Source organism: Dromaius novaehollandiae, chromosome 5 (genome assembly GCF_036370855.1).
Source record: "Dromaius novaehollandiae isolate bDroNov1 chromosome 5, bDroNov1.hap1, whole genome shotgun sequence".
Taxonomy (NCBI): domain Eukaryota; kingdom Metazoa; phylum Chordata; class Aves; order Casuariiformes; family Dromaiidae; genus Dromaius; species Dromaius novaehollandiae.
In genome coordinates, this window is record NC_088102.1 from 46,973,472 (window position 1) to 47,045,204 (window position 71,733).

The 71,733-nt window shown below is 45.8% G+C and overlaps 1 protein-coding gene across 3 annotated transcripts; it reads right to left on the bottom strand.

The window, feature by feature from the left end:
- Positions 1–3,061: 3,061 nt before the first annotated feature.
- CD82 (CD82 molecule) lies at positions 3,062–45,990 on the bottom strand. 3 transcript variants are annotated; one of them, XM_064512753.1, is made up of 9 exons: positions 45,848–45,990; positions 25,884–25,965; positions 19,636–19,708; positions 16,072–16,196; positions 15,290–15,364; positions 8,892–8,999; positions 6,052–6,243; positions 5,676–5,759; positions 3,062–5,165 (listed from the first exon to the last, which is right to left on the bottom strand). In XM_064512753.1, the coding sequence occupies exons 2-9, from the start codon at positions 25,944–25,946 to the stop codon at positions 5,088–5,090; spliced, it is 798 nt and encodes a 265-aa protein (XP_064368823.1). In that variant the 5' UTR covers positions 25,947–25,965; positions 45,848–45,990; the 3' UTR covers positions 3,062–5,087. The 3 variants fall into 3 exon arrangements, with proteins under 3 accessions (XP_064368823.1, XP_064368824.1, XP_025948983.1); XM_064512754.1 differs by lacking the exon at positions 45,848–45,990 and adding an exon at positions 44,724–44,742; XM_026093198.2 differs by lacking the exon at positions 45,848–45,990 and adding an exon at positions 41,254–41,349.
- Positions 45,991–71,733: the final 25,743 nt, after the last annotated feature.

Sequence of the window (71,733 nt, forward strand, 5' to 3'; positions counted from 1 at the left end):
GCTAAAACACACTCACTAGCATAGCTGGCAACAGTTTACTAATAGCATAGCTTTGTTTCAGTCATCCTTTGGCTAGGGATCTTTTGCCAACTTACAACTATTTGAAGACTTTCATGTTAGCAGATAATACAGCAACAAGTTTTTAGCATCAACCTGGCTTAAAATCTCATTCAGAAATCCTGGCTGCTAACTGATGTTTAGTCTGTGTAATAAAAGGCCAGGGCTAGAGCCAAGAGTCTCAGAGGCTAATGGGTTAGAGACAGACCATGAATAATTGAGGGTGTTCTCCATTTATGGCATTAAGTGGCAGAAGCTGACTGTGAAAACGCATTTGTTGGAATCCCTTGGTCCTTAGGCTTTTCGACAAAGAGCCCAATGGCTGTTGTTACTCACCTTCCCCAACTAAGTCACAGAGTCTGACACCACTGCTTGCAGCCTGTCCTTCAGCAGCTAGAATGTGGATCTCTTTTGAAGCCTATCAAACTCATCCTCAATTTCTGAGCTAAGCCTATAGAGATTAGCCACACCACCACATGTGGGAGAGCTAAAAAGAACAGCAGCCACATGTTACATTTGGGTATATGCCATGCAGAAGCCATAATAGTTAACATGATGCCTTGTGATCAGTAGGCTTACCCATATCAACTCAGAGTAATGCAAGTCTTCTTCCCGTTTCAGAAGAAAAAAGTCCCATGGCAAGTATTATAGCAGTTTGAGTCCCTTGTGATCATGCAGAATGAGAAATGTCACCATTTCATTACTAAGGGCCTTACTTGAGGCCACAGGGGGGTTACAACTATGCTGATATTATACTAATTATTGGATTGGGATGGCTATATGGCAGCTTCTTGGTTATGTACAATGTGATCCCGTGTGCTAAGCTACTGCAGACACCTGCATTATGGGTTTTGCTAGACAAGCACTGCAGCTCCCAAAAAGCAAAGTCCATGTGTTACTCCGATTTCTAGTTCCAGCAGCAAAAGTTCACTTCAGGAGATGAGCTGGGAGTTTGGCCCAAGATACAGACATGCACACCATGGGAGCAGCATTGAGCTTCTCGCTCTCTGGAGTTCCAACCTCTGGGAGTCATTTTTCAGAACAAGTTTGTAAGCATCAAGCTTTTTTGCAAGTATTTTCCCTCCTTCCCCCAACCTACTACTCGAAATGATTGGGGATAGAGGGAAAGGGATGGGGGACAAAGAAAGAAGCAGGAGGAGGCGCTCCTCACTCTGTCTTCAAGGTCCAGTGATACTTAGGGCAGTAACCCAAGAAGGGAGCACAACCCATATACAGTAGTAAAAGAACATGCAACAAAATATCCAACTGCATGCTGCTCCAAGGATGGCGGGGTGGAAATTTGTTCCTAAAATACCAAGCAGGCAGCACAAATTGTTTACAAGGAGAATACATCTGTAATTACAAGTTATTTTAGCTACCCTGCTGCCAGGAGTAACTACTAGCAGAAGGAAGCCATCAGTGTCATCATCTCTTCCCCTGGGGACCAGTCAAAGCTGATGATATTGCAGCACCCGGTCTGAGCTTTCTTGGTGGAACAACTCCCTCCAGTGGTGAAACAGAAGTTGTTTCCACACAGCTCGGACACTGAGGGGCTAAACTGGGGACAAGCAGTAGTCCTATCCTTCCCCCTTTCTCCTCCCAACTCCAGATGAGACTGCAGGAGAAACAACAGCATCCTTCCCCACCCAGAAGCCATCTGTTCAGGTTCAGTATTTTTGCCTTAAGCATAGTACTCTAAGTTATGAATCCCTGGGACAGTGTTGCCACCTGACTAGAGCAGGGCTCTGGGATATCAGCCAAAAAGAGGGGAGATCCTACACAAGCCTGAATCAAGCTTTCCTCAAGTCCAGCATGGCCTAAAGAAACAAGTTTTACTTGCAGATCATTCCACCCCCTGTGATCCCAAGTTCTCCAAGATCCATTTAAGCACCTCTTGCCCCCTGCTCCACAAGTCAAGGTAACTGAAGTCTTGACTTTATGCCAGTTTCCAATAGTGTTTGTTGGTAGCTGTGAAGTTCACGCTGCTTCTTTGACCACATATGAGGACTTATGCCATGTTTACAATTCTCTGTCAAACCAATGACTCCAGACTCCACTACTGCTTGAGAAGAAATGCAGGTCTTTCTAAGAACAGCCATTTTAAATGTGTGCATGTAGCCAGCAACTCACCACACTGCAGCAGGATCTGAAGGAGTTATGAGAGCCAGCTCACAGCTGCTTCTCAACTCTGCTTAGCTAAGGGAGGAAGATGATTTATACAGTTGCTCTATCTATTTCTCAAGAGCTTTCCAAACACTCCAGCCCAGTGTATGGTGGTATCACCTACAAAATCAGCTGCCTCAAATTTCTTCCTCCTCACAGCAGCAGGACAGGGGCAAAGAAATCTCTTCGAACAGAAGCCTCAAGAACACTGCTGAAGGTGGGAAGGGAGGGCAAAAAATAAAGCTAGCTAGAGGGAGAAAGGAGAGATCATGTGCTGTATGCACTGTAGGTAGAGTAGCAAGCTTTTTTTTTTGGGGGGGGGGGGTCAGTTAGTCCCAGAGGCTTATGACTTCATACAATGCCAACTGTACAGAATTTGAAATGACATCTTCAACACAGAGTTTGTTCAGCTTGGGAGATGGCAGATAATTCAGATGAACTATCACTTAGCTCACCTTCATAAAACAAGGCAAATTTTATACTAGAATACAGGCTAGTAAAATTGTCACCTACCTTTGATGGGTGATAACTTCACAATTCACATTAATCTCACAAGTAAGCCTCAAAATAGCATTTGAAGACCTCAGAGCATATTGGCATATACTTCCTGCTTTCTGACAGATCATTTGCTACCTTGAACAAACAAGGTGTCAGTGGTTTGCATGTAAAGCAGAAGGGGCAGAGAGGAGGCAGGGGAAAACCAATGCAATGCACAAGTCTTAGACAGTTTTTTTTTTTTTTTTTTTTTTTAGCAAATTCTTTATTACAGAAATATTCACCCTCTAGGCTTTTAGATCTGTACATGCATTTCTTCCAGTGGGAAGATGTTGCTAAAAACAGACAAAAACAAAAGAAGGAAACCCAGCACGGGTTCCTTTTTACTTGCTGCTCAGCATTGGCATCTGTAACTGAACATGAACCTTACAAATAAGAACACGTTATGGAACAGACTTTGTACTACAAAAGCTAGCAAGCTTTACTGCGAAGAAGAGTGCCTTCTGCTATAGCAAAGGTCAGCTTGGAAGGATCTGTGTGGGAGGGGACAGGGGTCTCTCTCAAAATAGCAAAGCCTTATCAGACCTCCATGAAGTCAGCTGCCCAGTTACATCCACTCTCCCCAGTCATCACTGTATCCAGAGATGAGGACAGAGCAAGGCCTCACTGCTGAGACCCTGATCCTCTAAAATGGGCCTTCACCACTTCTTGTCAGAAGGAAAACAGTAGGTACTGAAGCCATCCCTTTAAACTATTACTAGGGCTATTCCTACCAACCCCACCCCCAACAAGAGACAGGACTCTTGACAGTCTTTGGACCACACCTGTAAGGAAAAGGCAAAGGCTCTCTCACCAAGCACCTTGTATTCAAGTTCAGGTCTCAGACAAGAACCATCCACCTCTCTCCCACATCACTTCCTGCTGTCAGGGTAAAGACATGCATATGCAATTGCAGGAAATCTATTCTGCCCAAACCACCTCTAAGACTGAGGATTTGCACCCAGCTCCTTGATCAAAGAAGCTGGGGAAGTTTTTCACCTGCATTTCTTACTTCCTTGTGCTCTAGATCAGCCTTTGCTTCTGGCCATTGGCTGCATGGAGCCAACAGCCCAGCCATTAAATAGAGAAACTACCCTGCCTGCACCAGTGCAGAACTGAGCTATTTATCTGCTGCAGTGCTTTCCCCTAAAGACAGAGCTCAGGATGCAGCAACCAACAGCCACAGCTCCAGACAACAGTGCAGACTAGACAACTAAAAGCAACTTATCCTTACATCCAAACTACATAGCCCAAACCTGGGCACTTGTAGCAGAGAGAACTCCAAGATACAGAGTCTGCAATCCAGTCAGATATCCCTCCATAGTCATAATTAAAAGCCACAACTAACAAATCTTATGTTCATAATGGGAGCAAGGGGAGAATCAAATTAATCATAACCTCTATAACATTTGGCAACCTAAGAATGCAACCAGCAGAGCCAGCCTAGTGCTGAGCCCACACCATGCAGCAGTCACCGAAGTGCTTCCAAGCTGACAGGAGCCAGCAAAGCAGTGCTAGGGTGAGAGGAGAGGGAAGAAAGGCAAATGGGAGAAACGTGTCAACTCCAGAACTCATGGGACCCGTTCCAAGAGCAGCTGAGCAACACCACCACAATCTGCCAGGTCACACTTGGAATAGGTAAGCCTGACTCCTTCCTGGTGGCTTCTCATCACATGATACAAGAAGAGCTCTGCTGAAGGCAAGGCTTGGCTGACTCCAGAAGCAGGAGAAGTGAGTATGAGGGTAGTGCTCAATGTTTCAGATGAGAGTGCAGGCTGAAAGATGCTCCATAGGGTTAACTGTAAGGGAAGAGAATGCCTATAAGCATGACTAGTTATTACCCCAAGTCAGTGAAGTAGCTGAGGTTATGAAAGCACTGGAATCTCAACAAGAATCCTGGCTCATGGGACAAAAAGATGATTTTTCTTTCTGAGAGGATGGGGAGATGTCAGGAGAGGAAATGGGAGGGAGGAAGAGAATTATTCTATGCTAGGCCTGGTGAATTGTAGAAGAATGGAGATATGAATATGATTATATAACACGGAGCAGGCAGCAAAAGCATTGTCCCCTCAGATTAATCAGTCTCATGTGATACAAGAGAGTTAAGTTCTGCTTCTTGAAGTAGAAATAAACCAGCGTCAGGATGCGAGTGGCCCAAGGGCCCTACTGCCAGAAGATCAGGCTGTATTGCAGCTCTAACAGTTCTTAGCAGAGTGGTATCAGAAATGGGATGTCACAGGAGTAATGGTCAATGGTTGGACAGTCTGGATATGAGGCAGGAATGTTCTGTTTGCTCCTTCCTCTGTGGTGCCGTAGCTCCAGGGTCAGCAGACTCAAGACTTGGGCACTTTGGTGTAGTCTTCACTGTGTATGTTCTTGCAGAGTGCAATGGACAGTATCATCCCCAGCAGCTGGAATAAGTAATGAAGAATGGGAAGTCAGTCAACAACAAGATAAGGAGGTATGAGGACAGGGTGGTCCAGGGGAGCAGAATGCAGTGGTTGCCTTTTAATGACACCACTCATGTGGGCAGAGTTGGACCCCAATCCAAGGGAAATCCAATAGCCAGGATACCAAAAATATTTTGCTACAGGAAGATGTGCCTTCATCTGGAATCTGTTATGGACTTTTCATGGCAACAGTGGGATCTCACTAGTGGGATGTACCTTGTCTCATTCTTCCTGGTTATGCATGCAGTGAATTCCCAAGTACTAGACACATCATCAGGAACCACAAGTAGACAGGGCTCTGTCCAACTTTAATCCAACCAATAAAAGGAGGAATTCAAAGCTCCAGGTAGACACAACCAAGAGCTACAACTGCACTGCCCTAAACCAGATGTCTACTGCTATGAAAAAATAGCTTTGCCTTTAGAAGAGTCTGCATGGGAAGACAGGATCACATGGCAGGAAGTGACTTACCTCTATAACAGCAACACCTGTGCAGACCCCAAGAATGATACCAAGGTTGTCCTTCAACCATTTTTGGACACCATCCATGCACCCCTAGGGAGAAAACATGGTCACGGGGGAAGAAACAGAAATCTAAGTATCTCAAGACTAAAGATCCATAACATATCTTTTCTTTTGCATTTAGAGATTATTCCAGTTGCATGCTATACCAAGTTCCACAGCAACCGCAGAGAAAGGCAGGATCCCTTTTCTGTTCCTCACTGCCCCAACTTCCATGGGAACTTCAAGCAAAACTGAAGCACTGAGAAGTGCTCTAAAATAATTCCCAGAGGAGCAAGGACAATGTGATTTCAGTGGAAGCCTCACAAGACCGAGCTTCACTCACCTGCTGATGAACAGGCCAGTCAGCAAATGCTGCAGTGCTGTTTAAAGGGATATCTAGATTACAGAAACCGCTATCCGCCACAGAGTCCTCAGAACTATTGGAGCAGGAGCAGGGATACATGGTCATGCTTTTGTTGATGAGAACTGCATTGTTTTCCCAGTCCTCTGCTCCAACCCAGCCACAGCAGGCAATCTAATAAAGAGAGAGAGAGAATCGTGGTCTTACACTTTGCACTAGTAACATACTGCGGGTGAAAACAAATGAGAGGAGCAGAGGTACATAGGACCTCTTCATGCAGTAACAAGAGTTGGGCCATACAGTTCGCGTGAAAAAGCTGCAGCAAACTGCAGTCCTACTTACCAGCCAATAACCTATGCACAGAACAGTCCCAAAGAAAGGAACATTATTTCCTACCAAAGGATCACTCTGCTTAGCGATACAAGACTTAGAGGGCCACTTCTAACACACTTTGAGCATAGCATACCATGATATGCAGGAGGCAGAAGCCATGGAGAAAGCCTAGATACTCAGACTTCAGTAAGGCCACAGAGCTTGACATCAGTTCTACAAAACATGATTTTGACTATAGCTTTTGTAGATGAGGTTTTCTAGCGTTTAGTCTAACTTCAAGGTGACAATGCTGAATAGAGGTAATACTACAAAATAGATGTTGCTGATGAGTCAGCTGGAGGAGGGCAGTGTCCTGTGTGATACATTTGAGACTACAGTCCCTCTGGTTCACTGTCAACAGATTGATTTGGCAAAGGAGAAGCCATGTAGGCAAGAGATTAACATATTAACATTTCAAAGATGTCACAGAGGACTACTACCTAATCTTCCACTAGAGATGCCATTGCCATAGGTTTAAATGCTGAGGGTTTGTTTTTCTTTGAGTAGCAGACACTGAGCAGATGCAAAGCAGAAACCCAAAAGTCAAAAGTTCCTGATTGCAAGGTACCATTGCACTTAGCTCTGAACCCAAGTGGCACACCAGCAGCCAGCTGCCGCATGATGGCGTCGACATGCTGCCAAGCCCCAGCAAGTAAGAACAAGTCTGCGCCTGCCTCACTACAGCCAGGGACTGGCTGGAAAATGGGATGAGGAAAGTTTTCCATTCAAAGAGACATTTACATTCCTATACCCCCGTGTGATAAAACTGGAGACATCGGAGGGGAACACACATCAGGAGGTCCAGCAAAGACTAAGATATGGAAACTTAGCTGCAAGCGTGGATCCCAGTGCTTCCATGGTGGCACAGAACAGGGAGACTGTTGGACTTAAGGTGGAAGTCTAGGGTAAACCCTCCCTTCTCAGGAGGGAAATGTAATGTTTCAATCTGGCATAATGTACATCAGAGTGGAGGCATGAACAGCTGAACACCCACACTGGGATTAGCATTTGGTTTCTGAAGAAGTGTTCAAAATTCAGCATTTAAGAGCCTCCAGAAGGAACTACCTCTATCTCACAGAGGTTAGGACTCTTGACTCCATGACTTCTATAGAACAATTCCCTCCTCTTGCCTGACACAAACGCAAACTCTAGCATATGAGATGAACTAGATTCCTAAAACTCAACTTCTCCACCTCTTCAAAACTTTTTTATTCTGCTCCTAAATAGAAGAGGGACTAAAGCAGAATCCTCTCTCCACAGTGGACTCAGCCTTCAGTCCATGAGTGAGGAGTTGCAAATACAGTGATAAGACATGAATAAATCATTCTCCCTCCAAAGAGGGGAAATACCACAAGTCACTGTTGTGGAGACACAAGAACAGACAGAAAAACCTCTATTCCTTGTACTACTTACTACATGTCAGCCTCATGCTGGGCATGTATTTAACCACAGTAGACAGTCAGCTCTCATGCTTGAGGTTTGGCAGTAAACAGCTATCATGACTCCAGTGTGCCTCAGTACTGACCTAGTTGCTCAAGCACTGACCCTGATGCGAAAGCAGAACCCATGGGCAGTTGGATGGCTCCCAAGAACACTGGCACTTGCAGAGGAGCTGTCACAGTAAACCAGCAACATGCACCAAGAAACAAGGCAGTCAGCGCAGCTGGCTTGCCTGGCAATGAGCTAGGGACTTTACTTGCTTAAAAAAAATAAATAAATAAAAATAATCTGCATTGTGGCTTTCATGCAGACTAAGACATTTTGAAGACCCTGCAGATAAAGGAAAGAGCAGAATAGTTGAGCTGCCATCCAACAGGCCACACACATTGGGCTAGGCAGCCAATACTAGTTAGTCTTACCAGCCAGCATGTAGGAATGGTTCAAGGTCCTACCTAACACTAGTAAGCAAGACAGTTTTCTGTCTTGCTCATGGACAGCTCTTTAGATCAGCCAAATTGCAGAGCACAATATGTTGGATTATAGATACTTGTGACTGTAATGGCAAAGTTGGAAAAAACTCTCAACTTGGATAAACAGACAGCCACTTAATTTCACATGGCCCACAAAGGTTTTTTCTGTGTGCTATAATGTTATCCAGCAGTCGCCTGTGCTAAAGATCTAAGTCAAAGACATCCGGGAGGTGTATATTAACAGCAACGCTCTCACACTTACACATAAGTCAAGTGCTACAGAAGGAGATGGCTCCTGTCCAGCACTGAGAACCACAAGGATAGACCACATGACAATCAAAGCTAAGAGGGAATCTTCAGAAGGTGAAGGACACGGTCAGCAGCACAGTTAGGACTGGAAAGAAAAGGGAGAAGATCGAGAAATGTTGCTAGGCCTCCCTGCAACACCTGTTCCCTATCCTCAGCCTAATTTTAACAGCCACTTGCTACACTGGCAAAACAGCATCATCTGCCTCTTGCTGGCCCTGCCCAGTGGCTCACCTGTCTCTGCACGTAGTCCCACGCATCCTGTAAGTTCTTCTCCTCCTCATTCAAAGGGTCGTAAGTTTCAATCAGCCTTCCGACTATGCGGGACAGCTCTTCTTTCAACTGGTAAGGGGAAAAAAAAAAGGGGGGTGGGAAGAGAGTTAGATTGGTAAATTCCTTGTAGCCTCTTCTTTGGTTTCTAGGGCAAAAAAACCCCCTACCAGGTGTGCTAGATCTGCAGTGGGTCCATCTCCCTAAAGGGGGAGAAAAACACAGACTTACCATGGTCAGGGAGATTTTAGCATTAACACACTTTGCTTTGATATAGCTCCAGTGAATAAGGCTAGAGCAAAGCAAATACCTTTAACACTATAATCTCCATGATAGCAGTTCCAGTGAGTGAGGCTAGAGAAAAGAGACAGACTGCAGATGGAGATGACAGGCACTGCGACAAAGAACACACAGAGGAATGGACGGCATCTTCTTAGTCCTCTTCGAAAGGGCCTGAAGCAGGCAGTAAGGGCTCAGACCATCATATTTCCAGAATACCAGCAGCACTTTTAAAGTTGCAGCAAAAAGACAAATAAAAGTATTACTAAAATGATGGGAAAATAAATATTTAAGAGGCCTGCAAGCTATGCTTAAAAAAAAAAGCAACACAGGCAGTGACAAATCCCCCAGACTGACCTTGAAATGGCTTGCTCTGCAGTCTTGTCTATATTTTTAAGAACAAGCAATAAATGTAATCAACATGTGAAATGCAGAATGCATTTACTAAGATAAAATCCCTCTACAGTGAACAGATGGCATTTGCTGAAAAATCTTTTTTTCCTAGGCAGAAGTAAACCCAACAAATCTGGCCTAGATTTCAGTGATGCATATGGTCTACTGCTGTGTGAGAGGGCAGTTATTCTAGAGAAACTGAGTTAATTTTTGGTCCCTATTTCCTCCATCAATCAGTTTCTTCTCAAGCTTATTGAGTTGAAGGGAGACTGCTACTCAAGTTCCTCAAAAGATGAGGCTTGGAATAAATTCCTTCCCTTAATGACTACAGCTATATATTTAGAGCACTGGTGGGAAGCATACTTCATGCACAGAGTTCAAACATCAGAGACAGCAATCATGCAACCCCTAAAACCAGAACAGAAAGGGAAATAAATTTCACTATCAAGAAATCAAATTTGTGAAGTCATGGGCCAGTAAGTGTTACAAAGCATGGAGGTCAACCAGATACCACGGAAAAGAAACTCGGCATGCTCGCTGGCCACCAAAACCAAAAATCACCTATTAGGCTCCAGTGACACAGAGTCAGAGGAAAACAAACAAACAAACAAGAACAACAAAAAAATAGAAAACTCACACCACAGGCTAAGTATGCATCCATGGATGCAAGAGAGATTGGAAAATAGTTAAAAGGGGGGGAAAAAAGTACAAAGCACAAACTAGACCTCTTCTAAAATACTACATGCAGCTTTGGTTACTCAAATTTTAAAAAGCTACCTGAAACAAGCAACAAGAACAGCTGAAGGGATATATAGAGCCTTAGTCTTGAAGGGAAGGCAAAACAGGAGGAAACACACAGCTGTGCTATATAATGCAACAGCCAATGCACCCAGCAAGTCTGCGCCTAGTCACAGAGAAAGGCTACTAACCTGACGAACAAAGGGGAAGCAGTGTGAAAACAGGGAACTGGGCATGTTTGTCATAGACTGAACAATCGCTGCCTGCCCCAGAGGAGAGAGGGGGAGGATCAACACAAGCTGAAGGACAACAGTGACATACACACTCATAGGCAACACATCTCTAACCTCACAGCGCAAGTGAGATTCTGATCCGGAATCTCAGTCCTTGCGGATACTCTCCCAGCACAGCTGGTGCCCCTCTCTGCCACTCTGGGAAGGTATGAGTCACTGCCTACTCTTGTAGGCAACTGGGTTTTCTGATATACAGCTGTTGGAAACTTCCCTTTTTCATAAGGCATTGACCTGCCTCTCCCCAGACTCTTACAACTGGTGCTTCTATATTGAGGCAGCAAGTACTGCATCTGTCTCAACCGCTCATCAACAGTCTTATCATGAAGCTTAGGCCTATCAGTAAGTCCCACCCTCTCATCCCAACTCCTTATGCAGAGAATTTACACCATTTCTCAGTTTGGTGAGAGGTGCAAACTACCACCGCAGCAGGCTTCTTGACCCTCTTCCTCCCACCTCCATCTGAAGTTCTTCTCGGCCAACCTGGACATTGGGATAGCTACCATTGCAAACGACAGACCCCAATCACAGGAGGTCAAAGAACTGTCATTAGAGTGCTTAAAAGACAGCATAGAGTCACATCAGCCCTGAGCACTGGGATGCTTTCACCCCTGCATACTACCCTTGTGTCAGTGGTGCTACTGCGTATTTCAGAGCAGTGGAAAGATTTTTGCTTTTCTTTCTTGTTACACAATGCAAATTGACCTTGGTAAACCCAGGAACACCTAGAAGCAGTAAGCAGTGTCTGTCAGAGAGAAGTTTCAGGCCATAGCTCATTTGCACTGAAGACCAGCAACTCTTCTTCCTAGGGAAACTGCAGCTCAGCTCACTGCAATCAGCTAGGTCAGGCCAGACAGATGGGAGCCGCGTGATCTTTCCTCTCACGATGTCTAACTCTTCCCCCTTTACTTACTTAGCTTCCCCTTTTCTTTCCCTTCAAATCAAGGCAACTTGACCTGGTTCTCACTAATAAGATTGGCCTCGGCTGCTGCCATAAGCCTTATAAGTTACTGAACCTCCAAGTGCTCACCCTCACCCCTCCTGCACACTGCTGCTCTGCATGTATGAAGGGAGGTGAGGAGAGCTGGGTTTGTTTTCTTACCCTGGGTCCATCTGGCCTGTCAGCTATTAGCCCACACAGAGCCAAGGGTCACTTCTGCGAGAATCCCTAGCAGAAATGCTCTTCACGGAGCCGCACCATGAGCGGAGACAGGGCCCGAACCAGAGCTCCCTTAGGGAAGCTACACCTCTGCTCTTCCTTTATTCTCACACAAGAAGAATAGACAAGAAGTCTTACAAACAGATCTGGTTCTAGAATTAAAATATGTTAAATTAATAAGAGAAAGTCAGATATTTTTAGGCTTTCAGAAAGTAACTAGAGAAAATATACAAACAGTACAGGTCTGGAGAGCAGAGGCAAAGGCAGCTTGTTCACAGGCTTAGCTGGCAGAGCCACCCATTGGGAAAACACATGCACCTGCAGCTGAACACCCAGCCTTCTGCATTTGTCACTGAAAGAGCAACAAGCTGGAAAGGCATATCGGACACTTAGGCAGGCTTTCAATATCCTTCTTGTCTTCTCCCATTAAAGGCTTGTCAGGATTCAGCGTTGTGTGGAGCATGACAGCTCCAAGGAACTGCTATCCTCGTTTTCAGGGCTCCTGCTGCATTAGAGCATGAAGTATCCCAGGGTCAGAAGGCACGATCCCCCACTCCCCACCCCCCAGCATAGGAATTCAAAGTCTAGACACCAAGGCTATGGGTGATTGCTATAAAGCAGCAGACTGTCAGGCTCCCTTTCACATGGGTTTACGGAAGAAGAGAGCCAGGGAAAAGGTGAAGACCAGAGGCCAGAGTATAGGCTTTTGATTCCAGTCTTGGTCATGGAATGAATCATGGGGGCTTCTTCCACTGTCAGACACTGTGGGTCTTCTAGCCTGTCCCTCTGTCTGGGGCTCAAGCTAGATCACTTCCCCTCACGTTTATTAGCATCTAGCCTGCACATGAAAATAGACTTGGTGGGAGAGGGCCCTCATCCCCCAGTCACTTCAGATCCTCAACTAACACATACTCCATAGCCCCAGGCAAGTGGCTGCACACAATCACACAGTCCTGTTCGCTGCAAACAATAGATAGCAAGTAGGGCAATTCCCAAAAGACCACTGCTCTCCTTTTGCTCAAGGCATTTAGAGCCAAGCTTCAGAGAACTGCGTGAACTAGGCCAGAGACACATTATTGGGACTATCACATGTTTAGGATCTTGTGATCCAAGGAGATGAGAGTAGCAACACTCAGCTTGCAAAGCAAAATGCCATTTGCCAAATTTGCGACAATGTTATTTTGTCTTCCTCACAAAACCCCCCACCCCACCACATGTTTCAGTAGATAAGAGATGTATAACATGGATGTTACACCAACATCCTCTCGGTAGTACTGGGCAATTCCAATCTGATGGGGCATTCCTCTAGCAGTTATGCTAACTCTATTTCAGCATACTTCCGTGGGTCAAGAAAAGAGATTTTGATACTGATTGTAAACAGGTATTCCAGCAAAAACTTCAGCCCTGAAAAGGCCAGGGATACAGGCTAACAAGTGATTTTGTTCAGTAGTTACTAATCAAGAGGAGGCTAGACAGGGAAGAAAGCAACAGTAAGCCTGTCCACCTCCTGCACTAGAGAAATAAGGATTTCAATAACAACAAGTGGAGAAGTGAGTATCACCTGTGCTACACTCTGGATCCAAGAGGATCCATTCCTTGTTTTATTTCTAGCCAAGTTCCTGAAGTCAGAAAGAAATAATCATGGAGAACACAATGTGCATCTAGGGATTGGTTTTCAGTTTTCAGTCTGCTTCACTGTACTCTGAACTTCTCTGGGATGATGTGCATCAAGTGAAGCAGATCGACATTCATAGCATCACTGAAGCGCAGCCACAAACCAGTGCGTAGCAGGTTTCGGCCAAGACCTTCTTGAAATATTTCTTAGTCTTCTGGGCAGGTACTTCAGGATTCCTGAAGCAGAAGGGCTCTAGAGAAGCTCTCCCATAGATTTTGTTCACTCAGGATTAAACAGGAGCATCTGAAGTTTCAGTTAGGAAGTCCAGCACTCCCCTGCCCCTTCTGCTGGGTTTGGAGGGGTGATGGACTCAGCACAGAGGCGCTGACATGACAGAGCCCCATTGGCTCTAAGAGCTGTGCAAAATAATCCCCAGCTATTTCATCCCCTCCCTGGCCTGACTGAAGTCCAAAGGAAGAGCTGAAGCTAAAACAAACAAACAAAAAACCAAAAAAAACCTAGAGTAAAGTGAAAGCTAGAGGAGAAATACTGAGGGAGGTGCAGAACTTCATGGTCCAAAAAGTCACATTTCCCCACCACAGGGAAATACCCTTCCTCACACCTCTTCCTTTGCATGAGTCAGATCTGTTTGCTGAGAATCAGCAGCTTGTTTGAAGCTGTAGCTTTACACACTAGCTAACCAACATTTCAGTTTCTCTTCCAGCTCCGGCCAGCACAGAAAGCAAGCAATATTCACACCACATTTGGCAAGGAACCCAGCCAACAGCTGCTCACAATCACCACGGCCACTGTACAAAGCTCATATTAGCTACACCAGGGATAGGCGCTTCCCCTCCCACCACAAACTCTACCGCCAGGCCCCATCTGTAACTTCCCAACCATAACCATCTGCTTTCTGTAACCACCTAGCAGGAAGGTCAGCTTGGGAGAAGAAAGCACAGCACACTGCAGTGGCATGGATAGACAGTTACATGGAAAAAGATATGGTTATCAGCAACCGATACCAGCGACCTGCGTATCAGGACAGAAGCCAGCAGGGTCACCACAGTTATAATTTGTTTCCACTGTGTGCATGTGACTCCCAATTCAGCCTCTGAGCAGTTAGAGGTCTGACAGGGCACTGCCCTGACCAGGGAACCTATAGCCAGGCCTAGATGTTGCAATTCAGAGTTGCGGTGTGGAGTTACTCTCTTCAAGCTACACTTTGCAAGTGCATTTCTGACAGAGATTCATTTCAGTTGTTAAATCTCTTGGCTCTCAATTCAAATTGTAGTACAGAACCCATTGGATACTGGGTTATGGTCTGGGGGGAAGCTGGACAGCTCTCTCATAGAGAGTTTTACAGATAACTGCAAAAGGGCTGGAAGCTGAGAAGCAGTCCTACAGCATGGTGCAAGATGACACAAGGAAGGAGGCCAGTCAGAAAAGCAATACACTGAGACTGATAACCTGCCAAGGCAGCAGTGACGGCACCATGGTAATAACCATTACCACATGTCCAAATGGTGGTTTGTAGCAGGACCAAGAGGAGCTACGGCCCAAAGCCTTTCAGAAATTTCCTTTTACTGTTCCCAGTACCCAAAAATAAAGCCTGCATAGCAAACAGAGCTTCCTACCCTTTGAGAAAGTCATATTACTGGGCCTGGCAGATGCATGATAAGCAGACTACAGCAAGCAGCTGAGCTAGAGAAAAGGAAGAATCCAGTTATGCCTGCTAATGGCATAACCCAGACTGGAAGAGCGAATTTCCAGGCATTTCCTCCTCCCGCCCTGTCACCCTCCCCCTCCCCCTCCCCCCCCCCACCCCCCCCAAAATAAAAACAAAGAAGAAAACAGGCAAGGAAAACATGCAATTAGAAATGCTCACTGTTTCTTTCTGGAAGTAGATGATCAGTCCAGCAGCCACCTGAGTTATGAGGATCACTAGCAGGCAGGTGAAGTACTAGAAACAAAACAGAAGAGGTGAGCACTATCAGCCTTTAAAAAGGTCTGTGCACAAGTAACAAGTTTTGGTGAAATTTCATGGACAGGAAAAGTCACAAGGACTAGCCAACATCTTCCCCTGCAGGCAAGCTCTGCTAACAAAATGCTCTCCTCAGTGGGAAGCTTAAGTTGTGGATTGTTCGCAAGTACAAGCATCAGCTAGAACCAACCTCCCAGGCTTCCTGACCAATACACTTCAGTGCCTCCTCTCCCATCAGGTCAACAACAGGAAGACTTCAGGAGGGAGAAACATCTGCACATGTCATTCCAGTTGGGACTTCCTTTCCCACTCCAGCTCCATTCCCAGCCCACTCTACTCTCAATGGTGGGGCTCTGTCCATCCCAAGCGGACACTAAGAAGTTCCTAATGCCAGGATACACAATGTAGCTGTATCTGGTATCCTATACATACGTGCACTCTAAATAAGCAGGAGACAAGTAGCAGGCTGAGGTTTACAAAGACAGTTTCAACTCATCCATCAGTCAGAAAATCTGGTATATATAGATGGAACATTTGGAGGGAGATCCTGACATACAGGATGTTCCTAATAGAATCTCTCTTGTCTATTGCCCTTTCCACAAAAGCTGAACTTCGCTACAATCCAATAAATACTCTGCAGAAGAGGTATCAGATGGTGGATCCAAAGCTAGCATGAATTCTCTCACCAGACCCAAGAGACATCGGATTTCATTGACTGCTCCAAGACAGCCCAGGAACCCCATCAGCATGGTGACAGCCCCAACACCAATAAGGATGTATGCACCAGTCTTCAGGGAGGGAGATGAAGTCTCTGTAGGCGCCACGAAAGGGGACAAAATTAGCCACTGACAAAAATTACATTTGCCATCACCATTTGGATAACTGCCTACACATGCACTCATAATGGTCTGATGTCAGCTACGCAGAGACTACACAGAGGCACATCAACTGCAGGGACAGAATGCTGCTTCCAGGTGTCTTCTGATGAGGAAAGACTTCAAAGGCAACCTGCGGGTCTACGTCATCTCAGAGACACGAAGACCCCAGCTCACTCCAAACAAGACAGGAAGTTAACTGCTCGGTGGATTTTAAAACCCCTCATGAATGCACTTGTATGAGTGAGAATAAGGTAAACAAATATATACTACTGCATCACAATTACATATTTTCTTCATTAACTCCCTTTCCTACCTTCAGCAAAGCTATTTTTCTAATCTAAAAAACTCCTTTTGGTTTTCATTTTAACGTGCTCTTCCTTGTTCCAGCCATTCTGGTTTTACTTATCCACTTGCAGTCAAGAGTGGGACATGCAAACCCAGTGGAGTGTGACATCACACAGCAGCTATGGCTAGTGTTGAGTGTAGATTATGCAACAGGTTACTTGACAAGCTGGTGTTAAATGGCTTATAGCCAGGCACTCATTGCAGGCTGTTGCCTGCATGTGACCCCTACAAATGAAACTATTTCAGGATCAGAACAGGGATCATACCCAAATCTAGCTATTCCTAGACATCCTCCTGGCTATCCCCTACCCTTGTGTGGAATGACTGCGGCCCCCCATTCTCAGCTTTTCAACCACATTTAAGTAGCATTATTTTTGATGTATGGTGGTGCTCTCAGTCCTCCTTCCTCAACATTTGGTACTGCAAGCAACAGAATAAAAAAAGCTTTTATATTTGGGTTTGTCACAGGAGCATTTCTTGCAAGAGGACTGGAAGGAGCAAGCATTACAGCATAAAAGTCACAAAGAGATATTCTTGTCTAGAAACAGTAATCAGAAACCTCATTAACCATCAGATATTTTTAAACCTGCATGTTCCAGAGTGTAGGGGAATTCTAGACATCCAGTGATTAATGAAAATAATGTTCCTAGAGCTCAGCTTTTAGTTTCCTGGAAAGAAGTCCCAGGAGGCAAGCTTCCTCTGAACTCCTCCAGAAATAGGTTAAGAGGAGAAGAGTAACTGAATCTAGACTAATACTCTTCCCCCCACCACACACACACATTTTCCCCCATATCTGATACCTGTTAGAAGTCACTGACCAGCTCCAAAACTTTTTCCCCACTAGAATGTTCTGAACAGAGGAAAGAGACCAATTATCAGAAAACTAGAACTGTTTGCTGTGCTGGTCAACTCAGACACTTTAGCCTTGATTCACTTCCAGGCCAGGATCTCCCTTGCTGGACTTATGTCACAGAAATCAGGACTCTAGAACAGTCTTGCTCCTCCTTCCCCACCAGTTCTGGGACTCTTAGTGTGCAGGTTAGGCCCTGATGTTGCAAAGCATTTAAAGCAGCAGCAGCCTTATGGGAGTAGCCTTCTGATTTTAGTGGCCTTCACAAGACTATTATTCCCTCATCTAAAATCTACTTAGCCATGATAGGAGTTTTCAAGTGCCTGGGCTGTAGTGCACCCGTAATGCTAGAAAGCAGTTGCTTAGCCAGTTTCTCATTAGAATAAAGAAAGAAAAAGGTATTTGGAATTCCAAAGCGCTTCAAAGAAATCACAGTGGCAGTGGGAGCAGAATTTGTATTTGCGCTTCTCATCTGCAATACATCTTGTCTTGCAAAAGAAGGCTCTCCTGGCAGGAAAACTCCTACTCTGTTTGCTGTTGCTCCATGTTTTCCCCTGAGCCGGGCAGGCAGCCAAACAAGTACAACGGGCCCCTTTGGCAGCAGGCTGGAATGCCCTGCTGTGCAGAGCTCCCTTCCCACACTGCCAGGGTTACTAAAGCAGAGGGAAAGAGGGGCAGGCATGGGAAAGGAAGTGAGGGGGCAGGGAGAAACAGCTGAGGCTGGAAATCTCCAGGAAGGAAGCTAAAGACTCAAGTGCTCAGTTAGCAGAGATTCTGGGTAAAATGGGAAGAAGCAGAGCCAAAACCAGGGACTTAGTACCTCCATGAGTGGCAGCAACAGCCATCAGCCTGTGGGAACAGCTGCAGGACCAGTGGTAGTAAACAGGTTCGCAGACAGTGAGTGGTGCTGCACACAACCAGGCCCTGGTAAGCTCCTTTTTGGCTAGCTGCATGAAGTATGTTTCTGCTCCTGCCCCCACTTGATTAACTACCAACCCTTACTGTGCTTCTTGCCCTTCTAATAGTGCAGTAGCAAGCCAGATGCCATAGCACAATAAACAGAGCAAGCAGCAGCATCTGGTGTGTTCTTGCATTAGTGGGGTGCGGTCTCCAAACATCTTCCAGAGCGGTCAGCAGGGCTGGGAAGATAAAGGCACCTGCAGGATCACTGCAGTTGGGAACAAGGTTATGAATACCGTTACTACTCATTTCCTGGGCAAAAGGAGTTGGGGCTGCAAGCATGTATGCTACTGTCCTGCAGCATCTGAAAAGGGTGCCCAAGCCAGTGATCCTGGAGACAGTGGAAATGAGTAACCAGATTTCCTGAGCAAAAAAGCTGTCTGAAGCCCCCTCTAGAGAAAGGCACAAAGGAAGCAAAGCTTGTGAAAGAGCTGAGCTACCCATTTGGCAAAAATCTGCTTACATTGATGCTAGGCTCAGCTAACTAGCTCGTTTTTTTCATTGTTGCAAAAGGCAGTCCCTCTGGTAGGACTCGGGTTTCTTCTCTTGACTGACTCAAGTGGGAAGGATGCTAGCCAATTGCATGTGTGGTGACACAGAGCACCTCTGACGTTCAGGGTAGAGTCTCTTGTGAAGCGTATGCCATCCAATGCATTTTAGAAGCCAGGATATTAAAGATTTCACAGCCCCACACCTCCTCCCTCCCCCCTCTGGATTTGCATTCTCTACCGCTCAGGAACAAGTGTGTACTGCATACTTACAGTATATATGAAGCATCAGTAAAACCAGGTACCTTCCCTCCTTTTGCATTTTAAATAGTTGAATTGAAATAGATCATTACAGTGGGTACTTATGGGACTCTCATAGACAAACTACATTAAAGTGTTGGGGGCCACAGGACAGTAATGAGGAAGCTGTTGCAGAACACACAGCATGCAGCGAAAATAAGATGAAATATTTCATCTTAAACGTAAGAAGGGACTAGTATTCTGCACTGTTGGGTCAAGAGGCAATGGTGTCATTCAGTGTGACCCTGGTGTTGCAATGTATGAGACTGGGAGAAATGTCCTGTCCTTGCTAGAGTTCCTATTTATACACCAGGTTGCTGCCCACGTCACACAACAGCATTGTCACCCCCAAACTACATCACGGTCATGCACAGCCCCAGACCAGAGTCAGTTCAGAAGGAGGGAGAAGATGAACAAACATGGTCTTACGTAGGACTGCAATGAAACTGGTTTTGTCAGCCAGAATCCATATTCCAAAACCCAGGATCACAGCACCAAGGATCTGAAAAAGCAGGAAATAAATATATATTGCTAGCTTATTAGTTTACACAAGTAAGAAGAGGCAACCACCATTCCCTATACTTCCAGAGAAAAAACAGTCATTCTTTTGTTGTTCCCACCCATCTCCTCCGTGGTACTCCTCCCAAAGTAAACAGGATTAGCATCACTTCAGGAAGACAGCCTCAGCCAACTGCAAAGGAGCCCCACGTTCTGCTTGGCAGCTCTTCACACAGCATTTTAGTAGTACATGATGTTGTACGGGAAGATGGTTCAAAACAGTTTGGCGATAAGATCCCCCGCTGCTAGAACCTTGCTGTCTAGGGAAGCACAAGGTAACAGCGCTCAGCTTCTGTGAAGAACTGACGGAGGACAAATATCTAATGCACACAGTTAAAAAGATCTTTTGAATAGAGAAAACCTTGACCGTATGGACCAGGCTGGGAACCAGCTGCCAGAGGATTAGGTATCTGGCAGCTGGAACCTTCCCAGGAAGGAAATCTAGGGTTTGCCAGACTCTGTTATATTGTTATGGCTCCAACCCATAAATGTAAAAATTCACTTTGCATGCAGGTTCCCTTGAAGTGCTTTAGACAGTGTACCCCTTCCCAAGTCAGGCCTAGGCATTTCAGCTTGTATCCCAGAATACCCCAGCCCTTCAAGCACTCCAGCAAGCACATCTTATCTTCCCACCAATAGAAAAATCAAATGTTATGAAACAGCAGCCATGGTCCCTGTCTCACTCACCACACAGTCTATCTAGGGCAAGGATTAGCAGAGCAATATATTCCTGTGAGCACTAAGATGAATCCAGACACAGAACGAAGAAAGAAAGAGACATGCACCTTTCCCAGCTCTTGTTTTGAAGTTGGGGAAAAAAAGGTATCCTCATTTTAGTTTCTGGATATCACAGTGTTTTATACTGCTCTGTGATGTGTTTGTGTATAGGTCATCACAGCTCCCAAATGAGGATCAGAGCACTACAGTACTGTAACAAAGTCGCTTTGCTGAGAAGCCTGCAAGTCTTCAGGTTTGATAAGAAGTGGAAGCTTGTGCCATTCAGCCAGTTAGAAGTGGCAAAGTTTGCACTTGCTGTGCAAAGATCTAAAACAGACTTTGAAGCAACAGGTGAGGGACAAGGAGAGTCTAAGCGAGATGGTTCCAAAGGAGAGGAGCTGCAGGTGATAGTTCTTACACCAGCAGGATTTCAGGACAGAATGAAGTAAAGTACTAAATAAATCAACAAGGGTCAAGAGAGAGAGCGGTTCTGTACTTCATTAGAGGATGCTCAGATATTTGGGACACAAGGGAAGTGTCAAACCATCACCTGAAGCAAGCTGGCAGACAGGATTGTGGGGACAAGCATCATCTCTGCATTTTGAAAGTTTATACTATGCTTCAGCTCTTCAAATAAGGAAGCTTTTCGGAGCTAAGATAAAGTAACACTCTGAAATAAGCAGCTTGCAAGCTCTTCTGGCTTGGCATAAGGCATAACAGGCAGTTAGCTCTGGGAACAGGATTAGAAACTCACCAAGTTCTCAATACTTGAAGATGGATGAAGACAACTGACTTGGCTGCTGAAAGCGTGTAACTTGTCTCCCAGAAAAAAGACAAGATGGCAGCAACAAGAATTTCCCCTTGCTGCACCGCATGCTGCACAACAGCACAGCACAGCTGACCAAACCAGAAACGCCCCTGGTACAAACAACAGCTGGAAACTCCTAAAAAACTCCTCTCGAACTTGGTATTCCCAGGAATTGCTGAGTTTACAGTTTAGGAGACAGTCTCATATTTAACCCATAGCCTTAATATTTGTCTTGAACAAAGATGTAAACCAGGCTGTATGTGACATCTCTTTTGGCTCACTGACCCTGAAACATCACCTAAGTTTTGCTGTTGCTGACAAAACACAGAACTCCTGCTGAGCTGAGTTCCTGGGAAGTTATTTGTTGTGAGGTACCCGCACTAAGGCCTGTTTCCACTCTGATCTTTGCCCCAATCCACAAGTCATGCATTTGCCAGGAGCTGCTGTGAAAAATACTAAAAGGGGCAAGACAGGGAAGAAAGGAGCCACAAGGAGAAAACAGTCCTGTTAACATTATTGTTATTTCTTGTTATTTCCTAGCAGGATAATATCTCTTCTCAGGATCTAGAGGAGTTTGCTTAGCATAACAAGGCTGCTTCCACCACTAGCTTGGCTTCAGATCCTCCATAAAGGAATTATGTCTGCCTCCCATAGAACTGAATTCATCTGTTCCAGTACTTTAAATGACTGAGGTGGAATACAGATGTCTCTTCCCCACCCCGGGGGACAAGAGGTCAGCAAGAACCCTTCAGAGCCCAAGCCAGAAGGATGTAGTTCCCTTGACCGCAGGGCCAAAGGCAGCAGGCAAGGGACAGTCAGACAGTTAGTCTCCTACAGCAGAACCTAGCGAACAGGGGCACTGCAGAATTAAGCTGTTACTGAACTTAAGCCCAAATGAGCCCAAGCCCCAGAGAAGTCCCACTGTCAGCACCACCACAAGACAAGCTGCTTCAGTGATGAAGCCAACTTGCCTTTCCAGAAACAGCAGCAGTGGGTCTCAACACTGCCCTCCTTCATGCTCAGATTGTGTGAGACAGCATCTAAGCCTGGCAAAGAGAGGCCAACAAAAGCAGTCTTAAACCTGAGGCTTTGTTTAAGGTAGCCTACTGCTCCATTTGTGGGAGTGTTTTAAGTAGGACAAGCAGCCAGTCTAAACAAACAGTTTCCAGAGGCTGCTGAACTTGAGGGAACTGTTTTCCCTTTAAGGAGAAACATCTACTGTGGCCTGTGTTTGCTGCCCATGAAGGGAGAGAGACGTTAAGTCTTGACTAGACAAACTGAGCTTATACCCTAAGCTGACATTTCTGGCATCCTTTGAAGCAAGTGGGCAAGCAGTCCAAACAACCTTCTTCCCTTTAATCAAAGCAAGTCAGATCTTTCCCTGAAGTAAGGTTCTGAGGCTGCAAAACACCAAGTCTCAGAACTACTTCAGCTAGCAAGGAACCTTCTGACAGTCCTCCAGCTGTGGAAAGGTGTTATTTCAATGACAGATTAGGCTCCAGAAGAGTTGCTGGTGTCTCTAAAGGTTTAATTCATCACCTCCAAGACAGACTGGAGAACACACTTCAGACCAGAGAGGGCTGGCTTGCACAGGATACAGTCACAGAGGCTCACTTCAGGGTCCAGAGCAGACACAGAGCTCCATCACCAGTATTAGCATTCATGTTTGTGCAAGCATGGGAGTTTCATGTAATCAGTGTGGATTTGCAGAAAAAAAATAGCCACCTTAAGTTGACAGTGGAAAACAAGTGAGCTGGAATAACGGCCCAGCATACAACTTTCAATGTCAGGTCTGACTGCCCTTAGCCTAGACACACTAGTATAAGCTTTAGCAGGTCAGGGGAAGGGACAGGAACAGTTTCTTGGGCTCACAGCCAGGTGCTCTCCATAACAAAACTCAATATCTACTGGTAAACCAGTATGAGGTATGCAGAACCTGTCCTTGCTGGGAGCTCATGGCAACTAAGGAGAAGCAGTTTCTCTATCAGAGTAACACTGATCTAGAAACACTCACATTGTCTAAGCTTAAGAATCTCCATCCAGACCTTGAACAACTATAAGAGGAAAAGGTCTCATGTCAACTACATGCTATGCCAGTGGGAGAATAATGGATGTTGCCTTTCTCAACATGAGGTATGTGCAAAAAGCATGCCATCTGTTGGGACAGAAGCATACTCCAAATCTTCAATCTAAAGAAGCATCAAGTTCCCCACCAGATTGAAGCAGCTTTAAAGACCTCCTCTCCACGCAGCAGCTTAAAGTGAAGACAGGGACTGTGCTGAAAGGCAGGCTTACTAAAGAGCTGGTTAAAGCAGCTTCTCCCTTCAATCAAATAGAAACCTCCTCCCAATCCGCCTTAAACTTACACACTCCAGATCCAGCTCAGTACATCAGTTCAGCTTTCCACTGAGGAGCAGAGGGCTGGTTGCTAAACCAGAGAAGTTTGTTTGGAACAGACTTTGCATAGGACAGGGAATAGCTCAAAGTGTCCCAGAGAACAGCCATTTCCCATCACTTGGGACCCAACCGGGGGGCCTGGGGTGGGATTTGATGCCCACCATCCTCCTAAAGTCTTGCAGAATACAGGAAAACACTCTTCAGCCCAGACCTGGATCAGTCTGACAAAGCAGTAGCACTGCCTTTTGACACCTCAGCTATCTCCAGAGGCTGCCCAGGACCATGACTGGCTGAGCAAAGAGGGAAGAGAATGGCGATGTGGAATAGACATGCTACAAGCACATCCAGCAACAACAGGAGCAATACTGTAAGGCACCACAGTATTCCAGACTGTGGACTTCCATACTTTTCCCCTGCTATATTGGGCTGGGCTTCCTGAAGAAAACTTTCTCTATACAGGGGTTGGGTAACATCCCCATGCATGAGCTTGTTCAAAAACACCACTTCTTTTCCCTACTGCTTCCTCTCTGACACGAATTGCGAGTAGATACAGTGAAGGTCAAGCTTCCATTAGAAGAGAAAATAAAGGACAGCACTTACTTCAAATACAGCTTGTGGCTACCCTATCAGCCATCTGAGCCCATCACTTCACAAACTAAACTGGACTTACAGTTGGGGTAAAGGCAGGCAGGTGGACTAGGAAGTGCCCAGATACTGGGCTTGAGGAAGACTGTCACTCAGAACACAGCCTTATGTAAGCAGCTCTGCTTCCTTGGGTTGGATAGGTTAAGTTATAAGCTGCTTAAAAAAAATATCCCCACTTCATGAGATGAGATAGATTGGATACTAATACTTCTTCAGAGGAGTCCTGAGCTAGTAGGAGGAAGGACCATACAGGACTCAGCCAGACTTTTCCCATCCTTAAAGTGGAACAAATGGAACTCTGAAAGCTCTAGTGGTACTTTAAAAGTCTCTCCTCCCCCTTCCCCCAAAGTTTTCCCCATCAATGCCTTGAGCATCCCTGACCTTCAACTCTTAGACCAGAAGTAAATACTTTTAAGATGGAAGCAACACATGGAGAGAAAAGAGCCGGCAGAACAAGCCAAGGGAAACCAGATCCAGATGTGCCGCTTACAATCTTGAGCGTGTGCTCCAGCATCTGTAGCACAGCAAAGCAGTGCAGGAAGCAAGAGTAAAGCTATGTTCAGGGACAGATCAGAAAGCAGTACTCATCTTATCATGCTTGATTTCCCTCCCTCCCATGTTGGCCCTTCCTTCCCCTTATACGCTGGCACAAAGAGTAATAAGATAGGACATAAAGATAGGCTATTTTCCTAATGATATGTGGAAATCTGAAATCACATACTTCCCTACTACACCATCTCACTTCAGAAGGGCAGCATCAACAGCACCACCCCCAGCCCAGATTAGTTTCTCTTTCAGATGACACACTATTTAAACTTCACAGAAGGATGCACGTGAGAATGTGTGTGGGAGGAAGGGCAATAGCCGAACTAGGGTCATGCAGCCAAGCTACTCCGCCTCCCTCAAAACACAGGCCCTTCCAAATCCACTCGAATCCAAAAAGGAGCTCAGACTGGATCTTTAGCTACGGCTCACACTCAAAAATAACTCCATCCAGTGGGCTGCCTCATTTCTCCAAACAAGCCTGCCCTAGGCCCCCCTTCCTCCAAATTCCATTTCAAATAGACGACTTGGACTAAGTCAACTTGTTAAAAATCAAAACCAGCCGTTGGGACTTGAAACAAAATTAGAATTGTTCTTTGAAGCCTGTCTGGCCTATTTAAGAGGGCACTTCCGTTACTCGGCAGGTTTTGTAGCTTGGCTGCTCAGGGGCAGCTCAGCTGCTGCTCCAGACGTGGCAGAGAAATAAGTTACAACTGTTTTTTTTTCCAGAAAAGCCGAGTAGCCTCTGTCTTCCTTTCCCACTGAAGGAACCTGTGGGCATTAGACACAGCAGGTGGGTACTGGGAGTTACACTACTGAACATATCTGGGAGTCACACAATGGCTATGATGTCCCTTAGCTGCAGGAATTCCCTCCCTTCCCCATTTCTTCCAAAACTCTGGCTGTTTTGTTTAATGAACATGCTAGGCCAACATCCAGAGAAACCACCTTTCCAGCTAGTTTTAGTTCAGGACTTCCTATCTATTCTGTAGACACTCAAGATACTTACAAGGAACAGGAGATTGAAGAGAAAAAGGAAGTATTTGGTGACTTTTAGGCAGCCAGACCCCATCTTCTTTCACTTACAGGATCTAAAACAAAAGCAGAAAGATAGCCAGATGTTAGTATCATGTCCCCCCAGGCAGCTTCAGAGCAACACTCCCACCCTGTGCAAATCTCCGTATTGCTTGGTAGATCTCAGAGCAAGCAAACAGAAAGCATGTTCTTGACAGAGACCAAGTTGCCTTTCCAGGGCAGCAAAACAAGACGACCTAGTCATTAGTAATACAAGCAGCCACAGCTGCCAAGATCTCCTGAAGGGTGACAGAGGGCTTGCAGCAGTTACAGAAGGGATTTGATCACAAATACACTGCTAATTCCATCACTATTTACAAGGACTTTGCATTAACAGCATCAACCAAAATGCCAACTGTAGCTGCCAGTCCCAACTGAGAAAAGTGATGCACTTATCTGAAGAAAGAGATCACAAGGCCAGTCCCCTCCCCCAGAAAATCTCATCTCCATATGACCTTTAAGTAGTCGAAGGAACACTGAAGAGTAAGGCCAAGATGTTAATTTAAAAGGCAGCATCATACCAAGCTTCTTGTAAGCAACCCAACACTTGATGACTTGGCAATTCATGAATTCAGCAGCCTGCTCCATAGTTGCAACTAATTCATTTGCAACATAAAGGCAGGCAAATTTGCAACAGGTCCATTTCCAAAGCCATCCTCACAAGTTCGAGGCAATGCGGGAGCACTGATGAGATGGGATGGCAGTTTTAGCTTTTTGGTAGCAGTCACATAAACCACAGTTTGTGGGGTGGCTAGCAAGAAATACAGAGCGGGCAACAGACAACTCCAGTGCAGGGCTTCACCATACAGAGAATGTGGTGTAGGTACATATGGAAGAATCCATGCTGCGAAGAGCATCCTGTACAGCATATTCCTTTTCACTAGATCATGTCTGTGTCAAGTCAATGGTAGAGTATTTATAGCTTTACTGTGTCTGAAGTTAGCTCTGTTCAATTAACGTTCCTGGAACCTAGGCAAACCTGGATCATACGAGGAAAGAAAGGTAAGGTGGCTCTTGCTGCTGCAAATTCAACAGTAAGATAGTAGGATATCAGCAGTGGATCCTCATCAGGTCTCTGCACTACAGGGATTCAGGGAAAATAGAGCTGCACTACCACAAGCTGCCCCAATTCTCATTTGTCTGATAGCAAAGAGTTCAGAAGTTAGAGAAAAACCCTGCAGGCCACCTTCACTGCTGGAGTTAGTCTCCTCCTGGGGAAGCACCAAAGCTGAGTGACAGATGGGGACAGGTGGGGAAATCTGTTCCAGAGATCAGCTTTCCTGCTTCTTCTTCCTCCCTTGTGCCCATTATGTTTCCTGTGGAGGCAGTGGAAGGCCTAAGTTCCTTAAAACTTGCTCTAGCAAGCTGACTGCTTCACACCGACCACGCTGTCTGAAGCATCAATAGCCACAGGAAGAGCTGTCTGAAGCATCAATAGCCACAGGAAGAGCAAGACCAGGCTGGCGGTACCAGTCTGGCCTGGGAAGAGCCAGCCCCAATGGGGAGTAAGGTCAGCACGGCTTCCTGCTGCCAGCCTAAGTGTACCAAGTGTCACTGGAGCCCAGTATGTTCTTTTGTTTCAGTCAAAGGCTTTTGCTTAATCCTATTAAATATTTAGGTTAATCCTAGAGCTAAACTGGTATGTGAGCCCTCTTATAACTGACTAGTCTTCCATCCAAGCAACAGTCATTTGCAGACTACCAAGAGAGAGGCTGAGCCTGAACTCTGTGGCTGAAGACAACACTACTGCTCTGATTTCAAAGGATGCCCCAGCTTGAGACTGTGCTATGCCCACAGCTGCAGAGCATCTAAAAAGATGCTATTGAGAAGGGAAAGTGGCACATACAGTCTCAGCAAGCTGTGGCACAGCCTGTGCTTCAAAATCCCAGTATGTGCAGTAGGAGCTCCTTAAGAAGCACAACAACTGCTATAATCTGGTTAGCATCATCTCAGTCATTTTTTAATTCACTTACCTCCTCAAATCAGAATGCTGCAGCCCATAAAGCTCAAGATCTCAACAGCAGTAACACCCAAAACTAGGTCCTTCAAATAAACTGGGAAAATTCCTCTGGGAGTTTTCTAGGCCATGCTTACACCAAGTATCAGACAGTATTCCCATTTTCAGTCTCCTCAGCTGCACTCACCAGCTATAAGCTGCTTCTGTTCCAGCACTGGATGCACTATACAACAGTTGCATCACTACCAACTTATGAGAAGTGAGGGATGGCTACCTGTTGGCAGACTTTTACTCCTTGATTAAAGTAGCGAATATATTAAACAAGCCTTGCCCACGCTGGACCAGTTATCCTACCACACATCATATGCCAGCTTACTGCCAGGTAGCAGCCAAAGACCAGAAGTCCCCTTGATGGTATCTCAGAAAAGGGGAGAGTGTTTGAGCATGGAGAGCATAAATGGTGCTTCCTTTGAACTGGGTGCTACCCCTCCTTTTCTCTGCAGGATGAGGAACATTCTCTCTGGCCATTAACCCTGGCAGATGCAAACAACTAAGACTGGAGAGGATAATTAAGACACCAGTTTTCTGGTCCAGCTGGCTTGCTTATTGGCTTCACCATGAACACAACTCCTCTCTTCACAGGATCAGGAACCGGAGCCTGGCAGTCTAACTGGAACACTGAGGCAGCCAGCTCCTTAGGCAATGATAAATGTCTGTTGTGAGGGATAGCAGTGATTTGCAGAACTGTTAGAATAATTGTAATAGTTTTCTAAGACAATTAAGTAGGTGAATAAGTTGACAGGAACTGGTTTGGAAAAAGATATGTCAGAGGTGACAGAGTAAAAGATTTGCTTTCAAGACTCTTCTTCTCCCAGGATTTTGTTTAAAGCATGCTATCTTTAATGGTTTAAAAGAACCAACTGTGTGCACTGTAGCATTATGCACTCTTCTCCCCTTGCCACAGGGAGATGTACCTCTTGCATAGCTCCTGGCCACAATAAAGCAATTCAAAGTAAAGTTTGCAATCCAAGAGAGAACCAGGTAAAGTTTTAGGGGTTTTGTTTGAGCTTTTAGGATACTTCAGGATTTCACATATTGAAACATTACATGTTTTCCAGTTCTTCTGTTATATTGAAGATAAAATTACTTTTGTTCACTACATCAATGTAGAGAGACTCCTCAAAGCCCCACTTTCTGAAATGGCACAGCTGCTCACAAAGTAGCAACACTGCAGTGCAGAAGTAGCAGCTGAGCAAAAAAGGAGAAGGGTCAGGTTTGGAAGCAGATGAGTTAGGAGTCACCACAACAGGGCATATCTGTGGACCACATAATTTCAGTAGTTCAACAAGCTAGACCGTCACTTCAGAACAAAGTGACCTGCAACTTCTGTCTGTACAGCTCTCATTCCTATACTTAGGAGTGAAGCGCTTGCTTGAACTCTGGAGTCTTGTCAGCCAGTGCTGGCCGTGTATTGTGGCAGTCTGAGCTGAATATTTGCTTTTTAAAGCTGGCCAAGTTTTGAGCCTTAACATCCCACAGCAATGCATGTGAAGATTTAGTACATGAACTTTCCAACTTTTAAATTTCACTGACTGTCCACCACTGTTCTTTGCTTCCTCTTTTTCCTCTCCACCCCAACTGCTTTGACCATTTGAATTTTTGTATGCTTTCATTACATCTTCTGTAATTAAGCAGTCCCACGCATTCTTTTCAACAATCTTGCCTATATGCCTCCAATTTTCAACATCATTCTCCACACTGATGCCAGTTCTGCAGAGGATTTCTTGAGAGACTGTACTTCAACACATATAACAGCATTTCTCCTAGCCCCTCATTTCCCGTCCTTTAAAGGTACACAGGATTATTTCTGCATCTCTGTTTGCTGTTTTGAGGCACTGCTGCAGTAAAAACTTGGTTGTCAACACAGCCTAGTCTGCTTCTGTGCAGTTTAATCCTAGGTCTTAGCCTGGCTTCAGCCCTAAGATCTGAAGTGAGAACTAATCCCAGGAAGGCATTAACTGGTCCAGGACCTTGGGATTCCCCGTAGGGGAGGATCAACACTCAAGTCTGTACAGGCTAAGCAGGCATCAAGACACAGCCTCCTGTCCCCTTCACCGCCTCCAACTTTCAGGCTTGTCCTTTTCCCAGCAAAAGGGAAGTCAGCAAAACCAGTATTTGGAGCACAAAATCCAGGACACGTGTGTCTGAGGAGAGGTGAACAGAGGCCTGCTTTGTTACTGACAGCAGAAGAGTCTTGTCAAGGCTCAGGGATTAATTTATTTTTGTAACAGGAGCCTGTGATACTTCCAACCCCCTTCCTGCAAAAGGTGACTGCAGCAAAGGACAGACGATACTGGGAAACCTGAACACTTCTCTCTCCCAGCCACACACAGCGAGCAGCACCAAGCTGTGAGCGACCAGTAACATGGGAGGTGGAACTTGTGCACAAGTGTTACAACCACATCAACTGAGGGGCTGAGAGGCTAAGTTAATTTTTAATTGCAACTCTGCTCTCTTGAAATAGATGCTATACTGCTTCCATCTAGCAGGCACTGTATGTTTGATGCTCACTGAAGTGAAATTTATGACACTTGGCTCAGGCTAGCACTGTACGTGCCTGCAGCTCTGCTAGTAGAAGCTCAGTCTTCATCTGCAGTACCACCCCTGCTGTCGCAATATAGGTTTCTTCCTGATCAGCTCTGGCAGCTGAAGCACCTAAGCTGCCAAGTTACTGTACAGTGCAAATAAGGGGCTCATTTACAAGAGTGGCAAAGGAGAAGGAGACAAGCCGGAACAACATTAACACAAACCAGAATAGATCAGTTTGTGGAAATAACCATCACAGTATGTTTACAGGCAAGCGCATAGTTCCTCTGAACTCTGAGAGAGTGCATGTACACACAAGAGCAGCAAGCTCAGAAGGTCAGATCCAACCACTCTGCATCTCATAGGAGAGGATGAACATTTGAATGTATATGCATAGCCTGGAAGATGCTGTCCCCTCTCCCCCAGACCCTCTTTCCTTAAGGAAAGTAAATGACCAGTCACAAAATGGCTGCAGGTTGTTCGTGTGTGCTTAGGCCAGTTGCTCCCCACTACCACCCTCCAGCCACTGACCCTTTAGTGTCTGCCTTTAAGTTCCCTGGGATCTGATGCTATTAGCTTTTACCAGGCTAGGTAGAAGTCAAAGCAGCACCAGAATCAGTTTTCCCAGCTGCTATTCTCCCTGTCCCTACAAACACCCTGAATGCTCTGTATGGCTGAAATGTCACCTCATTTCTACTGTCCCTCCTGCCTGCAGTTGGCTGAAAGAGGAACTTTTAACTTCACAGAAGTCCAGATGCAGCAGCCACTGTTATTCTAGTTATGCAGCACACCCCAAGGCTCTTGACTCTTCACATCTTGCATCTGATTTTGCAGCTGGGATCTCTGGAGGAAAGTACAGCTACTCCACTGAAGCAACCTTCAAACCAGCCTCAGATGATCAGGAGCACTGCAAGGCTTCCACACTGCTTCCTGCTCAGCAAGCAAGCACCATTTTCCCCACAGGTACCCAAGTCCTAAATATTGTAATCAATTATTGCCTTCCAGATACTATTCCCAGGCTGGACTTTAAAACACTAATGCTCTCAGTAATCTGGTCTTGCCTCCCTTCCTTCTTTCCATGCCACAACAGTTACCAAGGTTATCTGGGTTCATTTGCAGACAATTAGCCTGAGAAGACCAGGAGAAATGGGAGTTCCCACTACCATACTCTGGTCACAGAACTGGCTCCATCTGACCAAAACAGCTAATACCTGTCCCATCTGGTGAACCAGGAGATGATCAGCAAGCTGCTGGTTCCATGAACTTGCTTACCTGCATGTTAATTTGTGTAAAGTTAAGGCCGTTATTGAGGCCTGTGCAGTTACTTTTTAGAGGAACTTGCTTCCTACTCCAAAGTTGGAAGAGGCAGCTGCACACCTCATTCTCCAACACAAAAATCAGAACTGAAGTCAGCTATCCCAGGCTAGAGACTCAGAAGCCAGTTGGGGATTAGAAGTCACTCACTAAAGAGTCATTCCTACATCCAGCTCCAAGGCTGGCACCAGCATGCAGGAAGAGCTAGAGAATAGGCGGCTCAGAAGGCCCCTATCTTTAATGGCAGGGGAGAATGCAGCCCAGCTTTTGCAGGATTTTGATTCTTTGTCCCCCAAAGCCCAGCTTTTGGGCTTATTGAGAACATATCTCTATCCACACACATGAAGAACTAGTACTTGACAATCAGAAGGACTCCTGGTCATCAGTGATGAGAAATGACACCTTCACACAACAGTAAAACAGCACCAGTTAATGAATAATGACAGAGTTACTAAGTCTCTTGTTTATCAAGTACAGCATTGCCCTAAGGGCAGAGAAGACTAAAGTTACAGTCATGTTAACATGCAAAGAATATCTGATTGAGTTCATCTTGTTGACACTAACATTCAATGGCCTTGGACTCTTCGTACACCTGGGAAGTACATCTCGTCTCTGGTGAGCAAACAACTGCAGAGCCAATGAAAAAATCTAGGTCTGAATTCACTGAACTTTTCTTTAAGCTGCACTGAGATAACACCAGCAGCGTAATGACTCTGAAAACAGAAACACAATCATGTTTGGGACAGAGATTTTCCAAGCAGCATCCCTTTTCAAGTTCCACACCAACAGTAGGATTTGAGGGGGAAAAAATTAGGGCTGCTAATTAGGATTACCTTCTCAATTAAGGCCACTGTTGTGGATGCAGATGTAGGTATGTGGTTATGTCACTGATACAGCTATAGTTTCTTTTCTGGGGAAAGTGTCAGGGCAAAGTAAAAAACTGTATTTCTTTCTGCATAATACAAGCTTGGGAAGCAGGAGCAAGGGAAAAGAAAGTTTCTGCAGAACAGAACTTGTCTCTCCTTCCATCTATGCAAGAGATAATTGCTTCTTAAGTAGAAGCCACTGCCTTTAACTAGAAGAGATTGTGCTGTGGGCTAAGCATACCACAAAGGGCAAAGTCAGAGATAGCAGGGATGGCTATATCAGCCTGCAAACTGCAGCACTATGCTTAACTGTCAACAAACTTTGATCTTCCTAGTTAGAGTACCAACAGGCACAGCAACACTGTAACATGACCTTCTGCAAAACATTTGCAAGTTCAAGACCCAGGTGAGCATGCAGGGACCGTATGCTTGCTATCCATGCTGTAAGAGTCAAACTAAAGCAAAAAGAGTGTTGCTAAAAGCACTGCAGAGGTATTGCTGTAAAGACTAATTTCTCAGAAGAAGCATCAACTTAAGCTGCAGAGGTAGATCTGTTCCCAGTCCACCTGATAAGACATAAAGCTTTTCTGTTTGATGTTTGTAGTTAGGATACTGTTATGTTAATAGTCTGACAAGTAACAGCGTCATCTAGTTGAGATATCAATTAGAAAGCAGCCTTAGGACTGTCTAGGATTGCAGAGGTTCTTCAGCATGTTTTACAACTAAGCAGCAAGCAGATGTTGTGCATTTGGGGGGGAAAAAAAAGTATTTTAGATATGTATCTCCGATGCTTGAAGGGAAGTGATTAGATATTTATAAACCAGTGTCATAGAAACCAACTCACATTTCCGTATCAGAGAGCAGTATTTAGAAGCACCCATCGTTGCTCTGTATATTTGCAAGGGATGCAATCAGATTTTAAGAACATCTGGACTTCACACTTCAATTTGAAAGCCAATATTTAAGTAGGTCTTCAGTTCCTACAGTTGGGAAATTGAGAAAGTTTTTTGCTATTTTCAGTCTATACACTCATGCTTGCACAGCATGACAGTCTATTTGCAGGACATTCTATTCCCCAACTTAAGCAATTTTTTCCATACAGCGAGACCAGAGATGAGTCTGCCAAGGGGGGGGGGGGGGGGGGAATAACTGTCCCAGACATCATCTGGGTTTCCCCCCCCCCCCAAAAAAAAGCTTACTAGAAATATCAAGCAGAAGAAAAAGCCACAAGTACAGCTGAGTAGAACTGTCTTGTCTTTTTGATTATCCTATATTAAAAACTTATTTGCAAAATAAACACTGCAGGTGAAGTCCAGAAAGAGATCTCCACACTGACTAAAAACAGCACACGCTGCAGTAAAAATGCATCGATTACAGAAAACTGGTTGGGCAACTCTGCCACTTGACTATAGTGGCTCTTTAATAGCTTCCAAAATGAGACTAGTTCAGCTTTGTTTTTCACTTGAAACAGTTATGCTGTAAACTTAACCTCTGAAACAGATGCCTCTGCCAGCTCCCTCCTCCTGTTAACAGCACCTACTGTGTCAAAGGCACAGGCCTCAACCCTCACTTGCTCCACACCCTTTTCTTCCACGGAGGAATGAAGACCAGGAACTTGTGAGCAGGGCCAGCGCCTGAAGCTGCAGCACTCCTAACTGCAGAGGAGAGGCTGGCACAGATCAGTGGCACCTCGCTCGCACTAGGGTAACCCCTGGTACAAACACACACACGGGACAGGCTCCCAAGCCTCCCTTCTTATGAAAGGGGTGTCTCTGAGGTCAACAGATCTCATCTGAGGAGTTAAACAAAACCTCTCCAAATGCCCCTTTGCTTGGTGCCTTCCTGAGACTGGCAGCAGCCTTTGTTCCCTGCCCAAGTCATTTAGATGCTGCTGCAGTTCAGACACTTCTACGGGCAGGACAGAAACCCAATGAGCTTTTCTCTAGCATAAGAGACAGTGCCAGAGATTCTCAGGCTCTGCAGTAGGAACCACGTAGTATTTTTATCTTTTGCCTCCTCCTCCCATAAGGGGCAAGGAGCTGAGGACTTTGTTGTTGAGTTCCCTTTCAAAACAAACTGTTTTTCAGTTACTTTCATTTTCTGAGATGCTAGGGCAGATAACTACAGGTTGTTTAAGTTAAGAACACCCACACTAAACCTGTCTTCAAGAAGTTACAGGGATCTGCCTCAGCTGGGAAATTGAGGTTTCCCATACCCTTTGGTTCTTTCCAGGAATTATCAAGGATGTAGTAAGGAACCAGAAGCAGTAGTTTTACTTTAGAAATGAGAAGTTTTCCCCAGTTTAGCAGCTTGAGTAGGAATTAAATATCCTCTTCCCCCACCTCCACTCTGCCCCTATTAAGTCTTGCAACTGCACCCCTTTCTCAACAGATAGGTGGATGGACTAAATAGAGCTTTGGTTCTCAGCAACAGCAGACATTAGAATAGTTCGCTTGATGACTGGAGTCAAAGGCTACTAGAAGCTAAGCACTAGTGATTTTCCATCCAGAAAAGCCTAGGAGGAAAGAGCACTCCATTCTTCTTGGGCTGGAGTCTCTCTGCTGAGCAGTGGACATACCTTCTGGCACAAGGATTCTGCCCAGGAGTATTTCCCCCAGGGCCCATCCACAGTATTTCAAGTTGCAGAAAGAAAGAACAAGAAAACCACCACAAAGCAAGCAGAGAGAGAGACCTCTGGCATGTCATGCTGAATGACTGTGAAGCATTAGAGTTCAGTCAGCTATCCTAAACAACAGAAGAGACAGCCTATTAGTCTACTTTAATCACATCACATGCTTTATATCAGATCCTTCGCTGATAGCACGACACTGATCTTAAGAACCCAAGGTTTTAACACCTTAGCCGCACGGATCAAGTAGAGCTGGAGGAGTATTGCAAACCCAGCACATCTAGGAATTCACAGAAGTCCTACTGCCATAGAAAAGTGCCCCAGCCACACAAAGGGGTGTGACTTTTGGTTTGTTCACATAAACAAGTTCCTTACTATTTGTCATCTTAGGCATCTTGTTTTGGCCAAGTATATCACTTGCTAATTGCAGCACCCTCATCATTCACCAGCTGTCTGCCTACAGCTCCTCACACTGCTGAATCGCTCCTTTTCCCATGCAAGTATGTCAGCACTGTTATGCATGACTGTAGAAGATTGCAGATAAGCAGCTATAATCATTATTCTATAAACTTAGTCAAGATTTACTCTAGGCTTCAGTGAAAGGGCCATGGTTATAGTAAAGAACCCTACTGCATTGCTGCCAACACCCAGTTAGAAGTATAGGGCTCTCGCTCCATCCAAGCAGGCTTGTACCAGGAATTTAAACCTCCTGACCTTACCCAACCCAGGAAGCCAATGAGATGGACTGAAGTCCTCTAGTGTCATATTAACCATGGGCATCTGCATGGTTCTTGCATTAAGTATCCTATGGTCTCCCTCAGACACTCATATTGGGATGGGCAAGAAAAGAAATTCAGCAGGGAAGTCTCCCTAGTCAAACTAAACCAGTTTGCTAGAAGCTGATAGGTATAGTTAAGCAACGGATCTCCAAACTCAATAAGACAGAGCGATTCACAAGAGAGCAGTACCACAACTATGAAAGGCTATGGCTGGACATAGTCTCTGCGCTTACTGCCTTCTGCCTAAGGGGAACCATTACTGCCTGTCAGACTGTCCTGAGGTCATGTTCAACATGAGACTGCACCTCAGCAGAGTTTGGTCTGCCTGCTGGCAAGATGACTGTCATCACAGACTGCCTGTGGACAGATATTTCACAATATCCTGAGTTTCAGGCTGTGGATACTGCTTGAGACTATCAGCAGGTATGAATGAAAAGAAAGAAATCCACAGTTGTAAGAAATTCAAGATAAAAGGGCCCTTTTTGCCTCAGGCAGTCCCTCTCTCCAGAAAGGAGGCAGGGGGCAAGAAGAGCCCCAAAGTACAAGACTTTAGAGCACAGATGTTTTGAGTCATTCTTTTCTGCCCAAGAATATCCCCCTGCAACCACATTTTCCCCCATCTGACATCACATTGTCCTGCATTTATAACTGGCAGTACCTGTCCACAATAGCTGAACCCCTCACTGATCTGAGTACTTTGAGGATATAACTCTGAAGTAAATCTCATGCTTTACTCTGGAAGAGTCAGTACCAGCACAGACTGCTGTACAGCCTCCAAGATCTGCTGCACTATTGTCTAGAACTACCTTTTCCTCCCACCTTTACAGGGAAATCACCTCATTCCCCAAGCCCTTGCTACAAGAATGAGGGAAAAAAGCAAAAGAAAGAAGAATTTTACAGCAGCAAAGAGCAGCTCAGAATAGCAAGAGTAACACAGCACAAGTTGTTACAGAAGCTGTAGTGAAGCAGCTTCATTTCTAGCCTAAGCATTTTATTAAGTGAAATACTGCAATAAGGAATCTCAGCAGACAAAGCTGGAAAACAAAGGGGGCCTCTTGACAGCACAGAGCCAGCTGGAAAAGAGGGTCAAAGGCTTTTGGTTTCACTCCAGTGAAGACAACCCTGGCAGCTGAGGCAGAAGTCAATGCATGCAGGTGTTTTGCTAACCCACTGACTGCTGTGTTACCAGGCAGGTGATCCCAGCAGACTTAACAGGAGCAATGCAAGAATGTTACTCAGTTACAGATCTGCCACCAAAGACTCCACCACCAAATACCATCCGAAGAAAATCAATCCATTCTTCCAACCACCACATGTGCAGGTTATGGACAGGGCTGCCTCTAGCCAAGAGGAACAGACATATGGCTTAAGTTCCCCGGGAATTTGGCAGTTAACATAGACAGCAAGGCTTTGAAAGCTGGGTCTGTTCTGGGAAAAGGAGGGGCCTCCTCGGAGTCTCTAGATTTATACATGGCGTTCTACTTTCAGCAGTTTGGAAAATGGGTTAAGCTGAACCAGAACCAAGGGAGGCTGGGTGGCCTTTTCTGGTTTCTTGAATGTGTCTCTGTCCTTTTCTAAATTTAGAGCACAAATATTTCAGAAGACTATTTGGCGGCGCAAAACTGGAAGAACAGGATGGAAGAGTTCAGAGTTTTCTTTAAAATGAAAGAACTTACATCCAGAGTAACCAACTGATTTACAAATTTCAGCTAAGCCTCAATGCAGAGATAAGTGCTCCCATATCGGAAGGATAAAGCAGAACTATCCTGTCCCAGCTTAAATCAGTGAATTAAGACTCAGGCTAAGAATACTTTTTAATATGGATGCAGACAGATTTTTGGAGAATTTGCCTCACTCCCATCATGTTCCTCTCTTCCCCCCACAGCCTGTTCCCTGAAAGAGACCCTTCCTACTTCACATTGGTTCTACAGTTTTTTAATCACACCGATGTAATAATGACACCAAATTGTAAGAAGTTGTCTTATGCATGCTACCTAGGTAGGTAAGGACCAAAAGGGGAGCCTCTCTCTGCCCCAATATACACACACTCCTGTCCTAATGAGGGGGTGGGTAAAACACAGACTAGGAAATTCCCACTGCCTACTACTCCTTCTACAGAAGTCGTCCAACAGCAGAATCACCCACCACAGGAAGCTGTTGCACAGCTGAATGAACTGCAGCTTTGGTAGATGAGGCTCTCCACCAAGGTCCTGGGCACAGGAGTACACACCCGATAGCACTGCAGTGCATGACTGCTTCTACGGTGAAGGATGACCTGGCTCAGCTTGCACACTGCTACGTAGGCTGTTTCTCCCAACAGCAGACACCTCGCCATGAAGGCCGTCTCTCTTCAAAGCGAGCAGAGAGCAACTGTTCGGGTTCCCACGGAACAACACCATGCGCACAGTCACCTAGTTACACGGACTCTGGAAGATCATGCTCAGGGCATTAGCCAGTCAACAGACGCACTAGAAAAGTTCCCTATCTATCCGAGGCTACACAAAGGCAGCAACTTGCTTTTTCACTACAGGGTCAAATCTAAACCACTGCCAGGACAGTGGCAGTCTGGGCTCCTCTCCCCTGGAGGCTCAGAAGCTGCAACACAGTGGATTTGGAACGAACACAGAAACAAGCCGGCTCTGAAACCACAGGCAAGGCTGCAGCATCAAAGGAGCCTTTGAGGTCTTGGACTCAGATGTTAAAGAAGCTTTCTGTTCCTTGAAATAGCCATTCCTTGAAATAGCCTCTTCTGCTGAAGTAACAGTCAATTTGATGCCATTTTCAACACTAAGAAATTCACATACTATTTTGGTAATGGTATTTCATTCACCTCAGTTTAGTTCCAGGGAGTCAAGAGTCACAACACCGTCACCTTTATCCCCAGGGAGCAGGTGATAAAGGAAACTCCAACATGCAGGCAGTCCCATACATGTAGTCCACATAAAAGGCACCAGCAGCCACAGGTAGCCCCTCCCACCTTGTAAGCCCTCAGAGGCAAGCACGAACACCCGCTCATTTTAGCAGCGCTCAGAGCTCCTCCATCCAGACTAGGAGTTATTCCTCTTGGGAAGTGACTGGTGGGAGGGACTTGGGGAGATTCATGAGCCCACCCGATATCTGCCAAGGGGCAGCCACTGCAGACAGCATCTGCGCAGTGCTGTGCTACACCACGGCGACTGCTCCCAGGAGGAGGAAGCAGTAGCTGCTTAGGGAACCCAAACAGCGGCTCAAGCTTGCTTTCAGGGCCTGACCTGCCCCACAGGGCCCCACTCCTCCGCACCACCAGCCTTTTGTTCCCAGGGCTCCGTGAAGGCCGCAGCCCCAGACAGCCATTGTTCTCTGGGGACTCCCACTGTATTCCTGCACCCCTCCTCCGCATTCCTGCGCAGCCCTCAGCAGGGGAGGCTCACAGCAGACCCTACACAGGGGCAGAAAGAGCAGAAGGAAGAAAGGCCATGCAGTTTACTGTGTTTCACATGGCTCACCAAGGCTTCTCCTCAAAACTGGGATCTACAGATGACCGTCAGGTCAGCAAGAGCTGTCCTGCACGAGAGCTTTTGAGCAGGAATTGTCTCTAGTTAAAAGAGCATCCTTAGGGCATACGCAGATTTACTGCACAACTCTAGAGGGCTCTTTAGTTATTCCATGTGCAGTTTCTCTGCAAAGTCTGCATTAGAAAGGGACCTGAATGCAAAGAGCACAGCAACCTCTTAGACTGTTAGGAAAGGTACATCCCTCAGCAAAGCTGTTTTTTGTTTCGTTGTTTTTTTCCCCCAGAAGAGACACTTTGGAGATGAACATAATTAGAATTGCTGCCTGCCTTTTAAGGCCCCAGTTTCTCCAAATATCTAGCAGAGATGCTGTGAAACAGTGAACAGAGTGGCAATCTCTGCTGCATCAGTGTAGAATTCAAGACAACAGCAGGGAAAAAACTAAGTCTTGCTGATCTTCAGGGCAGCAACCTCCTCAACTTCAGTCCGAGCACAATATATTGTATTCATACTTCTGTTAACAGTGAGAGAGGAGACTAACTTGGTAATCAACAGATAGAAAAATGGAAGCGAGGGGACATGAAACAGTTTTCCTGGTAAAATGACAGAACCCAACCTCACTGGGAAGTTGAGGGTGTTCCAGTGAAGCCACTCAAGACCGACTCATCCCCAGTGACCTCAGTCTATGCTGACACACACTGCTGACACACATGACCAGCTCCACAGGGGTCAAGAGGATGCTCTGATTGTAGCACACTGCCAGCAGGAAACGAGCCTCAGATTCAATGCACAATTATAATAGCAATATTAGAAATGGTGTCCTATCAGCACACCAGCCAGAACGACATCCTTTTGTGTACAGAATAGTCTACAGATTATCTCCTTGCTGCTTGTAATCAACTAAACACAGCAGTTCGCATGATACCCTTAGAAACTCAGGCATGTTAGTTCAAGAAAAATGTTTGACAGTCACACCAGTGAATAAAGATCCCCTTAGTTCATATTCACACAAAATGCATGTCCCTCACATTCCAAGAAATGCTAAGTAAGCCACTTGCAGGACCAAGGAGAAATCAGAAAAATCAAATAAGAAGGGAATAAAACATTCCTGACAGGGATATTTTTGCTTCTAAGACTGGTGCACCTAGCAACCCAGAAACTGAAATGCCATTAAAGGTACAGAATCTTCCCTGGACAGGTCTAACTAGAGTGTAAATCAGTACTCAGCCATTTTATGCAATAGTAGTTTCTCTAATTAATTTAGATTTCACAACTGACTCTTGAGCAAATAGCTAATCATCTATCATAGAAGACATTCTGGCTCTGCGTGCTTAATATTTGCATATTCTTATATTATAGAATGATAGCAGCAGCCCTTGGAGTCCTAGGAAGATGCCAAAAATGTCACCTCAACATCTGCCTTGTGCACAATTCCTGAACTCCAGCAGCAACAGAGCACAGGCTGAAACACCCACACACCTCAGAATCCCCCCAAAGCAGAAAACAATCTAGAGGAGATTTTCTTGAACAAGGGTTGTTCTGGTACCCTGGCCCAATAGAAATGAGTTGTTTTTAAGACAAGACGATCCATTGCACCAAGTCTCTCCATACAGACAAGAGCTCGGGGCACTGAGCTCTTCAGAAGCCCCCCAAGCCCACCCCAGGTAGGACACAACAACTCACTACGAGCAGAGGCAGCAGTCCAAGCGCGGTGTTGTTGGAAGAAACAGCCAGGAGTGACCGCAACCCCTTCTCTAAGGCAACGCTGGAAAACAGACTCCTTTGTTACCAATGAACAGGTAAAACGGCTTTATGGAAAGTTACTGCCCAGGTATGCAAATCACTGTGAGCTAGTTCCTCTTCTTCCCCTTTCCCAAACTGCCTCCAGGGCAACTAATAGGAAGCAGCAATAGAAGAGACTGATTACAGCAAATTCCAGCTGTGAGAAGGACAGCACAGTTCAACACGCATAACCATAGCTTTGAAGTCTTATGCCTGTCTTTACTTGTGTACGAGACACTTCCTTCTACCTTAACTGGGATTATTTTTTTTTTTTTACCTATTAGGGGAACTCTGCATTACGTAACTTCAAATCTCTAGGCTGCTGGATATCCTAACATACATAGCTCTTTCCAGATCAGCATTTCTCTAATAAACATGGCCACGGGACAGCTGATGTTTGTGCCTCTTTGCACAGGAGAAAGCCTGTCTTTGGCTTAATTTTCTCTTCCCCCTCCCACCAACACTCCCCAACCCCCTGTATTTACCTCACCCTCGCAAACGTACCCTGAACAACTGGGCTGCTCTAGCTCTGCCACATCTGAGAGGATGTACGCTCGGCCACGGAGACAGGCTGCAGCACAGTGTTCTCTGATCCCAGTCCCCATCTTGACAGGCTGTTTTCTTCATTTTTTCTGCTATCATCTAGTGAACAGTCCCTTTTCTAGGACTGCCCACAGTAATGCCTCAGCTTTTTGCAGGAAATTCGTTAGCTCTGAATCTGTCAGCGCATGCAAACAATGATTTAAGCAATTTCCAGTATGCAGCTCCTTGTGCTTTGCTTATCACCCTGCCTAGGTTCAAGTCGGCCATTAACTACCTCAGTGCCTCTGAGCCCCGATAATCCACAAACAGCTTTGAACAGAGCAGGAAGCCGAGCAACAAACAGGCTCCGCGGCAACCTATGGCCCATCAAGGAATCACCAGTGCTGGCTGTGCCTCACGTATTAATTTCATACCATGCCAAGAGACAGCCTTCAACTTTTAGCCTTTCCTTCATTTAATTCCCTCTTTGAGAATACACCTGCACCAAGCAAAGGTGGAGGTTATTAGATAACAGTTGTAGATCATTAAACAGTTCCTGAAGGGAAGGTGGCTCACGCAGCCCATTTTGTGCATGTGTCCAACTACTTCCCTGTGGAAGGCTCTGACTCTGCGTACCCCAAATGGATGTGTCAGTGCAAGAGGGTAGCTTATTTCTTAGCCCACCAAAGCTGAGAGCTGCAGTGGACCACACTTATCTTCCTTTTTTATACATGAAGACTCCAGATCTAGAAGGGGAAGCAGACACAGTGCTCCTGTTTTAGAGCATCTCCCGTACCAGCTAATGGTTGTCAGCAACGTTACACCTATCTGTCCCCTGCGAACTAAAATGAAGACAATAACAGCAATGAAGAGAGTCCAGACGAACTGCATCATTAAAGCTGCTAAATCCTCTTAAGGGAGGAGCTTTTGTGCCACAGGATAGAGACTGCCTAAGGGGGAAGCTTTCTCCAAGCACTGAACTTGCCTTTTCTATTTCTGTCACACACAGGTAACAGGCCAAATGAATGCTGCAGGACTTCACCCAGCTGCCTCTGCCCTGCAATACAGAGAAGAGGTTTTCCTCCCAGCCCCAGGCCCAACACACACCATCCACAAGGCATTCGCAAGAGTGGAGGAACCCCAGCTGAGCTAGATTCAGGCCCAGAGAGGCTCTGCCAAGTGAGACTACTTTGGAAGCAAGATCCTTCTAGGAAAAGGATGTTAAAGAAAGTTAGGAGTGAGGAAAAGCTATTTACTTCTCTGAGCCACTCCAAATCTGCATCTCAGCTTGCAGAGCAATTGGCAAAGGTCCTTTTCACAGGTGTGGCAGCCCAACATGAGCAAGTGTACATGAGCAATTATTTAAAGACATTTAACCAGAGGTGTAGAAATTCTTGCTCCAAAGAACCAGAAACATGCAGGAACATAGAAGCTATCCCACTGTAGCAACCACAGGCAGGTCTATCGATGGGACCCTGACAATATTGCCACTGCACATGCCTTGGAATTTGAGTAAGTCACTGATTCAGCTGCCAGTGTTTCTTCCCATTTTGTGTTTATAAAGCATTAAGCAAGACCTAAGTAACTTGTCATTTTTACAGCTTGTCCATCGTATGTTTATCTTCACATCAACATATGGCAGCATACTTCTTAGATGGTTCCTCACACCAGCTGCCTCTCTCTAGGCCATCAGACCAGCAATTCTACAACTGGACCCTGTATTCACCAAACAGCGTCAGACTGCAGGACCCTAGCCACACAATTCTGGTGTAAAGTTCTCAGATAGGAAACAAGTATCACACTCGCACCCTCACAGCATCAGACTCAAGCCTCAGGCTTCGAAAAGACAATTTTTTTTCTCCTTTCTCAGGCACTCTGTGCTTGAGAAAATCTAAGAAGTCTTACATGGAAAAGAAGTGTCACTAACCCCAGGTTTCAAGGCAGCATTCTCATGCTCTCACTCACACAGAGCCCCAGGGGCATTCTCAGGAGCTACACAACAAGAGGCATGACTAGTGTTCGGATGAGTTATGTCTCAGAACACCTACATCATAGCTAGCAGCACCTACAACTTGGAGAATTGCTCTTCTGCCCCAAACACTGCCTCTGAGATAGCACTTCAGTGAGGCACCTGGTCCCTCACCTGGAGGGCTATTAAAGTTTCAAGCTCTGACCTCATGAACAAGATGGACCAACCCTGGCATTCCCAAGACACAGGAACACGTCATTGTAAACTAGCTATATTCAGTTTATGAACACACTGAAGCCAGTGTTTAGATTCCAGGGTGGGTTTTTTTGTACTGAGAGCTCCATTTTATATTTAAAGCATACACAGAACTTATAGGCTCTACAGCAGACATGGCATATCTGGGTTGTAACAAGTCCATATCCCTGTATTAACAGCCTTGTTAACAGTCACACTGCAAGACAATTCACAGCCAAGATCTAGCTGTTGAAACGCATGAATTCTTCTCCTCACTGGTATCTTAAAAGAAAAGAAAAAAAACCACACACACACACACCACCCCAGCAGCCAGGTAGCAGACTCTTGTAGTCACCAGATTTTTCTAGTCATAATGGGGTTAAGATCTCTGCAGATATATTTAATCCAAGTCTCAGAAATGAATCAAGACAAAATCCTATTGAAGACAGTGGTATTGCCCAACTCTCACTGGTACGCAACTAAGGCGCGTTCATTCCACTAAAATTGCTTTCAACCCTGAAAGACTATGTTACACAACTAAAAGCCTGGTCAGTAGGACTCGCTCCTGCATGGTGTCAAGTCCATCACAACCGACAAGATGACTTTTTAGGCCACGTATTGGCTACACAAGAGGATCAAAACTCACCCACTGATTTAAATCTAGAAGTGTTGACTCTGACACGCAGGCATGCACGTGAGCTGCAAACAAACAGGAATTACACCCAAGAAAGGCAACTCCTTTGCCTACGCACTAATCCAAAGCCTGAGGAGCAAGAAAGAGGCTCCTCTCCTCCCCGGGAGCACCAGGGCATGGCACGAGGACCTTACGAAGCCTTGGCCGGGCGTGCAGAGAAGCGCTCTGCTACACTTCCAACACAGTGAAATTGCTCCAAGATTCGTAGGCGCCGCGGTAGCACGGGCAGGAAGAACCATCACCCTGGCCCGAGCAGCCGGGCTGCACCCACCCTGCCGTGACCCCCTGGGAGAGCAGCAGCACTAAGCCATGCGAGGGAGCAGCCAGGGTGGGTGCAGAGCTTTGTCACCACAGACCAGGGGAAAGGCGCTCCCTTCACGCCTGCCTCGAGCGGGCAGGTCATTGGGTAAAGGCACTTATTTAAGAGGGGAAAAAAAGAAAAAAAAAAAGCTGGAGGAGGTCAGAGAGCGGCAACGCTTCCCGGGCCGGGGAGGAAGCGGGTGCCCACCGCTGCCTGGCGCCAAGGGGGCACCGGACAGGGGGGCAGCCGCGCTCAGGCTTCGCCCGGCACCAGGCAGCGGCGCGAGCGGGCTGCGGCGGCCGGACCGGCTCCCGGGTCCGGGCCCCCCGGCACAGCGCGGCGGCCCCCGCCCCGGCCGCCGCCGCCCCGCAGGGCCCGGGGAAGCCCCGCGCAGCCCCCAGCAGAGGGTTTCCCCTGGCCCGGCCGCCCGCGGAAACCCCCCGGGAAGTCCCGCGGGCCGCCCGCCGCGGGGATCCCCGCCGCCGCCGCCACCGACCCCCGCGCTGCGCCGCGGCCGCCGCGCTGCCCCGAGCGGCGCCCCCCGACCCGGCCCGACCCTGCCCGGCCCGGCCCCGCCCCGCGGCTCGGGCGCCGCGCAGCCCCCGGACCGGCGGGGGGCGCCGCAGCTCCGGCCGGGCGGAGAGGAGCGGGCGCCGGCGCTCGCCCAGAGAGCCGCCCCCACCGCCGCGCCGCGCCGCGCCGCCCGGCCCCCCCCGCCTGCCGCCCCCTCCCGCTGCCCGGCCCCGCGGAGCCGCGGCGGCCGCAGCGCCGTTACCTGCCCGGCTGACTCGGCTCGGCCGGCCGCCCGTGCACGCTCGCTCCGCTGATGTGGCCCGGCCCCCCGCTCCTCGGCGCGGCGGGGCCGGCGGCTGCGCTGAGCCCGCCCCGCGGCGGCCCCGCCCCCGCCCCGCCCTCGCGGCCCGCGGCGCCGGGGAGGCCCCGCCCGCGGGGGGAGCCGCCTCGCGCGCACCGGCTGCGGCCTCGCTGCCTCCCGCCCGCAAGGGCCGGGGCGGGCCGGGCCGGGGAGCGGCGGAGCGCCCCGCTCTGCTGCTGCGGACACCCGGCCGTCCGCGCACGCCGCCCGGCTCCGGCGCTGCCCGCCGGCTCCTCGCGCCGCGCTTGCTCTCCTCAGCGCGGGCTGCGGCGCCGGGAGCTGGGCCGGCTGCTGCGCACGGGATTGCGTCAGGCGCCGGTGTGGCCGTGTAGCCCCGCACCCCGTTACCCTCCCTGCGGTGTGATCGTCTCACCAGGCCATCACACCCTGTCGCCTGCACTTCTCACGTGAAATAATACAGCCCTAGCTTTTCTCCCCAAGGGTGAGGTTCCTGCTGGTCCTCCTCAACCATTGGGTCTTTACTGCTACTACTACTTCTCCCCCTTTGATCAATTCACCTCACCACACTTAAATACAGCTGTAAGTTAATTTGCCCAGGCTTGCTGTGTTCATCATGTCGCATACCTCACCTGAGACCCCCTTCCTTCGTGGCCCACCACAGGAACATAGGTACCTTGATACTTAATGCCACTATGCCTGCAAGATGTACGCTGTGGTGCTCTGCCAGTGAAGTCAGCCCTGATGACCCACCTGAAGATTTTTCCAACGGCAGCTTCGCTGAAGCCTGTGAACATCAGCAGAGCTGCCTCGTTGTTCCCAGCCCCGCTGAGCGCTCGCTGGCTCGCTTGCCCCAGTGATTACAGCACCGTGGCGGTGGTGAGGGCCTGGTGTGCCGTGACTGCTCTTCGCTCTGCTGAGCAGTGCCATCGCATTGTTTCCCCGGGCTGCCCCGTTTTGTCTGTCGTAAGCAGTAAGCCCGCAGCACCGTGTCCTTGTTCTGCATGTGCGTAATCCCAGTAGGATCTTCCCTCTCATCTCCTGGCGGAATAGAGGTAAAAATGATAGTAACAAGGCCATCTGATAGTAATAATAATGTGATCCTCTTTGCACCCCCATTTAAAAGGTATCAAAACCAAATCAGCCAAGCCAATCCTAAAACCAAATTAGGGCCATGTAAGAGTCTGCGATAAATTTTGAAGAAGCAAGACGATCCCCCTGCCCCTCTTCCCTGCTTCTTAACTTAAATTATTCCTTTTCGTTCTAGAGCATTACTCTTCATGTCTGTGCTCCGGTCACTGATCTAGCACTTAACTGGGTGGTACAAGCATTGCTAGCAGTGCTGTTTGTTTTTCTTCTGGAACAACTGCAACTTCAACGAGAGCTTTCTGTGGCCTTTCTCACTTCATCCCAGTTCCTTCTTTTTGAGTCAAAGATCCTCCTTCATGGGAATGAGGATCAACAGAAGAGTTTAAAGCAAACTGGTCACTGTGCATTGTGGTGGTAGAGTTACCTGGGACAGGAGGGTGCCTTTAACATTCATTGAATCTATACTTAATATTGCAGCATCACACAGGCACAGCTTTAGCTGCCAGTGAAATAAGAATTTGCTAGGGTAGTTCACTGTTTTGAGCAGCAAAATTGCCATGACCCTGCTGCCTACTTTGCTTGTGTCACACTTTGGGAAGGCCAAGCCGATTGCTGCTATTACTAAAGAAGAAATTTGGATGAATGGGACAGCAGCAACTATTGGGGAGGAACAGGAGGTCCCTCGTACCCTTCTGAGGAGCAGCACTCCTCACATATATTTTCCTTTGTCCTAGCAAAAGGAGGAGCAGCGAGTTCATAAGACTCAAAGCCCCAGTCCTCATTTCTGGGGTAGCAAAATCCAGTCTGGCCTCAGTACTGAGAAGTGTTTGCCGTGGCCATCTTACTCTGTCCTTTGTCAAACAAGATGCTTCTCAATCCTCATTCTGTGCCTGGAGCGTAATTGCTCACTCTGTCACCAGACTTTGAAGAAAAGATTTTTAAAAGGTCCCTTTCTATGCTGTGCTTTATTCATTGCATGTACTTGGCTTTAATTCCTACATTCAGAACCCCTCCAGTCCAAATCTTTCCCTGCAGCTCTCATGGCTTGCAAACAATCCTTTTTCTTTCGTATCAAGAATAACCATAATCCTTCTGCCATTTTGCAGCAGGAGTTCTCAGCAGCTTTCCCACTTGTCTATATATGGTCCTGCAGATGCCTCACATTCTCGGCAGGATGGACATGTGGTCATGTAATGGGCAAAGGTAGGCCACAACAAGTGCCCACCTTCATGTGTTTTGAACAATGTGAGAAAGAATGGGCTGTGGGCCTGGGCTGTGCCGGGGAGCAGGTACCACCGAGTGTCACACACTTTGCCTGCAGCACCCCTCCATTGCCATGCCCTCCTCTGTGCCATGGGGAAGTAGGAGTGGGCTAGGAAAGTGCAGGCTGCTGGGCTGCAGCTGGTACGTGGGCTCGGAGAGGGAGAGATGCTTGAAATGCAGGTGCTGAAGCAAAACAGAGAGGATAAGGTGGAAGTGAAATGAATGACTCACTCTCTGTGCAGGGGCTTTTATAGGTGTGTCCTTATCGTCCCTATTTCTGCAGCTGTCCACAGCAATACCAGGCCTGCAAACTGCCTTGTAAATCTAACCTCACTCAGGCTCCTTTCTGTTAGCAGAAGAGTTGTAAGGCCTCCAGTTGCTCCCCCTCAGATTTATTCAGGACAGTATCTGAAAACCCAATTACAACCTATGTTGGCAACTAGGATTCCATCTGTCTTTTAGGAAATTTGTAGCATTCCAGCATCTCTTTTCAAGAAGAATTAACCTTGAGTAAAAATGCTCCTATTCTCAAACAAAACATTGAGAATACTTTTTTTTCCTCTCTTGCTCTTCCTCTCTCTCTCTCACTCTCTCTCCCCCTTTCCCTGTAATAAGTTAAACATGCAGTCAGGCTTACGCCAGAGCTCTGTAACGTAGAGTGTTTACCCGTTAAGGTAAAAGGATCCTTGAGTCAAGTACAGTTGTGTCTGCCTGTCCTTACATACAGTCTTCTTCCTCTGCACAATGGCTGAGTATCTGAGCCTACAGGTACTGAGCATGTAGCTTGTTTCTGATTCTTACAAGAAGTGTCCTAATTTGAGGAAGGAAGTCTAGGCTCAAAATATTCTCCCTGAGGATTAGTGTGAAGGCTGGTTTTTAAAGAAAATGGTTTTAAAATAAAAAGTGATTACAAGTCTCAGTGCAAATGGATTGTTTATGTGCAGCAGCTCCAGTGCCTGAATGAATTTGTGTCAATGGCTTTGAGAATAGGATATATGTTATCAAGGGCAGTGCAGAGGTATATATGCATCAGTGATTGCATGTATAACTAGCTATGCTTCAGTGCCACTCAGATATGAATCAGTGAGTCTGTAGAAAAGCATTAAGTCTGTATCACTGATTTTCCTGTGAACGGGGGATAGATTTAAAACAGAGTTTGCAAAGAGCTAGAATTTTATTGGAAAATCTGAAGTGAATCACTGTGTTGCGAAGGCTTGCAACAGGGAGTTGGCAGAGAAGAAACAGAGCTACAGAGATACTGCAGCTGAACTGTGCACAGATGGTAAACTAAAAGCCCAAGTATAAACAGCATCTTTTACAACATACACAGTAGGCTGGATTCTCAGCTAGTGATTAGACAAAAATGTCTGTAAGAAAACACACAGAATAGAGAAACCCACCATTATGCGGCATGTAATTCCAAAGACAGTTTCAAAGGCAGCCAGATATCAGCCAATAGGTCATTCAGCCAAGCAAGCTATTATTGCCTTGGGTCATCTTCTTTTGAAACAAAACAACCATTCCCTATCAAATCAATTCTTTCTTATTAGAAGTAATTAATCTCTTCAGCCAACTGAGTGATGGACTATTCCGTGCATAAACACAGGGAATCTTTGCACACCAGCCGGAGTCGCTGGGATACAGACTGTTACAGGTCCAGAGCTGTTTGTGCACGAGCTCTCCTTCAGGCACAGGGGAATACGAGTGCTCTGCATGAAACTGGCTTTGCTGTGCCTTTAGGGACAGTTGCAGCCTTGTTTGGGGCTGTTGGGAACTGCAGAGTCCTCAGGGCCCTTCTGCTTTGCGATGAGGAACACAGGTACTGCATGGGCAGGTACTGGAGAGGCGGAGGCAGCTACAGCCCCCTCGTTCTCTGTTGGTAAAACCATGCGTGGCTGGGTGGGAGCCATCCTGGCTGGTAGGAGGCAAGCAAGCAAGTTCCTGCCTTTTTGTGTGTGGGCTGTGTTTCACAGCTCTCTGTGAAGCAGAGATGAAAGCTCTCAGGGCTACTGTCATGTAGCAAGCTGCAGGGTAGAAGGGGCCCAACTGCTTTACTCTATTCTCAGACCTTCTCTGAGAAGAAGGGGACTGAGGCTGAGCTGGCACAGGTTGCTTGCCCGATGTCATGTGTATCATCAGAGCAGGAAATCAATTCTGGGCTAGTGCCTTCACCGTTGTAGCAGTTACTGACCTAGCTGTTACTGCACTGGGGCCAGTACAAAGCAGTCCCAGAGTGAATGCTTGCCATTAGGAAAAACAGAATTTAAGAGAAAGAGGAAAATGTATGTGGATTCATTATGTCTGCATATTTCATTCCCCTGAAAACGTCCTTGAATTAGCCACACGTTACTACAACTCTAAAAGGGGAAGGATTTCTGTTCTGACAGGGTTGTACATTGAGGAGGTCAGGTGACAGTGAGGAGTGTTATTGAGTAATTATCAATGCAAACTGCCTAACTTTGAAAAAATACGCTTTTGAAGTTGCTATTATAAGGAGGAATGGCTTCAAAACAGAGCTAAGAATTGCAATATTTGTTCTGTTTAAATTCCAGGCTATAAAAAACACAACCAAACAACCTATGATTCACAGTTAGTTTTTCTTCGATAACATAGCATAAAATAAAAAGGATACAAAAGCAAGATTGAAGATTACAGATTTTATCAAATCTAATATTGGCAAAGGTGCTTTCATAGCACTGTAAGTGGAACTCTCTCCTTGTATTTGCTGAGAGCTGTAATTTTACTAGCAGAACTAGGATATGGATTAGTCACAAACAAAAAATACCAGTTAAAGTGAAACAGCAATAAAAATGCAGTGGTTGCTGGGGCTTGGGGGCAAGTGGAGAGAAAAGATTTAAAATTGAGCTGTAAAAATTAAGAATGAATTCAAAACTAGTTTAATTTACATTAGGGAAAATAATTTGTTTATTAAAAGGCATGATTTTAAGGTAGTCTATTCCCTTTCAGGACTAATTATTTTTAACATTTTTGAGTTGCTACTCTCTTTTAGAACCTCTAAGTGAACAAGTTACCTTTAGCCAACTGATTTATTTCTCCTAATGACCAATTGCCCTCCCCTGGTTGCATTGAGAAATGCAGGCAATTGAAAATTTCCAGCAGAAGTTAGACCTGGACAAGCCAAAGGGAGAGTGTCCCCCCAGAGCCATGGCGTAACTGGGGAGCAGCTTCCTCTGTAGCTTCTCTGGTTTGGACCCTGTGGGGGCCCCTCATAGCTGACTCTTACAGAAGTGATTGCATGCCCAGATGCAGTGTTTTGCAAAAGAAAACTGCTTCCCCTCCACAGGTGTTGAAAATATAACAGATCCAGGGATGTGTCTTCCTAGGCACTGACTTTGGGAGTTCTGAACTCTAGGTTTTTGTGATCCATTGAGCATTGACAAGTATGAGAGCATGTCTCCCCTTGAGCTGGGTATTTATCTGACCTTTGGCATGGGAAACTTGCTGGAACAAGGTGTATCATCAAGATTTGCCATCCTTTGCTTTCCCAAATTTCTCCCCTTTTTTTTTTAATTCCCATAGAAAAAAAATCTCAAAAAGTCTTTCATGGAATGTGAGCAGGTCACAGATATCTTTGGACTGAGAAAAGAACAAGAGGAGATGCCAGATCAGTTTCAAAGAAGCATCTTCATCACTAAGGGATGTGCTGCTGAGCTCTGTTCAGTACCTAGGCATACCTGGACTAAGGACATCCATAGTGTGACTTTTGGGAACTTAATGGAGTTAGCAGTTAACCAAATTTTACAATCATCTTTTCAACCTTTGCAGTCATCTTTGGCAACTGGAGATGCACTTCCAAAGAGGTAGCATTCAGAGGAAGCACTCAGTCCTTTTAAATACATAGAGATATGGATGAACATCTGAAGAACTTCATCTAACTCCTGAGGCTTTCATAGTAGGCACCAAGATCTTCCTTCCTCCTTTTATACAGGAATACTCTGCTTATCCCAGTGTGCTCTCTTCCTTTGGCTAAACAAGGCATCTTGCTTGTGCCTTTTGCAGGAGACATCTTAGCTTAAATCAAAACCTTCTGTTCAGAAGGCAACAAGACTATCCACCATTCCCCCAGGTCCCAAGTAGGGTTGTGTTTCTAAAGGCAGCTTGAGCACAGTAGGTTCCACTTAGAACCTTGTTTTGATCTATTACTTATAAATTTCAATGACATTCTGGATTTTATTTCCAGCTTTGCATTCAGAGGTTAAGAAATCCCAGAGCACCACAAGTTTCCTCCACTCCCACAAGATTAGAGCTATTTTGCATACTATCTTTCCATAACAGTGTTTCTGAGGTTAGGCTGGCTGGTGCATGTGTATATTTTTCTGCACAGTAGGAAGAAGGAGCCAGATCTGGTGATCACTTATCACTGGTGATAAAACCAATTTCCTTCTGAGACAGTATCCTGAATGCAAAATTGCATGGATCTGCCCCTGTCGTTCGAGAAGGAAGAACAGAATTGGCACCAGAGCCGATTTAGTGGAACTGGGAATGATTTCTGTTCCTAAAATAGGAAACCTGGAAATGCAACCCATAAAGAGGATATAATAGCTTGGAAACTTAGAGACATGACTGTTCAGAGACTGAGAAAAGTTTCCATTATGCCCTTGGATTATAGTTTCACCTAAGTACCTTACCAAATAGAGCCGATTTCAAATCTTGCATTGAAAGAAATCTATTTTCCACCTTTGCTGCCCTCACTTTTTCTCACCCAGATACATGTTTTAATGCCCTCATGGGCAGTAAGGTGCCAAAATGCTTTCCTGGTTGACATAGTTATGTGTAAAACCTCAGTGAACCACATGAGACAACTGTGGCAATTAAGTCCGTGAGGCCCACTACGATTTGCAACTGGTCATGTGCCTTTCCCCCCACTTGGTGTCTCTCTTCAGTCTCAAATCTCAGGCTGGATCTGCAGTATTGCACTGTTGGGGGACTATTATTTGTTCTTGTTTTTTGCGTTGTAGAAGTACCCCGAAATTTCAATTGGGCAGCAAAATTCCATGGTGATTAGCAATGTACAGAACTAACGAAATGTGAAACACTCTCTTTCCCTCCCTCCCCAGTTTTCTGCACTTCTAACATATTTTCCCCATTGTTTTTAAATGTGCTGAGGAAATTCAAATATTCATTATTGTGTTTTTGAGAAAAGTATCATGTGCATTGTCCAGCTAGCTCTAATAGGTGTTACAGAGGAGTAGGGCTGATTTGACTTGCCCTGTAACAGATGCTAGACAAGTTTACAGGCATGCAAATGAAATGCAAAGTGTTACTTCACTGAATGCACAAAACAGCATTTTTGAAAGGGATGATTTCAAAACAGTATCAAATAAAAATGCAGCCTCTGTCCTTGGCAGAAACAGTGAAGATGGGGGAGAGTTAAAAAACCCTGTACAATACTTCTAATTCTTCATATTGTACTAGAAATATTTTTGGTGTGTGTGTGTGGGGTGATTTAGGCCTTTTTGCACCAGAACCCAACATCTTCATGCTATGTAAAACTGACTTGAAAGGGGAACCCACAATCCTGGCTTCCCTTTCAGTTTATATGAAGTGCAAGCCAGTTTTTCAATGACAAAAGTTACACTGAAACTCTTTGCTTTGAAAGACTTCAGATGTTTTCTGCTACACATGGAAAACACTCTCTGTGGCTTACAGCACAAATGCCTTAATGTGCTTGATTCACTCCTGTTTCTGGACCTCTTCTGTTTTGCCAGTTCCTCTGAGATTAAATCTATGAGAGAAAGTGGTCTAAATGTAATGTGTTCAGCAGTTCCCCCAAATAAAAACGCCTTTCTCCAAAGACCTCTCGGTGTCTCGCTTAATTCTCATTTGGAGGAGACCTAAAGACTAGACTCTCAGCTAGTATAAACAAGTAAATTATGCCATGTAACAGTAGCTGAGGATCTGGAAAATAATATCTACCAACAACTTCTTACTTCATGTGGGTTCTACCCAAATAATTCACTAGCCCTCCCGTGGGAGAACAAAGCACTGTATATTTCCTTTTACAATCTGTTTTGCACATAAATACTCTCTGCAGCCCTAGTACATCTCCACTGAAACCAGTGAGAGCAAGTCTGCAAAATCTGTGTGTAGCTTATTTTTAAATCCGTTCAGAATCACAGAGGAATGTTCATCAGATTGCAGATCCCCCCCCACAAGACAACTGCAAAGCGTTCCAGTGTTTTCTAAAAGCAGAAGATGAGACAACATTTAATTCTTTTCCTCTGTCTGTGTGGGACGAGCGGGACATCCTGGACTTTTGTGGCTGTAGGATAATGAGTTTGCATGAGGATGTAAATGCCATCTAGTGGCCACTCGCCCGGTAGCGTTCGGAGCACAGAAGTGCAGCTTTGGCTACATTATCCCATTTCTAGTTAGTCTCTAGAAAATGGAAAATCAAGCACAGCGGCTTCTCATCTGAAAATCTCAAGTTGTCTATCTCTCCTATTCACCACGGAGCTGGACAGTCTGTATGAGGTTCTGGCTGGAGCAGGACGTGCCACAACATAAGTTTCTAATAGTCAGTCGGTTGAGGTTTTGCCCAGTGTGATTTGAATGGTCCCCAGAAAGGGGGTTTCTGTCACTTCTTGTGGGTGAATGTTTCTCTCTTCAGAAGCTTTCTTCCCTCTTCCACTTGCACCGCTTTCCGCTCCCCACCCCTGATTTCACTCCTACCCTTTCGGGCTACCCTCAGCAGGTCCTTTCTGTCCCTGATATTTACACCCTTCTAGGGTGGCAGCACTTCAGAGGAGGCTCCAGAGCAACTATAAACTGCTCTTTAACTCTCCTTCTCATGCCAAAAACCAACTAAGGCTGCTATGAAAGGGATGTTAGATGTGGGAAAGCAATTTGCAACCCTCAGCATCCTGCCTGCCACCAGCAGAGGTTCCCTAGTGAGAAGAAGAAGGCAGAGCGGCATACTACACACAGTCTCTAGACACCCTCCACCAAGCCGGCACTGAACGATCCCATACAGCAGGCCAATATCAAATGTAACCGCAGAGAAGGCTTTCCCTTATCTTTCAGGACAATTACCAAGCTATACATCATTTGAGTAGTCTGGGAACTATGGGAGATCGTGGTTTCTGGTAAAACAGGAAAATCTTTTCATGGTTAGCACTGGCAATGAAGTTTGTATCCCATCTCCATCTGGGCTCAGCCACGGGTGATCATTCTTTGAGAGATGAGCTTCTCTTGATGTCGAAGGGCACGTAAATAAATAACTATGTGTGAATGTGCATTTCAAGGAAAAAACACATGCTTTCTTCCCTTTCCCCCCACCCATCATTTTGCCTACAAGAAGTTACGGGTTTTCTCAGGTCCTCAGAGAGATTGAAAACTGTCCAAAATATGCTTCAGGAAGGCAACTGCTCAAAGTGAATAAGTTTTCAGGGTCTGCTCACCATCTGTGCGCCTTTAGGAGATTGTCACACTTTCAGCTGGCTTCATCCATCTCTCTAATTCCTTGGTTACAGTCAAAACAGTTTTAAAAGGGCTCAGTTCCCACAGTGGGAAAGTAACTGGGACGCTGCCTACTAGCATCACTTCACCCAAGAGCAGCTGACGCCTCATGGAAAACTTGGAAAAGCAAGCTTCTCTTCTGAGTCAGTTCTGTCGATGCAGCTTCCACTTGGAGTATTTCTTTGCTCCCTTCTGCCTTTGTATTCGTAAGGCCATTTGTATGAGAAGGGGATCCTGCTTTTCTGGAAGGATGTGCTGCTTCTGGTGAAGTCACAAGCATCTGTGACACTGGTTCACTCACCCCGAACAATCCGGACTGGTTGAATTTCAGGCAGAAGGAGTTTGATAGGATGAGCCATGGCTTTCTAGTTTGGCATGTTTTGAATTATTATTCTGTCTCTGTTACATTTTTCACAAAAGTGCCCCAAGCCACTGACAGACTCTGTTTAGCAATAAAGAAATAATCGTCTCCGCAGCAGCTAATAGGATGCCAACAAACATGCTATGCAGCTGACTCATCTTTGTGTTGCAATAGTGCTGCCCAGCTAGCCACCCTACAAGGAGTCATCTTTTTGTTGCAATAGTGCTGCCCAGCTAGCCACCCTACAAGATTGAACAGGCCCAGACTTTCCAGCTGGGATAATTCATCTCTTGCAGTCTCTCTCAATAAGCTTCAGCAACTAGAAGGGTAAAAAAAGAGCCCCTTTCATTGCAGAAGACAACTGATGGTCTCACCACCTAAGGTGTTGACTGTCCCAATATGTGTCTTCATTAAATGTGTCAGCCAGTAAGCAAGCCTGGAAAAAAAAAGTCCTTTCATTCTCTGAGAGCTTGGAGGAAGGTCTCATAGCACCCAGTCATCTATTGCAGACAGCTCAGACTGTTGGCCAATAGCTGGATTCCTAGTGCTGTCCATGGCAGCTAAAAAAGCCCTGGTAAGTCCAGCTTGGCCACTGCTGTTTCACAAATTCTCTTGTTTTGGATGATTGGACTGTGTTGGGAACTCGCCTGGATGAACGATGCTTGAGGATTCATTTTGAATGCTCTTGTCCTGTTGCTGGAGATCTTAGCATTTCTTCAGGGTCAGAATGCTGGTCTGGGGAGTTTAGGGACCTTAGGGTAGTTTTGCACTCTACCACAGATATCATGAGGTATATCTGTGGGTGGAACTACAGATACAGAGAGAAAGGGGAGAGTACTCCACTGTGAGTAAATGTGCTTTGCTTCTCTGGGATGCTCCAGACAGCTTATGAGGACAAAAAGCTTCTGGTTTCCCTGGTCTTCCGTGGAGGAATGAAAATGAATGCTGGTCTACTGATTTTTTTTAAGAGATCTTATGGATCTGCCAGGGTAGAACAGGTCTTGGAAACTGATAACCTTTATGTTTTTAGGTTTTGTTATCAGACAACAGAAAGCTAGAGGTAGGAAAACCAAAAAAGAGCCAGCAGAAATCTGGAAAATCTCTGGAAGTAAAGTAAAGAGATTTTTGATAGTTTGTAAGATTTCAAAAGGGAAACATATGGAGGGGTGGAATAGCTGTTTGGCTTCCAGGATCTGCTTTCCTGTGCACATGGAGAGATTAAGAGCTGCTCTTTTTCAGGACTTAAATCCAAGCTACTTTTTTACATCCAGCACGACGTGAAGTGTCAAGAGAAAAGCCTGAGTGCTGGCCCAGTACTCCCTGAGGACAAGAGCCCAAGCACTGGAATCTAGGCTGCAGGCAAACTATGGGCCTTTCCATGTTACCACAAGCCATACTGAATCCCTTCTGTCACGCATCAGCCATCCAGGTGCCACTAAACATACAGAGCTGGCCTGTATTGCTGTGTCCTGATCTGTGTCACACAGAAAGCATTGGCGTGCAGGAAATCAAGTTTGGCTTTATGGCAGTCAGTAATGCAAAATTCAGATGACAGATCAAACAGGTTTCGGAGAGAACCAGAGAGGGTAATATCCTGAAAGCCTTTCAAGGTGCTAAAATGCTCCAGAAAACAGGGAGATCCCAAAGATGGGAAAGACAGATCCCAAAGATGGAAATAGAAATGGAAAGCAATGGAGAAAGAAGAGCAGCTAACCAGAGGAACTGGAAAAACACAGACTGTTTGGACTACAGGTCTTCGCGATGTCAGCTGCTGATAGCTAAACTTTCCCAAGCTGCGATCTCAGGATAGAAACTGTAAGGGAAAGGAAAGAGAAGAAAGTGCCAACTGACTGCTTAAGAAGGGGCAAGTCAGAAATTTCTAGAGAAATCCCACAGAATGGATGAATATTTGTAAATTCTATTTGCAGACAGCAGGTTTCACTGTTGCTGATGAGAATAAAATTTAGCCATCTCAGTACTTAGACGTATCTATTCTTTGAACATATGGCAGCATATATCCCCACTGAGTCCCCACTTTAGGAATTGTCAAGGTTATTTGTGAATTTTGTCAATTGTCCATTTTGTCAGTTGTGAATTGTAAGGGTTATTCTGGGATCGCCTCACTCACCTTTCCAGTAGCATCATTTATAGATAGTTTTTTTTAGTCTTGATATCAAAAAGCAGGTACCAAGCTGTGTCCAGGCTTCAAACCCCTATGAGCCTATGGGCAGCTGAGGCCATATTATCAACTGAGGCCACTACACAGCTTACTGCACAACTGAAAAGAAAGGCAACATGCTGTGTCTCATGGTTGAATGCGCCACCACACTCGAGACCGATTGGGTTCTTTCTAAAGACTAGGAGTAGGCATTTGGCCTTTTCCGCTCTAAGGGTGACTATGTGACTGGGAACAGGGAAGGGGTCACTTTCCAGTGGTCTCTGGGAGCAGACTGCTTCATTCTGGCAGTGCAGAGGTCCAAGTGGACATTCCTTAGCACTGCTCCCCACAAGGGATTTATGGTTTGGCTCTGTGCTGTGGCAAGCTGCTGAATATTCAGACTATGGTACAAATCAGTTGGAGGAGAGAGCCAGAGCTCCATGAGCTGCCCACAGGAGGTCTTGCTGACTTTTTATGTGTGCAGCAAAATGGTGGCTGAGGAGTCTGCTACCATAAATGTGGGTGTCACATGTGCTGCTCTAATAGATGCAGCATCATGTAAACATTAACATTAGGGTTCCAAAAATAGCATTCTGAAAGCATAGAGTTGTTTGCTCTGCTGAGGAGGGCCATCTCTCTTCTTCATTACCATAAGAAATGGGTACATCCCTTCATTCTTATTTCACTTCACTCAGGCATGCACTCAGACAAGACAGAGAGTGAAGAGAGGTAGTAAAGAAGAAAAATAAGTTTTTGCATGTCCAACGTTCAAGCAGCCTGCACACTGTAGGCTCACTTGGTCCTTGAAGCCACAGTCTGGACTCTAGCCCCAGACCACACGTGTTTGATCTGTTTGCAAATGGCTACCTGTTTTCTCAGCTGAGGAGGGAAAGGCAGCTCTATGTGCCATTAGCCACTCAAATTCCTTGAATGCTGTTGGCCTCAGAATTGGTGTACCATAGCAACACGAGCCCAGCAGGCCTATCAGGGCCTGGGTGGGCTTTTAAGGTTTCTAACACCTTGTTTAAATGTGTCCTATGGGGCTCTGGTAATGGAGAGAAAGGCTCTTTTGCTTCTGGTTAAAATCCCGTTGAGAGCTTCGTGTTGCCAGAGGTCATCATTGCTGATGGCTGTTGCCTGTGTTAAAGAAGTGGGTTGGTTTCCATCCAAGCCTTAGACTCAACACACTGAACTCATCACATCTGCTCTTAGAGCCACGCAGCCCCTTGCTGGCAGACTCAGTAGAGAGCATAGTGCTGAAATATAGTGCTAAGACTGATGACACAGTGTCTTTTGTGGAGATAAAGGGAGGCTGATCCCTTTCATCACTGCTTAAGCAATTGTTTCAGATGTCTTTGCCTTGCTTTTGTTCTGGATGGAGGGGAAGCTGAGGACCCTGGTGTCTACAGGACAACCTTTGCCTGAAGGTACAGCTCTGTGTGGGAGGCATGTGCAATTCCTGCTCCCGGTTTGCTGGAAGGGCAGCCCCACACCAGAACAACTCCATCTGCCTTGGCCCTACTAGAATCTCCTGGTGCGCAAGGATGTCCCAGCTCCTGTCCATCGGGACCTCTTGTGAAAGGGCTCTTCAGAAAGGTTTCTGCTTCTGGCTTAAGGGCTACAGCAAAATGCAGCACAAAGTAGTGACACTCACTCCCATCTAAACCCCGCAGTGGCCTTTTTCCTGAATCGAGTCCCAGCCCTGCTGTTCCCCTGCATGCAGTATGGCAGCCAGGAGCGTGGCTACAGAACATCAAAGTTAATTAGAATCCAAAAGCAAATAAATCAATCAATATATTCCCAGCCTCCTTAGAAAATCTCTTTATTGGGAACCAACCCAGGCAGGGACTCCCAGGAAGAACTACAGAGAAAAAGATTCTCCAAAGCTGTAATGTTTAAGGTTGTACCACTTGGAGAATAATTATAACCAGCAAAACAATGTTCACATCTCACATTAATATAAAGTAATGACTGCATGCCTGTAGCCAGCTAACCACAGAACTGAGAAGAGACTGTCAACTCTTCTGTCCTGCCATAATACAAAGCATCTTGGAAATGCTAACAGCCGCTGCACGCCAACATCTTGTCATCCTTCCTTCTTAAAGACACAGAGTGAGGGCTGTTTCACCCTCTGAATATCGCTTATACAGGAGATGTCATTGCTGAATTTGTTTTCTGTTTAAACTAAAAATGAAAAAACATACATTTACAGTTTTCAGTGAAGTAGAATTTTAAAGTCACTTCAGATATTTAAAAACATTCAGATATTTTGGTTTCAAAAAAAAAGATTGTTTCCAGTTTTGAAAATGTGTCAAATTTCAAAATATTGTTTTGACTTCCTTGCTTTTTACATTGTATTTCCTATTATTTTTTCACTAGTTTCAGGCGTGTCTCTAATGTGTGCCTACCTTGCTAGTGGTGATATGTGATGAAACAGTGGAAACAAGAACATACAAATGAAAAAATAAAATAAAACAAGATGATATATTTGAAACTATAGCAACATTTCTAACAATGGAAAAATTTTCAACATGAAGTATTTTTTCTTGGGAACTTTCAACAAAGTCAATACAATTTCAACACTTTCCTGAAAATGTTCTAAAAAAATTTCTAACATCCAACCAAAAATCTGAGATGAATCTCAACGGAAGAATTTATGGAAATGCAGATCAGGGCTGAACCTTAAATTGAGAGGCACCCGCTCTTGCAGGGGCAGTACGGCTCCTCAGCCAGTGCTCAGCAGCTGGCCTGCCGAATGCCAGCAGGAATTCAGTGGCAATTCAGTCTTACATTGTTCAGCCAGGGACAACATAGGCATATGGTGAGACAAGGACAACAGGACGAGTGTGGGACTGGGCAGAGGTGTATGTGGGAGGAGGAGGAGGAGAGAGACGTTTTGCAGAGGTGGGTGGGGAGAGTGGAGAGTAAGAGGAGAGAGCATAGGTTGCCTTATGTTCAACCTCAAATTCTCTCTTAATAAAAGCTGACAAAAAATTAGAATTAGCTTTTATGTGAGATCCTCTTATATTGAAGTAGGTGCAATAATTCGCATATGAGCCTGCAGCAAGAGAAATACTATCTGTTGGATCCAGCTATCGGAGAGCTGCATCCACTTTGTAATTCTTGTAACTGACTTCTGCCTCTGTGGCCTCTTGCCAGGCCCATATCCCCTCATGCTTGGAGGGCCCAGACAGCTTAATATGTATTTGTAGTTTTGCTATTCCCTGCAGAATAGTTGTTCTTGGATACTGAAAATTAAGTCTGTGATATGAAACCTTGGCCATCCAGCATGCTGGCACACCCAAAGAGGTGTGAAAGGAGATAAGATCACTGCAGGATTGTGTCATGTTTATTTTGACTAATCCTTGGCTTCTGGTTGTCTTCTGGTTGACTGTAGAGGCCAGGAAGGACCTTTTTTTACCCTTTGGAGCCTTACTTGGGAGGGTATTTTGGTTTCCTGTGAACTTTAGGAGATTGGCCAACACAGGGACAGGGTGATCGTTGTCCTGAGGCTCTGTGTGGTACAAGAATCTCTCTTTGGGTCGGGAAGGAAATCCAGTCCCAACCTCGCCCCCTTCCTCTTGGCCTCCTTCCCCTCTCTGCTCCAGTCTCCACAGCAGTTCAGCCCTCTGCTCCCGCACAGGCCATGCTGCATCCCCCAATTTAATAATCATTGTTAGGAATTAGGACTGTTAGCCTGTGATGTGTGGCTTATGGAATAGATGTCCTATAGACACTTTTAAACTCAACGTCTGTTTTATGACCACCTGGGATTGCAGTGGGCTGCATCTGGTGACTCCCATAGTCCTTTTGCAGTCTTATAGTCCATCCAGGAGAGAGTGTGGAAGACTGGGAGCATCAGTTCCAGAGGAAGTGACATTCTTCCTGTTCCTGTTTCCTTCCTCAGGTGAGAGCAGGAAATCTTGGGACTCTTTTTTTCAAAACCTGTTCCAGAAAGATCCTTGAGCACAACTGAAGGATGAAAAGATCTTGGTGCTGAGCTGAAAAAAAAAAAAATTCAAACAGCACATGAACTATTACGCTTTTTCCTAGGCAGTCAGGATATCTGGAGGAAAAGTCCAAAAAGAGAGGCCAAAAAGAGTTCTGAGCTGGTACTTAAGACCTGTATCAATATTTGTGCCTAGAAATTTAACTCTACAGTTTGCGGAGTTAAATAATAAAACTATGAGAGTGAAAAATATAGATCAGAGAGTGTGAAACCATCTATTTTCCAGATCCCCTTTAGAATGAGGTAAAAGATAGATAAAACACAGAAAAATTATCCTGAAGAACAGGATCCACTGAGGACACCTTTATTGCTTGTAATATGCATTTAAAAGACTGTTACAAGGTCATTTGCCACCAGAAAGAGACTTCTGCTTGTCAGTTTGAGCACTAACAAAGGTATGCTTGAGAGGCAGTCTCTACTCTTGATAGTGGAAGAGGTTCATGTCACCATCTATATTGATCAGATTGATTAGTAGTCTTTGACAGAACTGGTCAGGAGGTCATATTTTGTCAGAAAATTCTTCAGACATGAACCCTTCCATGGCTTGTTTTGACTCTCTCAGTGAGATCTTTCTGGGGATCGTTTGGTCCAATTACACTTTGGCACCTAGGTTCTCATGCAGGGTTTTGGAAGGTTCCCTTTGGTTCTCCCTCTTGCTTGTTGTGTTTTAGGGCTATCAGGAGGATTAGTAAGAAAAAAGTTGTGTTAGTGCCTTTATGGCTGCTGATGCTTAGTTCTGTGTGACTAACTAAATAATAAAAGAAAGGATGTGTGAAGAATAGCTAAGAGAATAGTACTGGAAAAGTCAAAGGGATGTTGTGAGCAGAGCTCATGTCAAGGTCTATGAATTCAGCAGAGCCTGCATTGACTCATGGGAGATTAGAGCACCTTTAGTGCGTAAATCTAGTAGCAAAATCACATCAACAGCACCTTTAGTGAGTAAATCTAGTAGCAAAATCACATCAACAGCATGGGTGTATGGTTTTGCAAATGAAGTGCTTCAAAACATCCAAATCAGCAATGGTAGGCACAGCAGAAAATGAATTAATCCCCAGCCAAGAGTGTGACATGGGAGCCAGATAGGAAGGAGGGAAGAAGAGCTTCTTCTGTGATTATTTGGAAACTTGGGAGTGTCTGTCTTTCCTTCCCCAAAGAGTAAACACTGACTGGACACCTGCTTTACTTCCCAGTAAGGAGGAGCTGAGAGTGCCTTTGGAGCCTCCCGCCATCTAGGGACCTGAGCTGTGGAGACCAGCCAGTGTCTCAAACGAACTGCGTGGATGGGAGTATCCGCTTGGCAACCACTTAGGACATTCTTTGGCTCAACAGAGATTAATACTACAGAGGCATTACTGCTTTACTGAGGGGAGACACTGCAGGCTGAGGCAACTTTTCCACCTCACTTCAGTTCCTCTGTACCCTCTAAACAGACCAAACTTGCCTCATTGCCCAGTGCAAAGCTGTCGCCAACAGGCACATTGAGGCAATAGCTCACTCCTGTGCCAGTTTGCTGGAACCGAAAAGGAAGAAGCGGCCTGCGAAATTATACACTCACTGTGTGTTACTGGGAGGCCACCCCGGAGGTCTGTCAGCAGCTGACATACTTAGGATAATCTTTATGCTTCTGCAATCTGGTCAAGGGTCAGAAAGAAAAATACAGAAGGTGTCATCATCTCCCAGCTGGTGCCTCACCTTCTTCACTGGGGACAGTCACAGCAAAGCAGGGAATCTGGCCCAAATTCACTGGACAAAGAAGCCAGTCACTTTGCTGAAAACAACAGAGTTTCTGGGTGTCCTATGCATTCATGGCACTAAGCAATAGGCAGTGAATCTCATTTATTTTCCAAGAATCTCAGAAAGCCTGGCAACTGCCCCAACACCGTCTTGCTCCAACTGAGAACTAAGGAATTTTGCTGCAAGACCTATCAGAGACCCGCCAGAGCTTTCCAAGCCCACTGCTCCCTTGGGGCGGGGGGAGGTGGGCAGAGAGGCTTGTGTTGATTAATATTAGAAGAAACTCCCCTGAAAGAATGATATATCATGGCTTGGTGACTCCAGAATCTTTTCTTGTTTCTTTCTTTGATGGGAGGAGGGGGAACTGGAAACAAAAGGCCTAGGAAGGGGGGAATGGAGGGAGGGGTGTGTTTTGAAATCTGCTTCCTTTTGGCCACGCTTGAACTTCCAAGAGCCTGATTTTGAGTGACATCCCTAGGAAATGGGAGAGAAAACTCCATGCTGAGCCGGCTCTCTGCCCAGCAGAGGAAGGAGGAGGCATCTGGCTCCAAGGAGCTGAAATAGATGCCTTTAATGTGTCTGTCATTCAGCATCACAGAGGTGCACTTGGGTTTTTCAGCTGGAGGGCTCTGTTCCTGTAGGCCTTCCAGGGCCTCTTCATCCTCTCCTGGATCAGGTTACCTGGGCACTGTATAGTGCTCTCTGTCTGGATGGCTCCAGGTGGAGCAGTGGAGGAAGCCTGGGGCATGCTGCTAGCAAAAAGGGAATGGACCAGACTTTCCAGACCCTGGCTTTTCCCTCACCTGCCCAGTGATCCTGTCTGCCAGTGCAGGAGAGGCAACAGAGAACCGTGACTACCACCCAGAGGATTTCAGAGACATCCAGTTTTGGGGTCCAGGCTGGGAAGTGCATTAATCAGGTCATGCACCCATGCCATGCAGCTGCCCCCCTGCTTGCAGCCTCAGGGATCTGAACTCTGGCACATGTGTGGGGCATATGACAAAACAGATCATCACAGAAAAAACAGAAAAACAGTCCTGACAAGTGAGTTCAGCAGCTTGTGTTGCATGGAGCTGGGATGGGAAGGTGGGAAGGGAGGCAGGGAGGACTCAGGGGAAAAAGTTAAAGCTTCAGCATTATCTGGAGCTTGCACAGCTGCCGGTGAGACCATGGAGGTGCTTGTCAGAGAATTCTGATGGGATGGAAAAGCTGAGGTGATGCTTGCTGCATGGGGATTCGCAGAAAGTTCAGCTGACATTTGCAAGTTGGGTCTGCAGCTTCAAAAATGCCTTCTTGCCTTCCTGATGTCCCTCACATCCATCATCCAGGATGGCATCACTGACAACCTGTTTGCTTTTACAGGCAAATCAAGTGGTTATTGTTGCTTTCCCCTAAAGCTCTGTCTTGTGTTAAATAGAAGCTAAAGATATGAGCTTTCTCCCAAGACCTTTGATCTTCTAAAAGATTCTTATATCTGCTCTCTAGATTTCTATGCCTGAGCACAGAAATTTCTAGGTAGATGACTTTCCAGGTTCCTCCCATCAGCTCTCACCCAAGTTTAATGATGTGCCTATTTCTACTGGTAGGTAGTTTCCCAGTGCTGTCTCTAAACAGTGCTCTCTAGCAAGCCATTAGCATATAACATGACCAAACCCTATATGATAAAATGTGAGAGAAAATCAAGCAGACCAGATCTATTAGAAGGACAAGGATAGTATAATTGTGTTGCAGTTTGGGAGCTTATTTACTTTTCTCAAGTCACAGGGGTGTTTTTTTAGCATTCTCCTACCAGGACATGCCAGGACATAAAGGAAAAGTATGTAGTTTTATTGAGCTCATAATTTGTCAGGACACCACATGATACATTGCAATGATCACAAGTGAAGTCAGGGTGGCTGAGGAAGATTCTCGGCTCTGTCATTTGTCACTAAAGCTTTCTTTAGGCTAGGAAACTACTGGTGCCAGATTAAGGAAACGAAACTAGCTAATGGCACAAGATGTTTACACAGGCAGTCTCTCTTTGTGCAGAAAAGGCCTGTTGAAGCCCATAACATGATGGACAAAGTTCCCTATTCGAAATTAGACTTGAAAGCAGTAGATTGGCTTTTGTGCAGCTGTTTTGCCTGATGATGGTGTCACTGAGCTGATAATTTCTCTGTAAGTGCTTCTTTTCACAAGAATTAGGTGAAGACAGGCCTGTGCCACTGCCATTGCACCTGGGCTGAGAAGATGCGTATTGTGTTAGAGGCGTATAACATTCTTCAGGAGGTTAAGGGAAAAGTGCATAATCATCCTGTAGTGTACAGATATATGGCTTTTTTTTCTGGTTAGGCAAGAAAGGCCCACATTAAATGACTAAAATCACTTACATGAAGGAATTCCACAACAAAATGGTGGGAGGCTGATACAATTTTTTGCCAGTTACACTGTATTCTGCTCACTGCTGTCCAGATGTCCAGAACTGCTTTGGAGGATAACTTACGCCTGGCAGCCATCCCCCACACAATCAACACAGCAGGACCAGCTACTGAGAGCAAGGCCACTGCACTTTGCCTATTCCCTCTGCTCAGACAACACTGTCATTTTTGCCTCTCTGTCCCCTGGCATTCATCCTGGTAATCAATGGCTACATTGAGATGTTTTACATAATGCAGCATCAGACAGATTATTGCCTAGTGTGCATAAGCAATACCTGCTAATAATTTACCAGCAAACCATGCTTATACACTTTCCCCCCAAGTTTGCTACAGCAAGGTCAAAACCAAGGTTGGCATTTTGATCTTGGACTTGTCTTCTAACATCACGTCTTCCTCAATGCCACTAAGGCCAGAGAAAGCTAGCAAGGAAGATTTCCCCTTGCTCAGGAGATGCAAAGAGTGCAAGTTCAACTGGCTTCTGGCCAAAACCCACAGAGAATAGGGCTGGCCTCTTTTTGCTTCTCTCTCTTGCAGAGCAGCACACAGGCCAGCTACAGAATTTGCTTTTCTGAAGGCGGCAGTCCCTGGGAAACCTCACCAGCAAGAGCAGACCGTGCTATATCCCACGGCCTGTCTCCAGTTTCACACACTGCCTATGATGAATTGCAAGCCTGAGGAAGCCCACAAGGCTTTAGCTTTCAATGTTTTAGCCTTTCCAGCACACTGAAATCCTGCCCTTATTGTTGAGAGACAGTGAGCTTGCACATGTCCAGATGAGGACTCTACAATGATAGATAATACCAATAAGCCCTAGAGCTGTTCTGAGAAGGGGAGGGTGATTTATCCCCAGCCGGACGGCTCGGCTGTGTGGAGCGGAGAGCGGAAATCCTACGGGAGCTTTGGGGCACACATCAAAACTCCATGTCACAGTGTCCGCGACACCTGGGGCGCCAGTTCAAAGCCATCACGTGCTGCGGCTGGAGACTTAAGGTGATGCCAAGCTAATGAGCAAACGAAACAATAAATAACCCGAGCGATCATTGCACGTTCCCCCTCCTTGGAGCTCGCCTGCACTGGGCCTTGTGAGCAAGCACTTCTCACACCCAATTACTCATGCTGAACCCCCTCAAACGGAGCCCAGAGCAGGCTCAGCAAACCATTCATCTTTGCAGAGTGAAGCCCTTTCAAGTTTCTCTGCAGCAGCCACTCTGTTTATTGTTAAGATGAGCACAGAGTTTACACGGACTGTTCTTATTTATCTTTGACTTTTACCTTTTGGGTCATTTCTTTGCACATCCAGCACTTTGCAGTGCTGTCTCAACCAAATTTTTATTTATATCTGAGGCTTTGCTGTCTGAAACTCTCAAGTTCCCAGTGATGGAAAGGCTAGGCAAGCTCCTGACAGACACTGTTTCCCCAGTAAGACTGAAGTCTCTAAGGCAAAGTACTTCTCAGGATGGAGATTTAGGAAGCTGTTGAAGGGAGGGAGTAGGTGGGGGTGTTTAGTAGAAGGGAGTGCATGAATAAGTGTTAGCAGCTGAGTTTTGAATGACTTTGAGTTGAGGCTGGACCTGCGGCTGTGTTAGAAGAGAGATTGGATGAGTTCGTGTTTTAGGGAAGATGAGGGTATGTTGGGAATTGTTTGGCTATGGTGTTTGCTTTGGAGGCTGCCTGGATGCCTGGTGAGAGGTCTGAGTGGAGAATAGGTCTAGGTATTGTCCCCGCTGTGCTTTGTGTGTGGAACACAGCAAGACACGTTTGTGTGTAGATATAATCTTTCCTTAATTCCAAGTCTTCCTCAACAGCCTGTATGCTGCCAAATTGCACAGACCAATATTCCCTCTAGCCTGCCAACCCAGCCTGTGCTTTGCTCAGCCGGTTGGCTCTCCAGTGAAAGCTTCATCCCTGTATTAAAAGAAGGCACAAATTCTGCTGTATTTCAGACCAACTGTGTAAAAGTGACAAAGGAGGAAGAGTCTTTCCTCACCCTTGTGGTGATGTATTTAAAAAAGGAAGTCAGATTTTGATTCTCCTTGGAGCTAGGCAGTGGGAATATCTTCTATAATATCATTACTTATGGTCGATAGAAAAAGAGATCCCTCAAAGAACAACAGGCCAGAGCCCCTACTAGTGCAAGATGAGCTCAGTGAAGTCACCAGACATACCCCAATTTACAAGATCTGGAGATCTGCCTGAGATGTGTGCTCACATGGGAGTAGGAGATGCTAAAATCCAAGATAAGAAACAAAGCGTGACACACAACACTGAGACAAGACAACCTCTCCGGCAAATCAATCACATGAAAAGGCATGATAGAGTGTGAATTGCGTTACGGTTGTCTCATAAATGCATAGACCTCAAGGCAAACAGCCAGAGTCAACACAGCAAAACTATCCTCCCTCACTGCTATACTGCTGCCTTCCCAGACTGTTCAGCTGAAATCCAGGAGAAGCACTGGTAAGGCTGACGAGAGAAGGAGGGACACCAGAACAGAGTGCAGAGAGCAGGGCTGGCCATGCATGTGGATGAAGGCATTGCGAGGGTTTCCCACCCTCCGATCAGCTTGCTTCAGCTCTCCTTCCTTCTCCACCACTAGAAGGTGAGGAGCTAATCCTTAGCAAGTCTACGCCGACACGGACCCATTGATTATTCACCACACAGCTAAGGAACCAGTCCAGGAAGGATCACGGCACTTCATATCCAGTTAAGTCTTTCTGTTTCAAAGGAACTTTTCCAAAACAAAAATTCACACATTTAAATTTCCTTCCAAGGGTGAACAGCTCCTGCAAAGATTAAAATGGAAAGAATTTTTAAAATTACACATTCCTTTTTACTGTTTGTTGCCTTTTCTGACCTGGCCAGCAAAATACCTCAGTAAATTTTGCTGTTTCTTCCTCCTCATGCTCTCTGAATTTTCCTTCTAGCTCTGCCATCAGTGCCATCAATTATGTTAGTCAGTGCCTCCTTTCACCTTGACACTTTGACCCGTGAAGAAGCAGAAGAACCTTTGCATCTCACATGTCAGCTTGTTACATGCCAGCGGAGTATTGTGAGCACTTTCAGTGGCTGGTACTAAAGAAATGTGATGTCTTCACAGAATTAGGAATATTATCATCTCAGTGATAAGGGTCAGCCTGCAGCTGTTTCTGTTCAGAACTAGCCCATTATAAACACTGCTCAGAAATATGCAGGGCCAAATTCTGCTCTAAATTATATCAATACAACTGTAGTGTAACCCACTGAGATGGTGCAGTTTCTTCACATGGTAGCTGCAGAGAGAGCAGGACCTGGACCACTGTTCATAGAAGGGAAAATATTCTAATTGCTGGGGTCCAGCAGAGTGAGTGCAGTCTCTCAACCTAAGCAGTCATCAGTGAGCACTTGAAGGTAGGGAGTGCAGCAGTAGCAGAGGCTTATCTTTTGAGAGGCTTTCCTGAGCTAGAGAGTTATCAGACATACTTAAGTTGTGTTCACGTCTTTCTTCCTTTCCCATGGGGATCAGAAAGGGTTAAAAACCCCTGTGATAAAAGTCTGTGTTCATGTTGAATCTACACCCATCATATATATATCAGGGTTTTGAGGAGGGGGGGTGGTTTACACATGTCACTGGTCATAACTCAGACTTTTATTATAATCGTGACCATATGGTTAATGGGACTTAATAAACCACTGTTGACCTGGACTCTGTGTGCACAAATCTCTTGCTCTCTTTCTTTTTTTCTCACTTGTCTGAACATGCTATGCTGAGCAGCTGCAGTTTAGTGACTCTAAAACATTGGTTTCAGTGGCCATCAGCTAGCTAATTTAGAAAGAATAAAACTCCAGGCAAGCCACATTGCACCACAGTCCAATGGTGACAGAGACCAATTTTCCCAGGGTGACAAGGCAGCTGCTTTGTGCATCAGACAAACAAGAGCATGCGCCTTTGTAAAAAACAGATCAGGGAACACAGAGAGGATATTAGGCTCCAAACTCTGAAGATCTTAGGTAAACTCTAATGATAGTCATGGAATTAAATCCATGTTTCTTGTGGCATGAGTGAGAGGAGCATTTAGCCAAGCATTTCAAAGAATCTTTGCATTCTGGTTTTGGCAGGCACAAAATCTTTCATTTAATGGAAATCAGAATTGGGGGGGGGGGTGGGGAAGCTATAAAATCCTATCATCTCAAGCATTCTCCTGGGAAGCTGGTGCAGGATTGATCCAGGCCACATTGTCTTCAACTCCTTATCTAATTTAGTTTTAAAGTGACCTAACTGATAGGTCTGTTTCTCATATGACTCCTGCCCTGCAAGGACTTTTATTTTTGGTCAGTCCAATGCTACCATCTCTCCCTGTTGTAACCTGTCTCCATGTATTGTCAGCTGTCTCTCTGACCAGTCTGTTCAGCCATTTCCATCCCCAAATGGGGTAATACAAACCCTCAGCAGGTATAGCTGGATGTCAGCTCACTGGTATTGGTTAATGCAGTTTCATTGCATTACTCCTAGGAATGCTGCCTTCGACTGACTTTACAGGTGAGGGCCCAGAATCAGCAGCTTCTCAGCTTTCCCAGAGATATGAACAGATGTGCCTGGGAGAAATGAACAACCTTGAAGCCATAGGTATGGAGGCATGTGGCTGACACATCAGGCTGAGCCAGGCTAGAGGTTTTGGTTCATTCTTTTGATCTTTATCTCAAACTTAGTGTTTTTATTATTTGATTGGTGTTTTTGTGATTACATGCACCTGCCAATAATGATAACCAGGCACACATGTAGGTGGGGTGCTGTTGAAATTGAACTCTCTTCCTTCCCTAAAATTACTGTGTAAACACCAATTCCAGCTCCTGGTGTCACGTTTAGAAATGAGGGCTCCTGGAACTGTATTACCCTTTCTGAGCTGTAGAGAACAGACCCACAGGAAGCCTGTTCTGTTCTGCTTTTCTGGGATACTTTTTTAAAATCAGTTTGCCTGCTGTTTGAGAACTGTATCTTTTTGCCACATCGTGCACTTAGGACTGTGTTTCTTCTGTCCACAGATAGTTCACATGGCTTCATTTAGGATCTAATCTGAGGGCTGGTGGTCACAGCTGGAGTCTTTATGCTGTCTTTGATGGATTTTGGAGCAGCCTAAGTAGATTTTGGTATATCCTCAATCATGTGAGTAGGTAACAACTATTACTCTTCCAAGAGTTCTTTCTCCCCTGAAAATGGAGGTTTTATTTCCTAAGCAGTGGCAGTTCTTGGTACTTGAATATCCATAGGAAGCATCAGATACAGGTGGACAGATAGATTTCACAGTGAGTCAGAAACATAAGAGGATACATCTCATGAGCAAC

Coding starts and splice junctions, on each gene's coding strand:
- CD82 (XM_064512753.1), bottom strand. CDS start 25,946: ATGGGGTCTGGCTGCCTAAAAGTCACCAAATACTTCCTTTTTCTCTTC. Junction 5,760..6,051: donor ACTGGCCTGTTCATCAGCAG/GTGAGTGAAGCT, acceptor TTTTCTCCCTAG/GGGTGCATGGATGGTGTCCA. Junction 5,166..5,675: donor CAGGTGTTGCTGTTATAGAG/GTAAGTCACTTC, acceptor TACTTATTCCAG/CTGCTGGGGATGATACTGTC.